The 72089-nt window shown below is 39.9% G+C and overlaps 1 protein-coding gene across 1 annotated transcript; it reads left to right on the top strand.

Annotated features, from left to right (window-relative positions):
* Positions 1-14195: 14195 nt before the first annotated feature.
* On the top strand, positions 14196-53534 carry ankrd50 (ankyrin repeat domain 50). The gene is made up of 6 exons (XM_026183518.2): positions 14196-14466; positions 15754-16039; positions 16182-16867; positions 33415-33647; positions 47966-51510; positions 51799-53534. The coding sequence occupies exons 3-5, from the start codon at positions 16362-16364 to the stop codon at positions 51505-51507; spliced, it is 4281 nt and encodes a 1426-aa protein (XP_026039303.1). The 5' UTR covers positions 14196-14466; positions 15754-16039; positions 16182-16361; the 3' UTR covers positions 51508-51510; positions 51799-53534.
* Positions 53535-72089: the final 18555 nt, after the last annotated feature.

Below are 72089 nucleotides of genomic sequence, written 5' to 3'. Positions count from 1 at the left end.
CAGGGGGCGTGGCACGACGGACGCCATCCATGCTGCCCGCCTGCTTTTGGAGAAGCACCGAGAGAAGTCCAAGACCATCCACATGGCCTTCCTCGACTTGGAAAAGGCGTTTGACCGTGTCCCACACGACCTCATCTGGCACTCCCTGTGATCACATGGAGTTCCTGAAGCCTGCGTCAACTGGACAAAGCTCCTCTACCGACAAGTCACCAGCGTGGTCAGAAGCCCAGTGGGAACATCGCCGCCCTTTAACATCAATGTGGGCGTCCACCAAGGCTCGGCACTCTCCCCGCTGCTCTTCATCCTTTGCATGGACACTGCGACGGCGGATCTCCAGTCACCCCATCCCTGGACACTTCTCTACGCCGACGATGTCTTCCTGGCCGATGAATCGCGAATAGAACTGCAATACCAAACGCAGCAGTGGGAGACTCGCCTAGCTGACTTCGGCCTGAGGCTCAACACCAACAAGACCGAATACTTAGAGGCTGGCCCCCAGACCGACGGCACGATCAGCGTCGATGGAGAAGATCTGGCGAAAGTACCTCATTTCAAATACCTCGGATCGATGATCAGCAATGACGGCGATATCCTACTAGATGTACGAGCCAGGATCAACGCAGTGTGGATGAAATGGCGCCAAGTCACCGGCGTCCTGTGTGACCGAAGAATCCCCAATCGCCTCAAGTCAAAGATCTACAAGAGTGTAGTGCGCCCCGTCGCCCTCTATGGATCCGAGTGCTGGCCAGCCACCGCAAAGCACGAACAAGCCCTTCACACGATGGAAATGCGGATGCTGCGATGGTGCCTAGGCCTGACACGATGGGACCACGTCATGAACACCGACGTTAGAAAGAGGATGGGAATCGCGCCAATCACAGATTAGATGCAAGAAGCGAGGCTGCGGTGGTACGGACATGTGGTACGGAGCGATGGGAACTCAGTAGTGAGAACAGCACTGCGGCTCAGCCCCCAAGGACGTCGACCTAGAGGCAGACCAAAGCGGAGATGGATGGACCGAATCAAGGACGACGTGAAGAAGATCGAAGCCGATCTGACCGACGCCCTTGACCGACCCAAGTGGAGACGACTTTGCAGAAAAGCGGACCCTGCAACCGAGCGGGAAAAACGCTAGGAGGAAGAAAAAGTAAACATGATGGTATTCTAACCACCACTGAAATAAATATCAAATATCAAAAGTAAGCGTTTGAAATTAACATTTTACATTTCCACCATTTTTTTTTACGCAGCCTCTTAATTTGAAGTCTTCTTTTGTGTTTCCTGGCATGACTGCAAAAAGAGGAAACAAAGAGGCATTTCATTACTCAGGGCTGCATTGGATTCAGCTACTTGTTAACATAAACACTACAGCAATGACACTTCTGAGACCACATTGCTCCGAGCTCTCCTTAAGGAATGGGTAGACACTATGGAGTTTAATTTGAATGCCTCCTGTTCCATCTGCAGGGAGAAAACTGCCATTCTAGAGGAATGCAATCTCAAGCAGCATGACTCCACTAAATATGCAGTGAAGAAACGATGGAATGACTTCAATGTCTTCAGTATATTTGAGTCATTTATTCTATTTTCTACTCATATTTTGTACATAAAAAAACATTTATTATTAAATGAATCATTTAATAACCGTCTTTAGCTCACCGAGTGCTCGGCGGTCATATTTAGAGCTAACGCCTCAGAATTCAGAACTGAGGAGGGGAAAAAAAGGATGGCTGTTGCTGTGGTGGTGGTTATGTAACAGAAGCACAACCAGATGATATTTTTAAACCCAGTCCTGTGCAGAGGTAGAGAAACAAACATCACACAGCTCACCCACCTCTATTGTCTCCTTCATCATATTTGTCATTAATGATGCACAAACTGTATGAGCTGTTTTACAGTGTTCGCAAGTCGATTTCCATGTCCCAGATTTCAGGAAATAACATGTAGGTACGTATTCCTGTTGTTTTGGAATAAATTAAGAATGAGGAGTTATGAATTTACAATGAAACGGAAACTGCAGTAATATCATCACCTCAGAGCAGCCAAGGTCCTTTTGGCAGGTTGGTGAAGACGGCGGTTAAATTAATTTATTCATTTTGATTAGCACCCTCCTTCTTTATATAATTAAATTGATTGGCTTCGTCATTTAGTTGTTTTGTTTAATTTTTTGTTAGCATCATCCCAAATAGTCACAATAAGGCATAACAAACACAACATTAGAGATGACTTTATAAGGAAGCATTGCATGGTGCTCTTAGCTGCTATTATGCTAGCATGCTAACATGCTTCCAGTGGCAATGTTAAACACCTCTAATGTTTATCATGGTAATTACTCACATTTAATGTCACCACACCATTGTTTTCCATTTAAAGCTTCAAAAGGTCATGGTTTGGAATGAAATTCCCCCTTTTGAAATGTTAAACCCAGTGTTAGAAAGCTCAATTTCTTAGCTTCCATACTAACAAATTCACCAATCCATTAAAGAAATCAGATAGTTTTCAATGAATCAAAGATTTTAGCCTGCTGGCAATTAGGGGATCAACAGAGTTATTACAGCTTGTGCATTTTCTGGAAACAATAAACATCAACAGAATAATATTTGGTGCTAATGTATATTTCCAGTCTGTGTTTACTGAATCACTCGAGCTGCTAATTATAAGCATCATTCAGACCTTACAAATTGATATCCATGTTAAGCTCTTCTGTACTAACATCACCTGTCGTGTCAGATTTCTTGTCTATTGTGGGATTTTTCAGGGCCTTTAATTCTTACAAAGTGGATCTGGTAATCAGAGCCAAACTGCTTGTGTTTCTAGGTCAACTGTGAAGCATTGTTGAAGAAGCTATGTTCAGATAGCAGCCATCATTCTGGAGAATTTGATGAAAATTATATACTAATATGGAAATATCTAAAAAAAAAAAAAAAAAAAGTAACAAAAGAAAAAACTTCCGAATGCATTTTGTTTTTCTTATTTAAAATAACCCCTAAACTACAACCACTAAAGGTTTTTTTTGAATGCCTGTGACAAAATGGTATAAGGACTGATTTATGTACCTGACAACCTTAATAACTGTGTGAATTTGAGGTAATGCTGACAGTGACAAAGAAGGAAACAGCCTGCAGGCAAAGGGAAAAAACAAGGAAAAACCTTTTCTTTTATGCAGGGTACACAGAGCTGGGAAGTTTATTGTGCCACTTCTAAACACACACACACACAGACCCACACAGACACACACACACCCTTAGATAGTCTCTGGAGACATAAATATTTCAGAGAGTTGTTGTTAGTTTCAGTCTGCTGGGCTGGACAAGCCCGTAGCAAAGGAGCATAAACCAGAGTAGATGCGCACGAGTTCATGACCCATATAGATGAAATAAAGTCAATAAAAGCAATCTGGCTTAATGGTTTTATGTTTTCTTGCATCAAAGGGAAGTCTTTTGGTGTAATGTTAAAATTTAGAAAATAAACACGAAAGCTTAATATATCAGGACAGGTTGGTTTCTTTGCGTGCCAACTTTTCCTTTTGCTATCTTCTGTGCTGAAGGTAGATTTTTCTCAGCTCTGCTTCAGTTTGACCTTTGACTCCAATTAAATCAATTAGCTTCATTAGCTTGGTGAAGATGCCAGATGTTCAGTCACAACAGCTTCAGTAATTATTCAGCTCAGTCTGTCCTTTACTTAAATACATTTTGCAGTAATTATTTTATCTTGGGGTTTTTTTCTTATAAAAGCATATCCTTCTCATTGTTGTATGGTGTGAATATAAACTGAGGTTAAAAAACTTTCCACAAAATGTCAAAAATTTAATGCGAAGAACAAGAAAGATTTTAAGATGAGCTTAATAAATGTAAGATGGATGTTTCTGCAATGCAATCTGCAAGCCCTAAAGCATTACAACTGGAAAAGATTCAAAAGATGACATTTTAATTTTGATCTCCTCTTCTTAGCAGACATACCGCAATTTCCACCTCAAAAAAATACCTAAGTATGCTACCAAGCTACTGACATATTTATCACCATATCCCTCTGATCTGAGGAACGCTGTGCTGTGAAACATAACATAATTTTCCGCTTTCAAATGTCATGCAGCTCAGTAGCCTTGAAACTGCTATGTGTGCTCTCTCGTTTTCTGAGGGGTCACTCATCTGAATCATGCAGTTTGCCTGTCAGCTGTTTGTGTATAAGCCTGAGGACAGTGAGCATGGACGACTTGTCCAATCTGACAGAGAAAAAAGAAAAACTATATTCACCCCAAAAAGCTTTGGGCTCTTCTTTTTGTAATGTACCATCTTCACCATGTTTGCAGCAACCAAAGCAAGACACAAAGAACATGTTGGATTTACTTAATTCAATAGTGGACAGTGGTGCACACAATTGTTTTGCTTTGGCAGGAAATTAATCAACTGAGTAAAATCAACACAACTTATTCATATTCAATAAACCTGTGCATTTCAATAAAACATGATTGAAACATGTTTAGATGAAGTAAGCTGAGCTCTTGGAATATTTTAGTCCTACACGAATGTGTCACTTTAGTCCAACACTATTCAATAACTTTTACCCCAAAACTACTTGGTCACTTAAATACTACATGTTGTCTACATATTACATAATGTTCAACAAGTCTAGAGTCTGGTTAACATAAAAATTGAATGGATTTACAACAACTTCCATCCTCATATTTTTATCTGGCTCGCAGGGGGGTTGGGGCAAAACCAAGAAGTGATAGGGTAAGAAGCACGGTACACCCTGGACAGCTCACCAGTCTATCACATAGAGACAAACAACCATTTACACTTATGGGTAATTTAGACTCACCAATTAACCTAACTTTAATAACTGCATGACTTTTAACTGTAGAAGGAAACCAGAGTACTCAGGGGAACCCACTGCAAACTAGCCAGATTGTGGATTTGAACCCAGGACTTTGTTGCTGTGTGTGTGTAGTTGTCTGCCTCTTATAACTCCAGTGATTTTCCTACAGTTTGAAATCTCGTCTGATCGTGGGAATTTCATGAGTCCAGGCAACTAACCACTCTTACTAGATCCTATTATGTCATCTCAACAAGAACAAATTAAGTTGTTGAATTTCATACAATGTAACAACCACCCAATTTCTTTTTTTCAGTGTGAATCCATTATTTGAAAGCAAGAACGTAGTCTGATAAAAAAAAAACACTTTTTTTGGAGGCTAAAAGCAGCAAAACTAAAAGAAAAAAGAGTTATTACATCTTATGCATTTTCTGGAAACAACAAACATCAACAGTATCAGATTTGGTGCTAATGCATAAGCATATTTTCAGTCTGTGTTTGCTATATCACTCAAGCTGCTAATTATCAACATCATTCAGACCTTACAAACGGATATCCATGTTAAGCTCTTCTGTACTAACATTACCTGTCGGTGTCAGATTTCTTGTCTATTGTGAGATTATTCAGGGCCTTTCAGGGAAACTCACCTTTTGGATTTATTTCTTGCAAAGTGGATGTAGCAGCACACCTGTGCTGGTGGTTACTATTAATGTAATAGTACTGCAGTAATGTACTGTATTAAAGTCAGTTATTTCATTACAGTCACAGTTATGCTCTTAGTTCTTACAATGGTTCTTCAGTTATCTCGACACTGTGCACATAGCTGCTTGTTTTCACTTTGTGTGCCAGGAAGAGGAAAATTGTGGCTTTGTACATCACTTCTGACGAGTGGAGATATGAACATTATTGATGGTTTTTTGTGCACAGACACACAGGAAGCCTAAATATGTTTTCCGATTCTGTTCATAATTTTTATGGATAGAATTTCTGGGCGTAGCCAAGTGACGGAGTGGAAGAGTCTAAGTATCTCTGGGTCTTGTTCATGAGTGAGGGGAGATCAACAGATGGATTGTTGCTGCTGCTGCAGTGATGCCGGACGTTGTAACAGTCCGTTGTGGTGAAGAGAGAGCTGAGCGTAAAACCACAGCTGTCGATTCACTGGTCGATCTATGTCCCTACCCTGAGCTATTGTCATGAGTTTTCGGTAGTGAACGAAAGAACGAGATCGTACAAGCAAAAGAAACGAGCTTTCTCCGAAGGGTGGTTGGCCTTTCCCTTATAGATAAGGTGAGGAGTTGTTCCATCCAGGACCAGCTCAGAGTAGAGCTGCTACTGCTCCACATTGCCAGTTGATGAGCCAGTTGAGGTTGTTTGGGCATCTCACAAGGATGCCTGCACAGTGCCTCCTAGGTAAGGTGTCCGGGAATGTCTCACTCATGGACAATCTGGAGGAGGTGGCTGGGGAGAGGGAGGTCTGGGCTTAAGCTGCTGTCTCCACGACACAGCCCTAGATAAACGGAAGGAAAGGGATGGAACAATAACAACAATAATAATAATAATAATAATAATAATAATAATAATAATAATAATAATAATAATAATAATAATAACACCTCAATTGGCCAGGTGGATGAGTTAAACAAACATCACATTCAGAGTTGTTATGAAGAGGGAAACTGTCTATAGAGAACAACCATTTTGTCACAGGGTTTATATATACTTTTTAATTACGCAGACTTGGTATTTTAACCCTTTCATGCATGAATTATGACAACCTAAATCTGGGTTTTTTCTCAAGTGTTTTTATTCATCTTTAGCATGAAAAAAAAACATTTGAACTTTTAAAACATGTACTTTTCAAAGAGTTTTTTTTACATGTCCACTTAGGTGGACAGCTGGCTGACCAGTGGGTGGCAGGGTATGGAGTGACACATCAGTGTCCAGTGTAGTGGTTTATGTGCAACACTGACACAAATACAAGAAAACAGCTTTTGAATAGTGTGTGAAAGGGTTGACAAGGAGTCTACGTGGACTGATTCACTTTTGGAGCCAACCCAAGTGTACAATAGAGGAACTGCAGGTATTTTCACATACGTGTCAGCTTCATTTTCCAGCTTTGAAGGATGTTCCTTGTCTTTGACCTGCAGAGGGAAGATGGTAACAGACTGATATCAAATGCTGTTTGCTAGATGCTGCATCAGGTAATTCAAGTGACTGAAGTAAACCTCTCAACCCAATTGTGATGTTGGTACAGCATTTGTAATAACATTATTTGACAAATAACACAGGTTACTGTGCAGTTTTTTATTCTGAAAGCTGCATTTTGAAGAGTATCATTTGGGTTTTTTTTAGCTTGGTGTAATATTTTGTATCTGTAGCATTTTGCTTGGCGCTAACTAGCAGGGACTGTCCCTGCTAGTTAGCGCTAGCGGTTTATCTGATAACTTTGGACTCCATCATCTTTTCCAAAGTTTGGTGTGTTTTGGATGAATTTTCAAGCAAATGAGTGATCTTCTCAAACTAAACAAGATATCAACAGGAATTGGCAAAACAATCCAGTGAACACATGTTGAAACAACTTTTGGATGTAACACAAACCAGATGTAACACAATGCTGGAGCTTTGTGAAAAACAGAATCCGACATGCAATAATTGCAAAATGCATTTAGAACACATTTCAGTGAATGTATGATGAATTTGTATTTCTCCTCCAAACAGCCTGCTGATCTGAGGTCAGTAAGGCAAGTCTATATTCAAAAACAATTCTAAAACCTTTTTGTACCCACAGTCTTACACTTAATAGCCCTGTTAGTGTGTATGTATCTTAACTTATTTATTTGTACAAATTAATCTTGTACTTCATATTAATTTAAGTCACATTTTTATGTTTTTATCTTTTAAGTTAAGCACATTCAGTTTACGTGAACTATAAAAATAAAATTGCCACTGAGGGCCGATATCAAAGACTGACAAAGGATTCTTTTTTTGTCAAAGTTGAGGCGAGCTGAGAATAATGCTGTTTCTTTTCTTCTTTTCACTCTTTATCGATAAGCCATTTTAGGGACTCGTATTACCAACAAAAATGGTTTAAGTTAGATTGATTTTTCCCACTGAATTTTCTTGTCTGGTGCTACACAAAGACGTATTGTATAAAAGGAAAGATGAACACTCTTTTATGAATCGAGTGTGTGCCACCACCAATCATTTAAATGAAATATTATTCTATAAATAAATGGACACACTAATTGGCTGCGAATGCTACCAAGGTACATGCCAGGTTTAATCTTTCCTCGTACAGCTTATTATCGCTCAAAGTAACAGAAATTGATCATGCATTCAAATTATTTCAGCAGTTTGTGACTCATGAGCACACACACACACAAACGCACACACCCCGAATACTCTTGGAGTACCAGCGTTGCCCCATCCTGTGATTGCAAATTAGCGCTTACAGGCCTGTAGCTTCGGGTTCCATGATTGCCAATTATGTTTTACTCAGCCTCTATTCAGAGACTGAGTGGAGTGCTGTTGCATGAGTTATCACGGTCAGCATCCTCATTGTTCATTATTGCCACATTATCATTCTGGGTGGTGAAGTATTGATTTTGCTTGTCATTGTGTAGAAATCATGGCCATAAATATTACACAGTATTTGTTCTGCAGGGACGTGTACGGGCATTTTGAGAGGTGGTGGCTGAAATTTTAAAAAGGGCCCCCTGCCCCAGTAGTAATTTCTATTGTCCTCATTGCGGTGTCAGTTATAAGTCAGCAAACAAAATACCCTGCCAGGGCACACACATTTATCTCTCATATGTATGCACACACACATTCGCATTTTTCTGCTGTAGTACTGATGTATTTAAATATTTTACACTGCAGACATTTTGTAATTGTGATGCTTACATTTTCAGGCACATCTGGTGGAGTTTTTCTCTCTGTTTAACATTGTTTAATATTTAAAGAATCATTAAATAGCCTTTAACCTGCCTGTTCCCTAGTATAGAATCCAATTGTGTGTATTCAGGGCTAGTGAGTGGTTAAACCAAAGAGAGCATTGCTATTTCCATTAGTGAGAACCCATTTGAATTGGATAATCTCCTGTTGTGTACCGCATATGAGAAAGGACAGGTTCTGACAATATCTAGGCCAGATTCTCCTGACATCCTCCCCCTGACACCATTTCGGTCAAACATGCAAAACACCACAATAACCAGAATTTATAGATAAGTTGTTTCTCCAGAGAGGAAAAGACACAAAAACAGAAAATCAACGGACCACTCCAACTCAATTTTCTAAAGCAAACCTAACGCTCTCTAGCCAAGCCCCAATCACCAAACATGCGTCATCGTGTTCTTAATAACAAGGTGGAGAATAATCGTGAGTATACACAAAAGTGGGAACAATTATGGCAGCTCAAGTTGGTCTGGCCTCCTGAGGACTATGACTTGGACTGGTTGATATTTAGTTGACAGAAAGACAAAAAATAGCCGTAATTATCTGAATTTGGCAGATTGGGGAGTGTGGATAGGAGCACAGTGTGAAAAAAAAACTGAATAAACGGCATGCAGCTTTGCAGTTTTCCTAAGGGGAGGAGTGAGCTTGTAACTTGGCTCCTGCTGATCCTGGAATGGCAGGCAGATTGGAGAGTACTAGTGTTTTGCACTCTTAGAACTACACACATTATCCTGACACTCACTGTGCATAAGAAAATATGTCTAAGCTACTTCAGGACTAAGGTTTACTTTGTAATATCTAAGGTGTGTAACAAATTCTAGTGCCAGGTGACAATATGCATTCCAAATTTTGACACAAACAAGTCTCTAGCTTTGAGGTACATCCTAAAGTTAGCATGCTAAAATATTCACAATGACAATGTCCTGTTGATATTTAGTGCATAATGTTAACCATTGTCACTATCTAACATGATGTTGTTGGCTTCATCATTCTGTCAAAGTATTAAAGGCGTAGATTGTGCACAATTGGCACCTATTGTACTTTTGTGTTTTTCTCAGGGCATCAAGTTGTTCATATACTTTATTCTTCCAAGCTGTGTTTTTTTTCTTTGTTTTTTCAGACTCGTAGAGGAGCCCCCTGTCCACTGTCACTCTCAAGCTGAGATGAATCAGATCTTTCAGTATGACATTACAGGAGTTGATGTGGAACACGTCCCAGTCAGCTTGGCTTTATTTGCAGCTTTATAATCTACAGGGTGTTTCACAATATCCAGTTCACCTGCTTTTGCTGTACAGTATTTTATACAAGAATCCATTTAATATATAAGTGACCTTATAGAATATGACAAATGTTTGGTGCTTCAGTATACATAAATATAAGATATATCTTTAACCTACTTTAGTGTGTGTAATTAAACTTTTTATAATCATGCTAAACTGCTGATTATTGTCATGCAAGAGTTTTGCATGTACATTATAATGCAACCACATGCAGAGTTATTAAAACCAAAGCAGAGATTTACTGAGTGCTGAATTTCAATTCCAATGAATTTCAGGTTGAAAAAATAATTAATTGTTTCATTTTTCTTTTGAAAAAAAGTGAAAACGGGTCTCACAGACCCGAACACCATACAAGGGTTAAATGATTTTTCCTTGGAATTAACAACTTAAAAGAAGCGGTGAACAAAAAGACTTAAAAGAAAAAGATAAATGGGCCGGAGTTCAGAAAAAATACAGCTTTTCTGTTATGCAACAACAAAAAAGGTTTTTACTATGGATTATAGCCGTTGTGCTGAACAATTCTGATGAAATATTTATTTAATTACTGTGTTTGAAGTGACTACCTTTGAATTTTGGACAGTGATGAACAATTTTTTTTTTAAAAAAGTTGTTTATAGATTAATGGAAAGCATCATTAGTTTCAGCCCTATAATCGCCCAAAGTAAGATGTAAAATGGAAAACCTGAGTCATTTATCTGCCTCCTGTCTTCTTCTTGTTTATTTGCTGAGGGGCAGCATTAGCAGACTGAGTATCATGTAAGGTAGATGAGTGTTTGTGATTACTCTGGAGGGGAGTTCAATATATGGATTTGCTTATCTCCTCTCTGCATCCAAAGGGGGCACGTCCATGTTTCCTGCTCTGGGTAGTAACACCAACAACAGGCTATCTGAAAGAACAAAAAACTGAAGCAGCTGGTAGATGTAGAGAAAGTGTTTTGTTTCTCTAAAGATGGGATATTTCCTATACTTGTTAAGTATTTTTTTCCAAAACTGCCTTTATCTGGATGGAATAATCATTTTGTGTAAGAGATAAAGCTATGACAAAGATCATTTTCCAACAATATTCCAGTGGATGCAGCTAATGTATTTGTGGAACTTTGTGCTTTGTAGTTTTAGAGAACCTTTTCAGAGTTAAGCCTATTAATGTTTTTAGTTATTCTTTAATAGTATACCTTCTAAGATGCTATCCATATGGCATCATGATCTCATCACTCTGTTTGTGTGCAATGTAGTCTGTTCAGATTAATCATTAATTCATCTGATTAATTAATTATTAGTTAATCATTCACTTTTTTGGTTTTTGTTGGGAGAAAGCAATTGTTAAGACATTAAAGCCTTGAACCTGCAAAGCCCAAGCGGTGTCACTGTGAGAATAGCACAGGTATACTCAGTGGATTCACAATGTCATGCCTCCTGCATTCACTAGTGAGTACAGTATTTCCAGTAGTGACAACAGAATTATTACCTATTTTGCGCATCATTTGAAAACTGTCAAGTGTGAACAATGTCCTGACTTGATTGCCCCAACATCGTTTGGAGTTTCCCATCATACTGAGTCTACAGTTTTGACATCATCGCACGAATCATCAGTCCTCTTCTGCTTATCTGGTTCAGGGTTGCAAGGGTGCTGGAGCCTATGTTAGCTGCCACTGGGCAGCGCATAGCTTAGACAGGTCGCCCTAATTCACTAGAAGTCAGCCAAAATGCACGTCTTTGGACTGCAGGAGGAAACCAGCATTTCCGGAGAGAAACTGCACAGGAAGAACATGCTAACTCCACACAGGCAGATGGACTTAAACCCAGGAACTTCTGGGTTACACTGGGTTACCTAGAACCAGGTAACACTGGTGACCACCAAACCACTGTGCTGCTGTGCCACCCACATCATCACACTTTGCTTAATTTAATTATATAAGGTTTGGGACAGTTTAGAGGTTACACCTTTCAAACTTTTTCTATTATTGCGTATCCTCAGACTTTTTTTTAATTTTTACTTGTTTTGTGTCTGAATCTATATCATGTCTTGTTTTGCTTTATTTTAACCACCAATCCTAGCTCCTGTCTTTTTCTTCCTGTCTGTCTTGAACCCAGCCTTGAGCCTATCCCCAAGCAATCATTTCTGTAATACCTTACCATGAAGAAAAAGGCTGTTATGCGAGTATAGAAAATTTGATCTGAAGTGGAACTTCACTTTAGCACAAGACTGAATTATCTTCATTTGAGCACAGTCAGCTTCAGCCGGCAACACACTGTCAGCTATTACAACCTACTGCAGCTACACCTCACAGTAAAAGTCCCTGAAGTTATTCTTCAGGGAGTGATAAATAAGTTGTGAGATCAGCAGCCTCCAGTTAGATGAAAAAGTATCAGCGTGAAAGCCCCGTGTGCATCCCTGCTGGAAGGAAGAAAAAAAACTTTTGGGAAACTCATTTCTGCTGCATCTTGATCGCTTACGGATTTCATTTCTAAAGTGGCTTATGTAACAAACAGAATTTCTTTGTGCAGCTTTGGTCGAAACACACACAAATCAGCTGGTGTTGCTCATCAGTGAATTTCTCATGAATTATAAAACACATGCAGCCATTTAGTTGGTTTGTTCACAAATCAAAAACAATCACTCAGAGACTAAAATGGGGAAGGTCTGCACACAGGTGAACTACAATTTAATCATCGGAGAATTCAGTCATTAAATTGTTTATTGTGTAGCCCTTTTCCATTTTGTCACATGCAGTGACTGAATATTTTGTCTTTGGTGTGAGCACACTCAGTCTTTTTTCCTGTCATTACTCTGGTGCTGCCAAATTTAGATGCCTCATCAGAGTCAAAAGGAAGACCTAATTCTAAAGCACGCACCTGCCTTCTGCTCTCTAACAATGACAGCATCTGGTGTGTCAGCCATGAAGCAGGAAGTACATCACAGTTAATAGCTTTCTAATGAAAGGAAAAACCTGAGATTGATTATATATAGACGGTATAATGTAATTATAAAGACATTCTCATATACTCCCCAGATAAAGACCTTGGAGCCATAATTCAGCCAGGTATAAGGCATCGTTGATTTACTGTGAGTTCACAGCTAATCTTCTGCTCAACATCAGTGGCTGCACTTCATTCATAAAAAGTATGCAAATGTTGCAGTGTCCTTAATTAAAAAGCCTTAGGCAGAATCAAAGCAGGGTCATTTTTCTCATGTTCAAGTAATGAAATATTTTCAGACATCATCATGTGCATGTACAACTTTGCTGCTATCGGTTGCAATGGCGATAGTGTGAGTGAAAAGCAAACTATAAATCTTAGTCAATGTTATGTCATTCATGATTGACAGTTCCTCCATCCCATGCATCTATCTATCTATCTATCTATCTATCTATCTATCTATCTATCTATCTATCTATCTATCTATCTATCTATCTATCTATCTATCTATCTATCTATCTATCTATCTATCTATCTATCTATCTATCTATCTATCTATCTATGTACAAACAAAATTCAGTTATTCATTTTTTTCAAGTAAGGTGCATATTTTATCTCTTTATAATTAAAACAACTTGGTGATCAACACAGTTAAATAAAAGTACCACAGGCACTCGGTGAGGGCCTTATACAATGTGAGAGATTTTTTTATATTTAAAACAATGATTAAAAACAAATAAAAGTAAACACTAAAGTTAGTTAAAAACAGTAAATGTAAGATTGACATTGTGTAAGAGAAGAGATAAGTGGAGATTGAATGAACAAATAAGATATAAACTATAAATCAAAGAAAAACATTGGGATCTTAACCTGACAGGTGTGCTCACCTGTCATAAAATGAAAGTGTTCATACCTGTCTAGTATAATTAGCATCTCCACAACAGGAAGTACATTATATTGAAAAACTGGATTGGATATGAGCAGAACCAGTCTTTGTAATGACATTATTGTACCGGTTTGTACCGTTCGTTTTGGCCCCCGGGCCACATGTTTGACACCCTGGCTTTAAAGCGAAATAACTGTTCCATGAGAAAATAATTCATCTGCAGTTGTTATTCCGCTTTTATATTGAACCACCTGTTTGTACACAATGAAGAGCGACCAAAGGTTGAAAACTACAAATCCCAAAAAGCTTTGCGCCACTCATTAGCGTGTGTTCTGCATGCAGTGGGGAGAAATGTAGAGTGTTAGGAGGCGGAGAGTCAGTCTGCTCACTGTGGAGCTGTGTAGGGGCAGCAGGAGGAGCCGACACCGACAGAAAGGAGCGATTCAAAGAAAGACGTGAACGTTGCTCAAATGCACAAAATTGGGCTTTGAATTACGCCGGGAGCAACGGTCGTGTGGTTTATTCGGAGCCTTTGGTTTGGACAGAAAGGGTGTAGACTACGGACACGGCAATCCCCTTTACCCCCCCTAAAACAGCGAGAGGAATCGGAAAGAGGTGAGAGGAAAACCGTTTGGGACTGTGAGACATTTAAAACTAGCGAAGACAGAGAAACGCTCCACAATTGGCTCAATTGAAGTTGAAGGAACAGTTCTGGTGGGCTGTAGGAACATGACCGTCTTCAGTTAGCCTTTATATGATTTTTTCCTTCTTAATAAATGCAGTTGTTCGCCGGTCTAGTCATTTTTTAAAAGCCCCCATAGGTGTAAATTGTATCCCATTAGAAATGGGTGAGGTTTGTCTGCTATACAAAAGACTTGCGCTTCCTTTCCAGTCAGCTGAAGTGAATTTATGTCGTTTTCTCTGATGGATGTATTTTTTTGTTTGTTTTTTTTGGTCGCCTTCCGTCTTAAGACAGCTAAGGTTTGATGTATTGAACACTTATTTGGAAGGCTTTGTGTTGACGGCGGGGAGCGCCTTAGAAAAACAGAAATGTGGAAATGCATAGCAGCCCGTGTAAACCCTTGTTATTTGGCAGTGTTACAAAGTAACCAGCAAGACTACGTGTGTGCGCGCGCACGTGTGCGTGTAAGCCTCTGGGTGTGTGTAAGCGTGTGATTTCTTGGCTGGGGAGACTGGGGAATATTTGCATTTGGTCCAGTATAGAAACAACAGCGATGATGAACAACTAAATAGGAAGATGGTTAAAGTGCAGCTGACCACCAAAGTGCCAGAATCTTCTCGGTGAGAGCTTCAATGGGCCTTTTTGCCCTCTAAAGTTTAATCATTGCTGCAAAACCTTAGAAAAAAGCGGTTATGTTACATTTACGCCCATGTTAACGACCTTTGTACGTGCAGGAAAGGGGGTCCTGTTACTTGGACTTTATTCCCCCTCACAGTTCAGGACGGATGTGGACTGTTTGGGATTTAAAGCCACATAGGAAGGAAGAGGGGATCAGTGGATAGACTAGAGAAACTGGACGAACCCCTGCCAAGAATTTAGTTGCAGGGCAGGCAGGCAGTGATGTGGGATGTGGAGGATGAAAGCACCGAAAAACCAGCTTGCCCACCTCTTGTAGCTCACTAAATAGAGTTCACTCTTCTTTGTAGGCTGGAAAATATCTGTAAAAGTACTGTGCATGATGATAAATGGTGTCAAGCTGCTTCAGCTTATATGGAGACTCTTTAGGGCAGTAGATGTGTAAATAAATTACGCACTTGTGTTTTCCACTGCCTGCTTCTAGGAGAGTAAACTATGTCTCATCAACTGCTTACTTGACTAATTAGGACATATTGATGATTTTTTTTAAATTTGTGTCTTCTCATTTTGTTTCTGTTTTCCAGGGAAGGAGGCAGGCTTAGTGTGTTATTGGAGAAAGCCATTCAGCACTGGCAGTCTATTCCATGTTAATGTAATGGAAACACCCTTTTGGTCGGTGGCATCTGAAATGCATCAGTGGAAATATATCAGTAACTTCCATGGCTAATTCTATCAAGCAGCGGTGGCTTGAGTTTGCCAGTGGATGCACTCAAGAGCCGAGTGCCCTGCCATGCCCAGCGCCATGCTAAGGCAACACATTCATAATAACAAGGAGCACTTAGTTCAACCAGTGGGGAAGCTATGGAAAAAGTTGGTGGAAAATCTATGGTTTAAACCTCAATTTTAAACTTCCTTTTTTCAGTTTGACCTACATTTTCTCTAACGCTTCATAGCTCAGTTGCTTTTCCTGCCATCCACAGCGACTCTGCTTTTTTCTCTACTTTTCATCCAGCTTGCCTTCACTCTCGCTGCTTCTTAAAACCAAGGACATCTAAAGTGCATCCTTCTTTTGCACCTGACAAAATGGATGTTTGAATTTAAAGCCAGCCTTTGTTGGAGATGAAAATGTGAAGGGGCGTAATGAAGGGAACCTGAAGAGGAGGAATAGGTGGAACAGCAGCACTAGATCAAAATGGCCCAAACCAGTTTGCTGAAAGGGAAGCGCTTTTACTGCCGGGAGTGGGTATTCCATAAGATCCAGCATTGCCTCCAGGAGAAAACCAACAACCTCAGTGGAGTAATCAGCACTCCCAGTAAACAGCCCCCGTTGGCACCTGGTGGTAGTACGTCCAACCCTGGCACCCTCACAGCAGGATCTGCAAAGTCGGGTAGCTCCTGGGGTGTGTTGCTGGTGGGAGGGCCAGGGAGTGGGAAAACTGCACTGTGTACAGAGCTGTTATGGCCCACATCAGCCCAGGGAACCCACCGCGGTCTACACCAGCAAAGCCTGGCTTTCCACTTCTGCCGGGCAGATGACTCGGACACGCTGTGCGTCGGCGGTTTCATCCGAGGTCTGGTGGCTCAGATTTGCCGCAGCGGGCTACTGCCAGGATATGAGGAAAAGGTGCGCGATCCGGCTGTGCAGAACACTTTGCAGCCTGGAGAGTGCGAGAGGAACCCCACAGAGGCTTTCAAGAGGTAAAGACACACACACTCACACAGTTAAAGTATGACTGCAAGCAGATGATTTCACAGATTAGCACCTCTTTATAGTGAGACGGATAACTAATCCATGTCGACAGGACCTCATTCTTTGCTTAATCAATTAGTCAACATTGATAATAAAAGCAAATTTTGCAGCTTGCCCAATGTGACTATTATCTGTTTTTGTCAGCTTTTATCTCATTGTTAAATACTGGATGATTAGACATGTACACCACCATCCTGTTTTTCAGTCTCTATCAGTTTTTTCCTGTTGATTCATTAAAAAAAATAAACTGATGCAGTTATATATCTTACTGAAACAGCTACCTATTGCAGCACTGCACAAAATTACCTGAATTATGATTCCTTTTTGGAAAATATAAATCTGCCTATTAAGTGTTTCTTCATATCTTCTTGCAACTTTAAGTTAAAAAAAAAAAGAAATGGTTAAAAAAACGGTGTTTCAGGTAGTAACGGAAATCTAGGAATTTGGTTTGACTAGAAATGTAAAGTGCAGTCAGCCCATCCCCCCCAAACCTACCCTCTCCACCTCCTGACCCTGATGCACCTCCCCCCGTTTATTTTTTTTTTCCCTGCACACACTCATGACATAGCTCCGCCCCAGTAGCCTCTCCAGTTATTTCTTGTCATGGTTTTGTCTGTCCCCCCCGTGCGACATGCTGGGTGGGACTGTCCCTGCTTGGCTTCGGATTCAGGAAAGGTCAGATATTTTTAAGTTGTAGCTTAGCTCACGAGGTGAGAGACTCATGAGAAAGAAGCTTTGAAGTAGCACTGACTCACTGACCTGGGTGAACTGAACTGTGATTGTTAGGTTCACCTGGGTCAGTCCAACACTGTGCAAGATGATGAAGTGCACATGTAAGGCTGAAGTACAGTAGGCTTGTGGGATTCGAGCACCCTGCCCGGACATGTAATACGATCAAGATGGACTGTTATTGCAGACGGGGGCTTTAAACGGAGCTGCGTGTGTGCGTTACTTGCACGACTTGTCTACACAGTATAGGTCAGGCCGTCTATGCAACACAGGCTGGAATGCAGCACTGTACACACACGCTCACGTTTCTCATCTGGCCATCTGGTGATGCTTATTGTACCATCTCAGCATCACACACAGGAAGAAAAGTAGGTCAAATGTTCAGTAAGGTAAATCATTTTTCAAATACTCACCAGAGTCAACCTAACCCACTTTTTTTTTTTTTTTTTTTTTTAAACCCACTCATTCCTAAGGGAATGCTTGTCTTGTCATCGTCTTGTAATCACAAGGCTTCCACCAATGATTCAGACTTCAGTTTGCCCCTCTGAGGTAAAACACAGGTTATCATAGAAACATTGAAAAATAGACTGAACCCAACAGGGACAGATTTTTCACTTCAGCTCTGCTCTGTGTCACTCTGAATGTTGAGGGCCTTTTGCGGACACTTCACTGAACCCAGCCTCGTTAAGCAAATATTCTGTAACACTCGAGACCTCAGGCTTTAAATCTGCAGACAACAAAGGCACAAGGCTTATTATCTCTGACTGTTGTGTTCGTCAGCCACATAAACAGTTGAGTAAATGCCTTATCGCCATCTCAGGTGTAAAAGCATCCCAGGCGCTGTTGTACACAAAAATCTGAACAGATCCCCTGCTGATCGAGATGCTATCTGGATTCAGGAAGTCAAGATTGCATCTGGCAGTGGCATTTAGAAAAGTACAAAACAAAGAAGGACGTGGAACAGTGTTATTCTATGAGTAGTAATTTACATCAGGACTAACGTTTACACAGGGATTCACATCTTGTTTTGATTCAACTACCTTTGGGTTCACATTTATTGCAATAAAAGTCACACAAGTTTCATTTAGTTAAGGGTCTTGTTTAACACGTTTTTTTTTTTTTTTTTTTTTTTTGAGGAGCTGTTGACCCCCTCCTCCTCCTCCCCTGCCTTCCAGCTGTGATTTTAAACATTACCTAGTGAGTGAGTGCAAGAGGCCCTGCAAAATTCTTTGGCCTAGTCAAAGACAAACAAGTCAGTTTTGGTAGTAATCACCAGCACTGTGTTAATACAATGGGTTTACATGGGTTTACGTCCACTTACTTCCACTCCGATACCACAACTAACCAAAATTTGGACATTTTAATAAATCCCTGCACATTTTTATGTTGTAATCCTTAATTTCAGTGTTTTATTGCTGACAGGTTACAAACAGATGTAGCATGAGCAGTGACTTTAATAATAAGAAGCAAATGTACTATTTAAATGAAGAATATCTTCAAAGTAGAGTTAATTTTTAAGTATCACTAGAACAATCTTGCATTTTAAGATGGGTCCTGTGGACATGATGATTAAATTAACAATAAATGGCAATCAAGTGAATAAACAGAATTAAAGCAAGTTCTTAAAATTTACCTGATTATCTACTCATTGATTCATTGATTGGATACTTATCTGTCGGTCCAGTATCTCTGTTAAAGGACAGATCAGTTCAGTTTTGATGTTAGTTCATGTTTACTAGATCAGATGTCAGCAGTGCATCCGTAAACCTGCGTGTGGAGCACGGAGAGTGCTAATGACGAAAGGTCAGGACTTTGGAGGCATTTCACGCTGGCACACAACAAGTTTTGTTCATTTCTTTGCAGTTGTTTGTAACTTTACCGATTCAACAGCAAACGGTGATTCGACGATGACGGAAAAGAGCAGTCGATGGAGGTTTTCCTTGTTTCCCCCGCTCTTAAGTCCAATTTGCTCAATCGGATGAATTTCCATCTTAACTCATTCACTGCCATTGACGTCTATAGACGTCAATTGAAAAACTTACGTTGACTGCCATTGACGTCTATAGACGTCAATTACGTTTTTCAATGGGAGGGGCTAGAATACGTATGTACATTTTATTTTTTCATATATTTGTAAATAAATTGTTTTGATAAAACATAACCTTTCTCAGTGTTATTTCTGTTTTATAGAAGTGAAAAACTATTTTATATGTTAGAGGTGTCACAAAGCAAGAAATATTAGTGTCAAAGGCACTTTTCTGCTTGAAATGTATTTTTCACAAAAAGCACGTTTTCTCCCTTTTTTTGGTCAAAACAGGCATTTTTGGTGGAACCCACCTCTCTTCTACAGCTGATTACTAAAGAATGGAAAATGGTAGAAACAAGCTTTTTTTTTGGATGCAAGAAGAGAGTCTGTTCTTCATTTTGGTAGGTTCAGCGTTTATATGATCATAACACACAGTTTTCTGTGGCTCTTCAAAAATGAGTAAAAATGCTCAAAAACCCTGGCAGTGGGGAGTTACCTGATTTGAAAATGGCTGGCAGTGAATGAGTTAACCTGTCTGTCAACTGCTCTGTAAAGTTTGCAAAGGAGCAAGTGGTGAAACAGAGAGCAGTGGAGGCAATACAGGAAAGAGGCACAGAAAAGCAATAATTCAGAAATCTACATGGGAATTTATGCTTTCAAGTTTCTCAAATCCTGTTTTTTTTATTTTTAATTTTTTGTATGTTGGATAGACAAAAACATCTGAAATGCTTTTTTGGCCTAAAATAATAGAAAGGAAATAATCCGAAGGTCAGTAAAAAAAAAGAAAAATCTGTGGCCTTAATCGTAACATTAACAAAAAAATCCTTTAATAGATTATTATCATGACTTTAGTTCTTTTAGCCAGACTTTCTATAAAGTCTTTTTTAATTCATGCCTGCATCAAAAGGCAGTTTCACCTTTTAATTTGCCCTTTGTGTGCTTCAAGTCTGCCAGTGCCAGCGTGTGTCTTGTTCAGACAATAAACTTCATAAAATAAACTTTGGTACATTCACTGCTTGCCGTCAGAGCTATCTAAAGGCTTTGACACTTGAGTTGCAGTGTATCATCAAAGATTCGACTTCCAGACAAAGCCAAAGCACATTCCTCTGTCTTTATCGCTTCTTCTGTAGTCTGTGTCTTAGCGCTATCAAAGGCCACTGCCATGTTTTGACTGGAGTCCTCCCGTTTGAATCAGTTTGTGATTTTTAAACAACCAGTCAGCCTCCTGTCATCCAACATGCGTCACTTTCTCCCTTCAGGACAAAAGAGCTGGCTTCGAATAGGTGGAATTAACTCAGTCGCGTTGGTCAAATGACAGGCAACAGTTGCTTTTTTTTTTTTTTTTTTCCCTGATGGGACAAAGCAGGCTTTTAGTGTAGGTGTGACTTATATGTGGATCTGTTATAAGGCTATTATCCAGTAAGCAGGAGTTAAGTTTGAATTGCAGCTGGATGAGTTTCTATTTTTATAGAAAGGGCACAGACTTCAGAAATGATGAATGACTGTGGCTTTAACTGGTGAAAAAGATTTGAACTTTCTTGGCAATGTTTTATTCCCTGAAGAATTGTCTGTGGAAGAAATTGATGATGCAGTTTTGAGATTTTCCTAAAAGATGGTTAGAAATGTTGATTTTCTGGCAGCTTCATCAGACGGTTCTTTGTAAAAGATTTTGCTTGTTGCTTTGTTCCAAACAACTGTTGATACTCTGGAAAAATAGTCACATCAGTCAAAGCTAAAGAAAAATTAGATCAGCTGTTCTTGCCTCCGGTGAGATCATGAATATTGTTAAACCTTTTTTTTCCCTAGTCATTTTTTTTAGACAGTATTGCAACAATGGGATTTCCTTTTTAAGCATCTTGACATGTGACCGATTATGCCAGAGAGATAAATGTAGTGACGTTTGCGAAGGCCTCTGATCTGATTGTTACCTAAACAAGAGAAAGCTTTAAATAATATAAAATTAACGTAAAACTGTGACCTCACCCATATTGGCTGCCCGAGTCTGAAGTAAAACTAACCAAGCGGGAGCTCTGCGGTGTTTTTTTCTCTTTGTGTTGACTTTTTGACTGTTACACGTTGGGCGGCCGTGCTTATTGGGGTTAAGGGACCTTAAATGAAAGCAGCTCGCTGGCTTTCATGTGGTGCACGGCCGTGGAAAACTCGCTGCAGATTAGGCCCACATTTTAGAAACCAAAAAAAGACTCCCAGTGTGACGCATCAGCTCCAGTAGAGCAGATGAGGAGAAATGGCAGCACTGGTGTGGCTGCACCGATGACTCAGCAATCTAATGCCAACGTCTGTCTCCACACCACCGGCTATGTGTGTACTTTTTGTTAGAGCTTATTTGTTTGTGGATATGTCTGCCTACATGCTGCATGTGGATATACAAAACTGATTCATGTAATTGTTACCCTCACACACTCACAGTCAGCATTGCTGCAAGTTTATACTCATTCATGAAGTGGAGCGCCTTTCTGATTGTTCATTTAGTCTACAGAATATTGGATAATTGTGGAAAATGTAAATCATGTTTGTAGAACCCAAGATTAAATCTCCATATGATCTCACAGTCTAAATAAAAGTCTCTAATTTATTAGGGCTTGGAACAGAGGAAAACAGCAAATCCTAGCTTTTTTCAAAGCTAGACTTGCTGAATGTTTGCCTGACATATTACTTAAATGGTTAAAGCCCCTGAAAACTTGATGAAAACTTGATGAGTCAGTTACAATTTGAAACTTTCAAATTAAATACAAGCAAACTTCTAAGACTTTCTAGTGTTTGAATGGTTTAAAGAAAAGGGTTAAAAACAAACTGGACAAGTCTTCTGTGGCTCATCCGGATTGTGTGGGTGTGTTTTAAACCCGTTTGATTGATAATGGTCTGGAAACCTAAGCAAACAATCCCACAACTGTCATCGCATTTTGCTGCAGAACCCTGATTGGTAGAGATGAATATGAGATCACCTTTTTCCACCAGAGTTCCACCCACTTGAATTCTAAGGAGCTTGGAAGAAAAGTGTCTGGACTTCTTTAAGTCTCCTTGAAGATGTTTCACCTCTCATCCGAGAAGCTTCTTCAGTTCTAAGAGCAGTTGGTGGAGAGTCCCAGTTTTTAAGCCCTACCACATGTGGGACCACCACATGTCCCAGTGGATACTGGACTACCTCACAGAACGTCCACAGTATGTGAGGACACAGGGCTGTGTCTCTGACATGCTGGTCTGCAGTACTGGGGCCCCACAGGGAACTGTGCTGGCACCGTTCCTCTTCACCCTCTACACTGCACACTTCTCCATCAACTCCCCACGCTCCCACCTACAGAAGTTCTGACGACTCTGCCATAGTCTGCCTCATCACAGGTGAGGACGACTCAGAGTACAGACAGTGGACTCTGGACTTTGTTGACTGGTATCAGCAGAACCACCTGCTGATCAACGCCGGGAAAACCAAGGAGTTGGTGGTGGACCTCTGGAGACGCAGACCCACCACACTGACACTGGTGAACATCCAGGGAGTGGACATTGAGATAGTGGACTCTTATAGGTACCTGGGTGTTCACCTGAATAATAAACTGGACTGGAGCCACAACACTGATGCTCTTTACAGGAAGGGTCAGAGCAGACTCCACATGCTGAGGCGGCTCAGGTCATTTGGAGTACAGGGAGCGCTTTTAAAGACCTTCTATGACTCTGTGGTGGCATCTGTCATTTTTTTTACAGTGTTGTATGTTGGAGCAGCGGTTTATCGGCAGCTGAGAGGAAGAGGTTGGATAAACTCATCAGGAAGGCCAGCTCTGTTCTGGGATGCACCCTGGACCCAGTGCAGGTGGTGGGAGACAGATGGACTCTGGCCAAAATAACATCTCTGATGGACAGAGTCTCCCACCCCATGCATGTAAATGTTGCTGAACTGCAGAGCTGCTTCAGTGACAGACTGCTGCATCCTCGATGCATGAAGGAGTGTTTCCGCAGGTCCTTCCTCCCTGCAGCTGTCAGACTGTACAATCAGAACATAGATGTTTACATCTGTGCTGAAACTGCAATAAGTTAATTAACCGATTCGGACTACAACCTGGTTTACCTCTTATCTGTAGTTATCTTTATTTAATTTAATAACTGTACAGTACTCTCTGTATATAGTAACCATTGTCCTTAATGTAAATATGTAAGAAAAATTGTGTATCTTTCTGTTCTGTGTCCTGTGTACTGTTTGTTTGTATATGTGTCTTTTTGGCTGCTGTTACAACCAAATTTCCCCTTGTGGGACAATTAAAGGATTATTCTATTCTATTGAAGTGTATTCGAGAAACTTAAAGAAGTCCAGATGCTTGTCTTTCCAAGCTCCTTAGCTTACGATGACCTTGACGGACACCCACTTTCAACCCATCGAAACAACTAAGGACCAAAAACAAAGACAAATTTTGCTCATTGGAGCACTTCTCGGGGGCTTTAATCGAATATTGAGATTATTTTTAGAAAGCAGAAAGCTTCAGCATCACTCTGCTGCCCTTTGTTACCAGAAATCTGTGAATCCAGGTAAAACCTCTGCTTGAAGGTTTACCTGTCAGTGCTGAAATCCTTCCCATTGTGTGTATTTGTGTGCTTAAGCTGCATGGACCCAGCTGTGGGTCTGTGTACATCTGTGTGTGAAGAGAGCAGGAGCACAGCAGAGTACTGGATGAGGACAAGAGGGAGGGGAGGGGGGCCCAAAAAGGATAAAATTTCAGATTCCTTTGACGGTATTGGATAGCTGGCCAGGAATGCACACCTCGTCTGGGTTGGGAAGAGCTCGGGGGGATTTGGAATAGTTATGGTATGAGGAGGTATGCATGGTGGCAATGAAAGAAGTGTGTTTACACTTTGTCAAATCATTAAAGAGCATCATTATATAGATGCATAACGTTGAATGAGGAGATCCCGTTTTATTATAATTTACCAAGAAATTGGTCCATTTTGAACAACTACAATTGGAATTACTTTGGGTAATAAGTTGACTATAATACTCTCACACAGTGAACAGTGTAGTCATTGTGTGTGATCAGTCTCGTGAGATGCTTTCAAATAAAAAAATAAAAGTCATAAGACTCACATTTTAGTTAATCTAATCTTTATCACTTTAGCAATGGTCTATTAAGAAGATTCTTTTCGGACTTGCCTTTGAAAGCTGTAGCTGTTTTTGCATGAAAGCAACTTGGATCTCTTTTCATATGCTTCTCACTTCCCCCTGACCAAGCAGTCTCCAACACACCATTTCTCGGTCAAGCAGGAGGCATTTGTCTGCTGAGGGATTCAGCGCAGAATTGATCGTGCAAATCCATTAAGAAGAGATCAGATTCTTGCATTGTCCAGCAGGTTTAAAGAACCGCTGAAGAGAACACTTTTCAAATACTTACAGGGCTTTTCTAAAATGATTTTTGTTTTGTTACTTTTGTGTTATGTCAGATAATCTGCCTTCAAGGTTTATACACCTGTTTTGATGCCACAGGCTAAAGCGTGGCCTGAAGTGGAGCATGGCTGAGATGTCGGAGCCCTTTTCCCAAATCCTCGGATACTTAAGACGTCAATATAGTAATTCATTTTTCTACCAATGGCACAAGTAGGTGCAGCTTTTCATGCTGTATGCCCACATTATAGCCTGACATAAACCCCCACCTATTGCAAATGTGGTGAACACTATACAATGTTCAAAAAATAATGCTGTCTCAAATTACTCTAAATAAAAGAAGAAATACACCAGATCAGCTACGGTCTTAGAGTTGTCATTAAGCTGTCAAAAATGATACTCACATATTTTGTCATACTTTTTCTGTTATTGTTTTATGGTTGTCCATAAACTGCCTTTAAAAAATCTTTTTTTATAGGGAATCTTTTAAAAAATATATAATTCAATTGAAAAATTAATAAATTAAGATGTAAAGGGTGGTGGTGGACACAAGTTCATCAAGAAGAGGAGTTGGGCCCTAACTAGGCTTTGTTTTGACTCTAAAGTCTGCCTCGCAAGGGCAGCTGCCGGTCGTTGGCAGTCTGCTTCCACCTGGGAATGTCTGCGGGGGCAGATGAGGCGAAGAGAGAGCCCCAGGAGGCAGTGGACTCAGATGCCTGCTTGAGACATGCTCAGCAGCCAGTGGGTGAATATTAGAGAGCTGGTGCAGACATCTGAAAGTTGGATTGGGTAAGAGACCCTGAACAGTTTGGAGACACTAAGGAACCAATAACCCACCTACAGCTTTAACTGTGAAACTTTGAGAGATTTACGTCCTGTAGATGCGTCTTGTTGACCGAAGGCTTTCCGTCATCCTGGCTGAAGCTGCTCTAAGCAGCAAGTGAGTTTAGTGTGGGTTTGAATTTCTCTGCTGTAAAGGAAAGGTGTGCGCTTGATTTGCTGCAAGTGCTTCATAGCAAAATTTAATGCAAGACAGTAATAATTTTCGCATTATTCCCACTTCCATAATCATTCAAAGCAGAACTGATACTTAAATTATTTGGTCACCCAGCCCCAGGTCTACCTGCAGTTCTGTAGTAGTCATATGTCTGTCTGGTTGTGGATGGAAATATTTGTCAGAAGTTGATCCCTTTTAGTTGTGATGGTTGGAGCCTTTGTGGATTGGGGTTTTCAGTTAAGATGCTAGTTACCCTTAGATTTAGACAAGGTCACACTTCCACAGTTAGCTCATTCCTCCACCTGACAAAAATAATGTCTCTCTTCTGAAAGGCTGTTGAACTCTCACCTTTTTCCTTCTGAAAGTAACACTGGAAATTGAATGCTCACTAAGAATTTGTTGGGATGAGTGAATTCACATGAATGCCAAGGTTTTCTAGCTGAATACTGGATTGTGAGGCGATAAGGTTGTTTGCTTTTCTTGACAGTGGTTTATTTGCTGTGGCTGATGAGTGTAAAATTTCAGTTTCTGTTATTTGATGTGGTATTTTTTTCTATTTTAGATAAATTAGTCCTGAACACATTGATATTTTGTAAGAAATCTGTTTAATATATTTACAGGATGTAAACACAATCTTAGAGGCTTTACAGTTGGGTATCTCTATTTAGATTACACGTTTACTGTTTTTTCTAAGAGACAACTCGAATGTCTTTTTGCTGATTAGGCAGCACTAAATGTACCATACTGGTGCACTTAGTGCAACATACTGGTGGCTTTGTCAGGCTAGACATGTACAGAATGGTGCGTTTTAAGCAAAATGTTTGTGTGGGTGTGCTAATGTGGTTCACGATGACATTATTTGAAAAGTCAAAGGATCACCGAAGTTAATAGCAGCCATCTTAGTTGGCTTTTTACTCCAAACGGGAAATGTCAACCTCAAAGTGGTGTTGGAATAAAAGTGAAGGGATCACCGAAGTCAACAGACTGTGTCCTTTGGGGACCTGGAATGGCAATCCATCAAGAAGTAATTTAAATACCCAAGTCAGGAGTAAAGTGGTGGGATAAATAATAAATTGTCATAATTTTTTTTTTTTTAAATCGAAATTATAAATCTATTATAATTCAGCCCTGTCCATGAAACAACATACAGTCCTGCAGAGTCTTGTGAAAACTAAATATATCCTTACTCTCTTAATTCCTATAGAATCAGTAAGTAGTAGCCATGTGCTGATAATCAAATGGACTTGATTACTTGATCATCAGCGTGTGTGATATTGTGCCATTTACAGGTCAGGAGAGTTCAGATGTGTCTTAACACAATTCCACAATCTTCCCAAGAGGGGATGTCCCCAACAGATTTATCTAAAGGTTGGACTATGCAGTCCAAACTTTAGGTAAACCCCAAAAGCATCGGGTCTCACAGACTACAGGCCTCAATTGGCATATTAAAAGTTGATCACGGCACAATTAAAAATTGAGTCAACAAGGATGGCTTGCTTGTAAAGGTTGTCAAGCGAAGGCCTCTTTTCTCAAAAAACAGCATAGCAGCACATTTTAAGGCTTGCCAACCTGGATCTGAATAAACTAATAGACCGCTGTGTCCTTTGGAGAGATGAGACCAAAGTGGAGATGTCTGAATTTAAGGCAAAGCACCACTTTGGCAAAAACCAAACGCTTACTGTCATCTCGGTTGTTGGCAACTGCAACTGACAAAGGCTACCTCATGTCATCATTATTGGCTTAAACTTCTCATACCACCTGTCAAGCAAGGTGGCCGAGGGGCAGCGAAATTGGTGATGGGCTTTTTTGCGGAGTTGATCATGAACTGTCTCGTAGCTAAAAAGAACTATGATTAAATGCCTGTGAACCTCAACGGACAGAAGTAATGTTGAAATGAAGAGAATTCATCCACCACGACATAAGAGACTGATAAGTCATTCAGAAAATGAGGAGAATAAGTTATTGATGCGAAATGAGGTTCTGCAAGCTATTGAATCATGGGCCGTACTTGCTTCTTACAAGCTCACATAGAGAACGAGAAGTGTGTGCAGAGTAGCTTTATGTCAGGGGGGATGTTAATAAAATGGTGCCGTTAATCAGAAAAATGTCATGACATGTTTTAAGCTCATATTCCACTCCAACAAAATACAGTTGTTTGAGTTTAATAGGGATTTTTTTTTTAACATCACCTAATTCTCAGTCATTTTGAACAAATGATTATCATGCCCATTTCAGTATTTTTGAAAAGCAACTAGTTTTCTGCTGCAAGGTTGACATCCTCAGAGGATTATCTGTCTAATAACTCAACTCAAATTAATGTAAATATGCCAGTCCAAAGCTTACATAAGTGCTGTTCTGCTCCTGTGTAACCACTCTGGATCAGACCACATTTTTTTGTTTTTGTTAAAGCTTAAAAGTCCAGCTTTTTTCAGTGCATAAATGTTTTCCCCAAGTCTGTAATAAACCCATAGAATTGCAATTTATGTCCAATCAGATGAAACTGGAGTTGGATGATAACAGATTGAGCAGGAAACAAGACCATATGGTCGATCCCAACATAATGGGATGAATACAGTTAAAGTGTGTGAGCCTCTTTGTTCAGAACATTTTGCCCACAGCACCAGTCACTCTTATTGTTCTTGTCAGTGTGATTACTTTCGACGGGATGATTGCAGTAATATAATTCATAATGTACGAATCGCAAAGGAAACTGTGAGCAAACGATCTGCAAGATAGTCGTCCCTTTCAGTTTGGATGAGCCGGTGTATGAGTCAGCTGATGTCATTGAGCTCTGTGGTATTAAATTGTCTTGACTTTGCAAAGATGCTAAGCAGGCTTCCTCCAAATTGACTCAATACTAAATGAAGAGAGAGAGGGGGTTTTTTTTGCTTTGTTTTTTAAAAGCAAAGGCCTCGCTTCAACTTTTGTCTTTTTAAGCCATTATGGAGGAAAGCTCCGTGTTGTGATCTGTCTGAAGCTAAGAGCTAAACTCCGCTGCTGGTTATTCTTCAATTAACAGAGCAGTGTCAAGGCCATGCATGGATCTTATTTTCTAATCATAGTTTTGGTGTGCATACAGTGTGTGGGTATGGGCTAGCTCTCTAAAATGAGCTGCGTAAATTTACAAGGCACTGGCTCGGTGCCCAGCGCTGCCTTGTCGCCCCAGACATCTTCACTGGAAGCTTCGCTTTGACCATTGTGGTGGGAGTGACGGCTGCTGCAGTCGCGAATACAACATGACAGATGGTGACTGTGTTAGGTGCATTTCACATCCCCCTCTTCTACTTTTTCTTTTCCTTTTTGCTCTAGACTTAAATGGCAATTGGCATTGGGTTGGGCATATGTTAAGGATTTGAACAAGAACTAAAAGGTTGGTAAAAAAGTCAGAGACCACCATGTGAAGCTTAAATACTTTTGGTTTTCTGGTCCAGGTATGCTGCAGGTTTGTCTGGCAAACTAAATCAGCTTTTCCTGAGCTCATTTTCTCTCCATGTCCCACATCCCGCTAAGTTTCCTTTGTCTGCAGTCCTTGTCTTTTGACTCTTTGACAGCCCGAAAGTAGCTGAATAGTGAGAGAAGAATGGCTCTTTGTTTCGACCGCTTGCTGTCGCTGTGGATTTGATTGTCTCAGTAGGCAACATGGCCTCAAACATGACTATTCACACACTGACACACACAGTCACCCCTGTGGATGGACATTCCTTTTGGCAGGGCTCCCAGATGGCACTGCAGGTTCTGTGCGGGCTGCGACCATAAGAAGGAGTGATTGACTGTGTTTCTCAAAGGCTGAGCAGCATCACACTGGAGTGTGAAGGTTATAAAACCATAACTCTGTTTTGTTTTGTTTTTTTGTTTTTTTTTTTGTCGTTTTTTTGTTTTTTTGCTGTTGAGAGTTCAGATTTCTCTGTAAAGTCTTCAACAAAAGTTGAAGATTCACAGAAACATGTATAACTATTGATTGTTGACTTTGGACGGATTTCATCTGGTACTGAAATGACCAATTAAAAGAGAACAAACTTTTAATTCCAGCTTTTTAATTATGATTGATTGCTACTTTTCCAATTATAACATCAGTAATTTGGAGGTTATGTCTGTTTAGAAAAAAGAACATATTTTGAAGAGATTGCCTTGGGCTATCGAAACAACAATAGAATAGAATAGACATTGGATTTGCTTTTAATTTCCTGAATACTAGAAGTTAGGGTGTTATACGAGTCCCATATTGTCAGATTTCTGTATAACATAAAAGTACCGTAATTGTCGGGCTATAAGCCGCTACTTTTTGCACAAGCTTTGAACCCTGCGGCTTTTAGTCAGGTGCGGCTTTTCTATGGATTTTCCATGATTTTTGTGATATCGTAACACGATTTGTTTTGTTTGTTCCGCTGTTGTACGGCACTACGTTGCCTGGCGGAAGGATCGGGGTTCAAGAGTGGTATGTTAGTCACATGTCCGTCCACCAGGCAACGTAGTGCCGTACGAAGTAGCACGAAAAACAAACTTCAAAGTAGCGCTACGCATTCAGCGGGAGGCGTGGATGACGAGCGGCGATAAACTTGCGAAAAGCAAGTTATGCCCAACTCCACCGGTGGATTCTGACAGTGTGGAAAAGTGCGAAAACATCCACGATCACCAACGGATTTTGAAGGGCTGGACTGCTGCATGATGGAGAGGAGGACACCGCCACGGCCCTTCTGAGGGTGTTCGACTCCGACACTGACAACGAGGATTTCTTTGGTTTTGAAAGTGACAACGAAGGAGAGAAGCGGAGAGTGGATGACGAAGCCATCCTGAGCCAGTTCGTTTCCGACATTGGAGAAGAGGACTTTGGTGGTTTTAGAGCGCAGGAAGAAGAGAAAGATGGTGAATGACTGACTTTTCTTCTTGTTAAAGCCGTGTCACTGCACCTGAGCCTAAAAGGTAGTCCGAATCTATTTTTCTGGTGTGCTGTAGGTTACTGTTATGTACTACATGTACAAATATGTACCCATAACTTGTTTTTCAAAATATTAATAAAAGGGGTGTGTCTCCAAACAGCCATCTCTTTCCTGACAATTCCCTTTGTGCATATTCTCTTACATATGATAAGTCAACATTGAAACACCTGCGGCTTTTAGTCAGGTGCGGCTAATGTACGTACAAAACAGGATTTTCCCCTGATTTTAGCTTGTGCGGCTAATATTCAGGTGCGCTTTGTAGTCCGGGAAATACGGTATTTATTTTATTCTATCAGAGTTTTGGGGATTTTTTTTTTTTTAGTCGAAGTTCTTTTAGTATTCAAGAAGAATTAATTGTAGAAGTGGCATCTTTTGTATTTTAGACTGAAATTGCATCCCAAATAACATGGCTTTTCCTGCACTCATGTTCATTACGGACAATAAATTGAAGTAAAATTTAGGTCTTGAATGGTAGAACCTCAAAAAGGGAATGTCTTTGCAGCCGCAGGGTTAGTAACAGGCTGTTGAACATCCAAAAAAACATCTTGTTAAAACTGCGTCTTGGTGTTTTATGACAACGCTTACAAGCAATGTCAGTTCCATTAAAGAAGAGTGGTAGTTAAAGAGACCATCCCATCATCCGGAAGGTGACTGATTTTTATCTGCGCGGCAGCTACCCTAAAAGATCCTCAAATGCCCCGCAGCCACGTCTACTCTTGAGTCAAGTTTTTATGTTGAGTAATCAATTTGTTCAACCTCCTTTAAATGTTTAATTAACCTAGACCCAGAGTAAAATGTCACTAATATGAAATCCTCAGATCCTTTATCACAGCCAGCTGAGCTGGAAGCAATTTTGTGAGTATTAGGAGATGACATTTTCCCCAGGCAGACATCTTATGGGGGATTCAAACTAGTTGCAGTCACAGTGGAACAGAAGTCCTGCGAACAAAAATTAGTTCAGTGTACATTTATGTGTGATCTGCATATTAGCCTTGAAGCAGAATCATGCCTCACTTACATTTGGACTTTCATAAACGGTTAATGTGGCATATGCTTAAAATACACATTTGCTTTCTTACTGAATGCTACAGTTTGTTTTTTTTTTTTTTTTAATGGATGTTAATGTTCAGGCATCAATTTTAATGTTATTGGGAGATCAGTTGAGATTCGACTTGAAGAAAATATCCATGTTTAGTTGTGGTTAAAGTTGCAAAACACTTTTCTCCTTCCGCATCTTTGGCATAATCTCAAAGCTGAAAATCTAGTTGTCGGGCAAAGTTTTTTCACTGGGGGGGGGGGTGGTAGGCGGACGAATTATAGTGATTGTATCATCTGTAAATCTCTCTTTGAGCGCAGATCATCGGTAGCAGGCCTGTTAATGGATCCAATTTGAGCTGGATGGAGATGTACTTAAACACCTTTGCTCTCCCTATTTAAACAGTTTAACTGAAATTGGTTGTGTTGTGACTCTTGTGTCCTTGTAAAGCCACTGTTTCACTGTATTAGACCAACTGTTTGTATTCATCTTGAAGCGAAGCACTTGCTGTGCAGAGAATGTCAATAGTATGTTTATTACTATTACTAACAGTTTTTATTTCATAAGCATGAATATCTGAGCTCATTAGAAGGGGAAATAAAAACATGCATCACTTTCTGGGTAAATAAGAGTGAATATAGAATTTAGCTAGCTAAACCAACATAAAAAAATAAAAGTGACAATGCACTGACCTATCAAGGTTTAGGTAGTTTTTTTTTTTTTGGGGGGGGTTTTTTTTTACTCTTTATGTCAAGATAGGTTGACAGATGATGTCAGGACAGAGTCTACATGGATTAGGATGTTTGTAGATGACCCTGATCTGCAGTCAGAGTAGGGAGCAGGTGGAAGATGGTCTGGAGTGTTGGAGGTATGCTCTAGTGAGAAGTGGAATGAAAGCCGGTGGAGGCAAGACAGAATATGTGTGTGTGAATGAGAGGGAGACAGTTGTAACAGGGAAGATGCAAAGAGTGGAGGTACATGACTTTAAATACATGCTACAAAAAGACAGGAGGCCGAACTGGAGGTGGCAGAACTGAAGATTTTAAGACTTTTACTGGGAGTGGCCAACAACATTACATTAGTGTACATTGGAGGGACACCACAGGTGGAGCTGGTAAAGACGCAAGCTTAACATGGTTTGGACATATGTAGAGTACCAAGGCTGTTTGATATGAAGCTGCTAGGCAGGAGAAGAAGCAGAAAATTAGAAGATTCATGGAAGTAGTGAAAGGGAACATGCAGATGAGTATGCTAGAGACCAGAATCTGCAGTGGCAACCCCTGAAAGAAGATGATTTATGTCATCAATTGAACAAAATCAAAAAGATGAAAACATTGTAACAGATTTTTTTTTTTTCTTTCTCCTTCCATGTCTCATCCTTTTTCATCAGGTGTGTACTCCTGCCTCTCTTGAGTGTGAAGCCTCCTCAGCAGGCACTCTTCCTGCTTGTGGACTCCATTGATGAAGGCAGTCAGCTGGGTGAGGGGGAACAGAGGTCCTCCCCAGGTTCTCCCAGGACCATTGCAGAGCTCCTGGCCAGTCACCATGAGTTTCTGCCTCCTTGGCTGCTGCTCATCTGCTCCGCACGACGACAGAACAAAGCCATTACCAAACTGTTCACAGGTAAATGGTTCAACTTTTCTCGTTGCTCAGTTAAGATAACTGTTCTCCAAGTGTAGAGGCAATTTTCCAAAAGCTTTAGGGTGTTACATGTAGTTTTTTAAAAGTCAATACATCATTGTCAAAATCACTATGATACCATTATTACAACTGAGCTGAGCTGCTGAAAAGAGACAGTTTGATGTATGAGAAAGTACTTGCAATTGTCAGTACTGCTGTATGCTTGTTCCGCTTGATGGCAACCATTTTTCAGATTTAATAATACACATTTTGACAAAAAAAATACAGCAGTTACAAACAAAGCCTGCAGCATCATTCTTTTTTTTTTTTTCTTTTTTTTTGTCACTGCTTCGAATGCTTTCTAACATTATGACATGCCTGAAGGGATTAGTCACCACTGCAGACTTCTGTAAGAGATGCAGCTTTTCCTTGTCTTGTGACACTGTACCATACCCACTGCTATTATCTCCTTGTCAGGCCAGCAGCCTACTCTGTGGCGATGAGCTGGCATAACATTAATCAAAAACCTAACTGTGTGGGAGGAAGTTGCCTCTGCAGACTCACATTGCTGCGTGTCCCCCGTCTACCTTTCCAAAGCCATTGAATGTGGGAGCTTCTAGTGCCCTCACTTTACCTTTTTTACTGTTACACAACATCCCAGCAGTCTGAATAGTTGTGCTGCTCCCTCCTCAGGAGGTGCTTGCGGTCAGATTTGGGGATGAACAAGCTACATGCGTTCTTCCTTTTGTTCCTGCATAAATTATGAAATGCCTATGTTTGTATGATCAAATTCTCCAAAAGCAGTTCTATTTGTAGTGCTGATATTTCTATTGATTTTATATTGGATCGGGTATGATCGCGATTAGGTCTCTGTGCATAGTATGTACAGAAATGCATGGTAACAATATAATGTGCGCCTAAAATCCTATAAAATTAATAGGACAGGTAACAAGCATCCTTCTTTAATATCTAGTCCCAGCAGCAAATTAATTTGCTTGGCAGTCTGTTCATGTTCTGGCTTGTCTTCAGTGGATTATGTTGCTTGCCTCTTATCATTTTAGATAATACAAATAGTATTCCTGTATATATTCCAAATTAAATGCAACAGTGTAATTAGAATTAAGAGGTCACGCTCAAAGTTGTTTTCAGGACTCTTAAAATATGCTTTTCATATATACAGCAGGTAAAGTAAATCATGAACGCGTCACCAGTTTTCTTAGTAACTATATTTCTAAAGGTGCTATTGACATGAAATTTTCACCAGATGTTGGTAACCCCTCAATCCAATTCACACATGCAAAGTAATCAAACTATAACTGTCCATATTTTAAGTTGTTTGCAATAATGAGACATGACACAGGGAAAAGCTGTTGAACACATGAAGAAATGGAGGTGCAAAAAGACCTAGAAAGTCATGACAGCAGCTGAAATCTATCAGTAATTGGAAAGCAATCCTGCCACTTAATGCTAATGAATAACAGCTGGTTCAGTCCCTATAAAAAGGTATCTCATTACCAAAGATATACAACCCATGATGGGTAAAACCAGTGAGCTCTTGCAAGACCTTGCAACCTTATTTTTGCAACAGACACTGATGGCATTGGTTGCAGAAGAATTTCAAAACCACTTGAAGATTCCAGTGAGCGCTGCTGGAGCCATAATCCAGGAGTGGAAAGAATATCATTTCACCATAAACTGGCCACGACCAGGTTCTCCCAGCATGATTTCAGACAGAGGAGTGAAAAGAATTATCAGATGAGCTTTCCAGGAGCCAAGGACCACTTGTGGAGAGCTACACAAAGAGTTGGAATCAGCAGGAACAATTGTTTTAAAGAAAACAATAAGAAATGCAGTCAACCACCATGGCCTGTATGCACGCTCGCTACACAAGACTGTTGCTAAAGAAAAAGCATGTTGGAGCAAGTTTAAAGTTTGCTGAGAAGCTCAAAAGGCACTGCATAACATCCCAAAAGTAAATAAGTTTGGAGGTGGGACCATCATGGTGTGGGGCTGTTTTCCAGCATACGACAATGGCACGCGTCATATAATTAAAGGAAGGATAAATAGAAAACATATACAGAGACATTCCTAATAGGAAACTGCTGTCGTCAGGAGGGTGAAGACTAAACGAGGATGGATGTTTCACCAAAACAATGATCCCAAACACAGCTGAGGAAACTGTGTTGGTTTCAGAGAAAGACAATAAAGCTGCTAGAATGGCCGAGTCAAACACCTGCTCTCAATCCAATTGAAAATCTATGGAAAGAACAAAAGTTCATAGAAGGGGTCAAGGAAACCTTCAGGTATGTGTGTAAGAATGGGCCAAAATCACCCCTGAGCAATGCATGAGAAGAATTTCTCTATACAGGAGGCATCACCAAAGGCTTCTGTACAAAGTATTAAATACATTTCAGTAAGTGTGTTCAATACTGTGTCATTTCTCATTATTACACTTAATTTTATGGACATCTATGGTTTGATTTCTTTGCTTGTGGGGCTTGGATGGGACATCTGGTGAGAATTTCATCTCAATAGCACATTTTGTATTAACTTAGAAAACTGGTAACACATTTAGTACTTATTTAACCCGCTGTAGGTCTCCTGCAAGAAAATGAATTGTCAGCTATTTTGATCATTATTTCCGTGCAAAAGTTCCAACCACTCCATGGGTCTAGTTTCTCCATTGTGAGTTTGTTTCTTAGTCATTGTTTGTATAAGAGTGGAAACAGGAATTCAGGACACTAGAGTCTCACTTTGAGTCGTTCGTGGGCATCGTGCATGTAATTCAACAAACCAAAAGTGATGCAGGCTGCCCACTTCATAATTTCAAAGACACGCCCACCCACGCTTTCCTCTAACTTAAAAGGTTCTGTGTAGGAACCCGTGTGGATTGGTATCAGTTTAGTTTAAAGCGTTTTCCAAAACTTTGTGTCCACAGACAACACAGATGGAAGAAGTTTTATATTTGATTTTCTTTCGGCAGCAGTTTGTGTCTGGCCCAAATCATTAATTTCAATAGTGAGATTTTATCTGGTGTGCACTTCATGTTCAGAGCGGACTCAGCAGGGGAACATAGTCTTAAAAAACATTTTCGTCTTTGGTATATGTTTTTTTTTTGTTTTGTTTTTGTTTTGTTTTTTACTTGTTAGTTCTATTTCTGCTTGTTGCACCTCTTTTGTTTGTACTTGTCTGTTGTTTTTGGTTTTGTTTTTTTTTTAATATATGGTTTGAGGTGAGTTTCATCGTGGAACAATCTGATAAGTGGCAGTTATCTTCTTTTTCTCCATTTTTGAAGCTCATTCTCTCTTTACTGCCTCTTTGATGATGGCCAAGCTTTTGTTGAGCTCTTACTCCAATTGCCAAGCAATTGGTTCAAAAAGATTAATCTACTTTTGAAAAGAGTGCCAACCTCACATATGAGATGTGATGTCCCTGCTTGAAGGGAGTGAAGGACATATTTGGTTTTGTTTTTCCTTTCCGTTTAGACTTGCTGATGTCTTTTTATTTCTATGAACATATTCCACAGTTAAAGAACTGAAATAAAAGGTATTATCTAGTCTATGCACTGAAATCCTCCTGCAGAACTACAGTAAGCCTTGATCTAATGCTTTTAGCAGTGTCTTTGTTTTGTCTGGATCCAGTCTTCCGCTTTTAGTCCAGTGCTGGAAATTCTTCTACAAGACTGACTTTTTCTTTTTTTCCCATCACACTTAGACGGATGTGGACTTGCACACACACACACACTCACTCACAGTGTATTCTATTGCCTTTTGTACCTTATTATTAATATGGCACTATGAATGCTCCTTATTCATGCAGCAGTGGACTGAAAATAGACCAAAGAACTTTAGAGTATCAGACTGAGGCCAAGTGTCCCCTAAAAATATCTTGCATATTGTTTACAATTTAGAGATGGCAGTGACCTGCCAAAAGCGTCCACTTTCATGCTTGCTGCAAAGCAAACTACTATTTTATATGAGCGTCCGTTTTAGTCGCAGTGGAGGTTGTCAGTTTCCCAGTATACTCTGGTTTGTGGTAATGCGAACTTTGTGGTTTTGTAAATACAGTGCTGATAAAGTTTGAGGAATGACCTTTAACCACAAGGTTTTGAAGGGAGCTCACTGGACCTGAATTTTGGTCCTGTATTTCTAAAATGACTAAAAGAATTCAGACTCCTTTTATGTGAGTAACTCAAAGCTTTCTGTTACCTTTGATTTTTGCAAAATTTGCTTCAGTCTGACTCACAGCAAGTGCATTCAGCTGGAATTTCTCATTTAATTTTTTTTAAGGAGATGACTTTATTCCCCAGGAGCAAAACTCAGAGTTCCTTGTCTCTTGCTCAACTGTTATTCCTTGTGTCTATCTCTGAGTGGAATGTGCTTTGGGAAGTTTTCAGCACCTCAGAGACCGAACAGGAAGGAGGCATACTGACTTCTGCTGCAGAATGCCTCACTCACATCCGCTTGGCTAATGCCTCACAAACAAAGAGTGGTCAGTTTGTGAGGAGTACAAGAATTTTGCACAGTATCCCTCTGGCAGACCCGTGTTATGTGATCATTCCGATTCGAATAAGCGTCGGACTTGTTACCTTTGACTTGGACTAAAATTTCACTCTTGAGATGCAAATTGTAGCGAAAAAAAATCCTGCTTTTTCTGACTTTACCTTCTCTTTGAGCTGTGCTACTGTAAGGGCATTGTAGCGGTAGTGCAGTGGAAACACTTAGGCAGCGATTTTGGTTGGGAGCCGGGTAGAATCTGTGCCAATTTATCAAGGCCATCCAGCAGAAGGTGGAGCAGGGACAGAGAAAAGAGGGCTGTATGAAGGTGCAAGGTGGGGGTTGGCTGTTTAAATACACCCCCCCCCCCCCCCCCCCCCCGTTGCGTGTGTGTGTGTGTGTATTTTTTTCAGCTCAAACCTCAATCTCTTGCCATCTTTTTTTCTTCCTACTTTGCTATTGGTCTCATCGAAATACTTACAGCCCATTTTTAAATCATAGTTCCAACATAGCATTTGAATCAGACTCATGTGATTTTTTTTTTTTTTTTTTTTTTTTTTTTTCCCGTCTGTCACATGAAAGCATCACTGGACTGTAAGGGCTCCTATCCGAACAATACTGTTTGATTCATACTTGTTAAAGTCACTGTTTCTCAACAGGCATGTATGTGTGGGGGCTCGAGAGAGTACTGCACGGACTACATGAAGGTGTCTGATCAGCTGATGAATTTTTTTTTTTTTTTTTTTTTTTTATTAGGGAATGGCTCATATTGACATTTACTTCTGGAAAAGCAAGGCTTCATTTTTCATTTCTTTAAGTAAAAATCCCTTCTTCTTCCCAGTCAGAAAGTGTGACATCCAGCCAACAAGTCATTTAAGGTCACAGTTGTAGCACGGTGACGACATTCCTGACAGTGACACAAAAATGCAGACAGGGTTGACTCATCAGATCAAAGTGTAAATCCAGTCTGGTGCTATAAATAGAAAAAATATATACAACTGGACTAAGGTAATAATCACTGCCATCTCTTACTTGTAAACGATATGGGGGGGTATTTTTAGCAGACACTTTGCCTCAGTCTGATAATCTAAAGTCTTGGTTTGTTCTCTAGGTACAAAGTGCTTAAAATTATGTTTTATAATTTATCAGAAATGAACTGCATCATTAACTTTTTGCTAATAACTTTAAAAAATTTAGATAAAACATTTTTGGTTAAGAACCAAACAAAAATTTTTAAGATTAACAGGCCACAGCGTCTCAGATACATGTGTATCTGGGTCCTGTATACTGTCACTTCAATTCACTCTGTTTACCTTTCTTTTGCCAACCTTGGCACAAACATATATGGGCAGTACTTGTGGATGGAAGTCTTGCTGTCCTGCAAGACTCCCACTGGAACAGTGAGGCAAACCTCTCCACCAATTAGCATCCAGAAAGGGCTGTGCAATGTTCGAGCTGTACGCTGAATATTTCATTTGCTGATGATTACTGCTGAAGCTTCTGCACTCAAAAATCATAACTCCTACCTAATGTCCATATTTTAGCTTATTTTTTTTATTTAATTCAAGTATTACCGGCTAACAGCCAACCTTATGGAGAGCTCAAGGCATGTGTTTTTAAGATCTGAGATAATCAGAGTGAGGAGAGAATTGCTACCGAAATCTTTTCTTCTGTCTGCAAGCATCTTCTGAATAATCCTCGAGTACAGAAGGAGGAAGGTAACTGTGATAGAGCCTGTTTTAAAGGAAACGCAAAACAAAACCTCGTGCAAGCTGTATTTAGGATTTTGAGTGAAAAGCCAACATGAGCGAGGGATGAGGAAGGATGGAGAAGGCATGGAGTGCCAGTAGTTATAATAATATAGTATCAGTGTGCTCCTGAAGCTGTGAAACATAATGACTCCCCTTAAACAAGCACATTCCTGCTCAGGAGAGTTACAGCAACTTCAATTAGATTGATTTCCACTGTAATAAAATACATAATTATTTTAACTCCTTTCCCGATTTTACTTCTTCAAGTGGGTGAAAAGGAGCAACGTTGCCAGCGTTAAGGGGGGCCTACCAGTCAAAACTTGGAAAGTAGCCACCACAAAACCTCACATAAAAGCTTGTCTTGGTTATGAATCACAGCTTTAATTAATACGGTTATACCCCAGCTTAGTCTTAGGAATGTTACAGGAGTGTGTGGCTGCTTTAAAAAGACACTCATCCTTTGAGACATTTTGATGGTGGGTTTACTCATTTCCTTCCCAACGTGACACATTTGCTCATGCTCGTGAGGATTTTTGTTTTTAAAAAAAACCAAGAGTAATTTGCAGGACTGCTTGCATATAGATAAGTCATTAGATTTCACAGCTATTGTGTAGTAAAAGCTACACTTTCAGGAAATTGTGCTACTCTGGGGTGGGACTGTGTTTCTGTTTCCTGTATTTGTGTCTTTTTCGGGTGAGGGTAGACCACCCTAGCAAGGGCTTGAACCACATCTTCCACCTTCGTTCTGTCCACCATGAATGGAGCTTTCTTAACCCAACATGCCAAGAAGCTGAACTAATTTACCACTAGTGACCACAAAAGAAAAGAGCAGCTCTGTTTTAAAGTGCATGCACTTCTTCAAGAAGCCCTTTGTCTGGAGGCCTATGGTTGAATCCCTTCACAGAAAGGTCAGCAAAACTCTTAACATCGCACTAGATGTGTTTTTTTTTGGTAAGGTTTCTTTTTGGTCAAATGTAAGACCTCTCTGGAGGGACCGCAAGATCTTACTGGCCAACTGACAAGACAAACACAGTCATAAAGCAGCGAGGACAGTTTATTTCTTTTCTGCTGTGGAATGCTCCCCGAAGAGAGGCAAAAACGGCTTTGCTTACTGACTCCACAGTAAAATGTCATTTTGTGGCACAGTTTGGACAACTGGATATATGGTTGCACAAACAACAGATGAATTTGGAGCTTAACAATGCCAAGACTTTTCAGCAGTGAAAGAAGAAGCACTTCCACAGTTAATAGTCAAAAGAATTTAATAATTGATTCCAACATATTATGGTCATGCTGCGGCCTTCACCAGAGACTAAATTGCTCAACACTAAACCAAAATCACGTTCAGCAAATGCCTCCTACTATTAAAACACAAAGTTCACTCTGTTCTCTTTTTAGTTTTCGTTATAGATTCTCTGTCACCATGGCTAACAAAAGCAAGCAAGATGCTATTAATAAGCTTACCCCTCTTTTTTTTTTTTTTTCTTCTTCTTTAGTTGGCTTACACGGACAAACTGATTTATGTCCGTATTCATGTATAAGTTGTCGTCTGTGAGGCTGCATGTTGAGCCTCACTTTGGATGAGCTGGAGACCATAATCCCTGTTGAATACTGTAATTTTACCACCATGCCGTCTGTCAGCCGGGCAAATTACAGGTCTACCATGTCTGTATCTATAACACCTTGGGTGCTGCAGTGCAGTCACATGACTGTGAGCACGGCGAACAAAACTGGCTGGCCTCTTCCTACCTGAGGTGATGCCCTTTGGTATGTGGCATGCCTCTGCCAGATTTTAATGAACCTGTGATTTTATTTCATTTTTTCACATTTCTTTTGGTGGCACAGAGCAAGACTTGTTGGTTTTTGATTTAATTGAAGGGTTTTTACATTAAGCCTTAATTAAAATACCCTTCAAGAATTCCTGGGATGGTTTTCAGTGTGTTGCTGCAACTAAAGACATATTTTATCTTTTAAATATACCACACTGTCTCTTCACTTGTGTGCCAAGAATGACTTTGCAAGTGCCTGATTCCGCAGCAAGCCGTCAAAGCTTTCCTCATGCTGAATCTGTAATCTGTACATGCGAAGTCTTCCCAAAATGCTTCCAGGCCTACCTGGCAACACTTGTTGATCTTAGATAATGGATTATTTGACTTGATTGCTGTCAAGCTAGTCTGAGCAGTTTTTATGCAGGTGAATGGAAACATGTGGCGGTAGAGCCAAATGAGGTTACTCATAGGTCAACCCGTGTAATGATGAACAAAAACATGGTCAGAAGGTCAGTTGCAGAAGCTTACCATTATTGCAAAGCTACAACGTTGCATCTTCAGAAAGAATCAGTTCTATTTGATGATTCAGTGACAGTTAGTCTGGAACAGATTCCATATCCACTTCCAAACAGCCCTTATTTAGGTTGGGGGCCAAGGTATATTCATAACCGCCAATGTATACTTGGCAACTTATTTTAAAATTTTTAAATATTTGAGAGAATTGTATGACATCCAAAACTAGTAAAGAATTCCCACAGTTAGTTTACACCTCGCTCATATTGTCTGATGTGCTCCGATCATCACCCTATTCCCTAAAACTCGAAAACACTAGCATTTGACTCACAGTGGACACTGTGACAGTCTGAACGTTTAATGGATAAATGTGCACTTGGAACAAATGTCATGCTACTTTTTATGATTTATGTCTGTTGTTTGGGGTTTCTGTTAGAATCTTTGGCATGAATGAAATTTGCAGCCATCTGTGCAGCTGCAAGAAGCTAGCTGTAATAGCAGTGACAAGTCTCTTAGAGTAGATATCTCATATGGGGTAGACAGGTGCTCTGCTTTGAGTCAGCCTCTTGTCACCATCTTAATGAGCTTCTGCCATTCAAAATAATAACTAAGCTCTTTGTGGGTTAGTGGAAAAAAACCTAGTATTTCTACTGTGTTTTGCATAGATTTTTATATGATTGATGTAGTATTCTTTGCACAGGTGGCCTTGTTGTGAATATGTTCCTGTTAACCCAACCCCCAACACATCAGCCCTCTTCAGCTGCCCTACAACAGGTTTGACTGGAACTCTTTCACATCCCGTTTGAAAGTCAGCAGAGGCATGTTCGGGCGGGAGTGTTTTCATGTGCCTCGCCTCAAGCAAACCTAAATTAATTGTTAAGTGTAATCATTTCTGCGTCTCGCCTGGTGGTCGCGTAGCATGGCAACTGTTTGCATCTTTGCGCTGTTAAATCAGCTCCAGATTTGAGCCGAAACCTCTCAGATCTCAGCTCCTCAGTCTGTTCTCACTTGTGAATAAGCCACATTTATCCAAAATAAAACAGAAAGAGTTGTTGCCTTTTGACTGTTAAACTCCAAATTGGAGTCTGTAAACAATCAAACAAAGAATTCAGCAGTATTTTTCAAAGATTGAAGAGTAGCACACTTGCATAGGACTCGAGTTTGCAGACCATTGGAGCTCACTCTCTTCCACATACTTGTGTTTAGGAGGTTGGCTCTCTCGTGTTTTTTGGAGCTGGGAACGCTGCAGCTGTTGAACAGACGTTTGGTTGAGCGCGGGTTTACTGGAGAGCCTGAGGAGAGGGCAGTGAGGCTTGGATTTCTGTTTTCTTTATGGATCCAGTGACTTAAGATGGGGTCTCGCGAAAGATTGTGCTGAATCTGAGAAGCTGCCGTTCCACAGTCCCAGTTGATGAGCTTAGACCTCAAGTTTTTTTGACAGACATGCGCGCACACACGCTGGCTCAATCGTCATTTGAAAAATTAATCTAGAAAGCAAACAGTTACTCTTTTGTACGCGAGACCCTGTCTCTTGTGGCTGGTATCCAGCTCTGTAACGAGCAGCAGCTGGCTCAGAGGCCTGCACTCAGGAGCTGCATCCCTCACCCTGATGAATGTGTCATTTGTTGCTTGTTTAGCAGTCGCTTTTGTTCTGGGTCTGAACCATCCACAGACAGACACACACACACACACACACACACACACACACACACACACACACACACACACACACACAATGCTCAGCTACAGTTTGTGTAACCTACTTAAAATGGTGCAAAATCTAGGCCTTCATGACTGCTGGGTTTTGGAAAGAAAGAAATAGTTCTTGGAAGGCGTCTGGGTATTTGTAGCCAATGAGAGTTCATGCATTCTTGTGTAGTACTTAATAGTAGTTCCTGTTACACCGCAGTCATCAAATGCAGGTTGGATGACATTCCCCCTGCGGTTGTTTTATTGCTTTATCGGCAGGAGTAGGGCAATAATATTGCCATGACTTCACAGTTGAAGTGATGTCTGCTGATGACTTAAGTAGAAGCTGTAGGCTATCTTTCAGTATGTGACTGAAGGGAGATGTAATTTTGGTGAGCAAAGGCACTTAAGTAGGTCTATTGTTTTATTTCTTGTTGTAGGTTTTTTTTGTCTTATCTGAGCAAGTGCTTTATTTCATGGTGGCTGCAGTCAAATTTCGATCTCTTCCCTCCTCCAGCTTTCCTATTCACTGTATCTTCATAATTGGTGTGTCAGCGACCGTGGAATGTAGAAGAAACAGTTTATCATAAACTACGGCACAGAAGCATTTTTCTTCTGTTCCCCAGAGAAAATATTCATGATAGAGCAGCATCTCCAGAATTGGGCTGTAATGCATACTGAATGTTTTTCTTAGTCCCACTGTGAATAGAAGAAATCATCACGGGGAGGAGAGAGAGAGATAGATAGATAGATAGATAGATAGATAGATAGATAGATATAGAGATATATCGATGGATATAAAAAAACAAAAAAAACAAATGCATTTTGAGGTCTCTTAAAGCATGAAGCATTTTTTGTCTTATTTTTCCCTTTCATGGCCTCTTTCCCCCTTCCAAGCTAGTGGGTTTCCTGTTCCAGCTGGAGCAAACCCAGAATGCCCAAAGAAGGATTTGGTCCAGAAGAAGTAGGAGGACCCATCACTGACATCCGAGCATCAGAAAGTCCACAAGACATAAGCTCTCTGTCGTTAGCGAGAGAGACTGTAAATGTAAATTTGAAACTGTGTGCTTGTGTCAAGTGGAGCACTTGTGATTGTGCACTGGCCTGCAAAGCAGAACAGTAGAAGAGAAAGGAAGCATGTACACCAGTTAGATTAGCTTTCAAGCTGAGGGAAAAAGAAAACAAACCCCCCACACACTGGACACCTGACATGAAACAAGAGGCTAGACAAAATGAGATATAAGGATGAGTGAGAGATCCTCTGATGATAACATGATGGGCTGAAATTTGATCTTTACTGCTTGAAGTTTCAGCCAGGGGAGTTGTGAGCACACAGAGAGACCAGGAATGCGAATTAGGATCGTGTGGTGCCTTCAGTCAAGTCTGTATCTTTTTGATATAAACCCTGAAGTAACCCCAGAGTCATGATAACAAAGGCCTTTTTAAATGAGTACTTAGCCAAGGTTTGTAAACAAAGAATGAAATAAAGACATCACAACTGCTCTAAGTACTCAGAAACAGAAGTGATTTTTACATGGCTACATCACATGCTTGCCATGAATTTGGCTCTTGTAATGTCAGTGACTCCTCCAGGACTGAAGTAGTGGGAGTTGATACGGGAGGTCATGGAGCTGGAGAGAAGAGGCTGAAGGGAGTGTGGAAAATGTGCACAGTTACTGAAAACAGTGGCATACTAGAAGTGGGTTAGGGCCTTTCAGTGGCTGTAATGATGGGGAATATTACTTTAAAGCTTGTTAAAGTGTAAAGAATTCCCATAACCGCCCCATACATAAACCTGTGTTTACATGTTCATATTTAATATTTTCATAATATTTATTATTTTTTTATATGGGAGTTTGGTTTTTTCCTTACTCAGGTTTTCATTCTGTCCCAGATTGTAGACTTAATACTACATAATGCTGTATGCAGACAGATGTGGGGAGTGTGTGATTGGCTGTTGAGTCTCTTAGATGTATATATTTTTTTTGTTGTTGTAGTTAAGAAGCATTCTTAGTCTCCTCTTTTTCATTTAGATCTACCACAGGCCACCACATCACTAAAGAAATAAAACGATACAGACAAATGTAAAGAACAATGGAACGTGATTTTTTTGTATAATAGATCTCTGGGTGAAATCTTACATGAATCCTATTTCATCCTGTCCTGTCTTAATCCCAGTAACTGTTCACTCCTTAGCATCTCAGTCATAAGATGTTTCATGACACTTAAGTAGTGCCTTTTAAAAAGTAAATACAAAGTAAATATTTGTCTTGTATCACAGATTAAATTCTTTCATTCAGTTTTATTTATACAGTACTGATTAAAACACTCTTCTCAGTGGGCTTTAGGTTGTACAGTAAAGACCTTACAATAAAGTGTAACCATTATCCGAAGTGTGAGTGTTTTAATTTCACCAAGTAACCAGTTTTGCACAGGCTGAAATGTGACGAAGGGCCTCAAGGACAGAGTAAAAGGGAATTATTGTGAGATACTGTTTGAAGGAACCTGCTTATCTTAAACCAACACAGAAGCCAGCGATAAAGGGAACCTGTTGCTCCTTCTGTTTACCAGGATCTGTTCAAACTATCAGTGCCTGCTTGGGAATTCTTGTTAAAGTCATTAGGTTTGCTATTTGGCCTGGAAGTGTGTGGTTACCGTTGGGCCTATGTGGAATAAGATTTCACTGTCTTTTCTACCCACACAATAGCAGTCGGATGAAGAGAGGACTGCTCCAGGCCTGGTGACAGAATCTGATTCATACTGAGGAGAGATGTTATATAACCAAAGCAATCACATTTCACTATGGAGAATAAAAGTTTTGAACTTGTTAGTAAACCTTTCTAAATGCTCTCTTCTTTTAAGCTGTTTTATCTGAAGATAAAATATCTTTATTTTAATGAATTGATGCTCAGGCTGGCAAAGAAGCACATCAGTTTAGGGAGCGAAAGTGCCAGATAGTTGTTCCCATAGTAGGAGGCTTGTTAGATGTTGGGGGAAAAAACAGTATGTCAACAACACTGAGACAGACCCTGGTGACTTTCTTTCCTGTCCTAGTAACCCTGAGAAGCATGGGAACTGTAAATAAAAGTATGCAAAAATGCTCCTACTGCCCTCAAGGCTGCAGACTACACAGACCATGAACAGATTGTTTAAGCATGAAGGAAAGTTCACTTTATGCCCATTAGCAGAGGCCATTATGGAGCCATTTTTCCACATCTCAGAGAGGATTTCCCATTAAAGATCATTCATTAAGTGATTGTGATTATTTTTCCCCCCAGTAGGATTTCTAAAGGTCAATGTGGGAGCATGTTGCATGATAAGTAAGGCATTGGAGAAATGTTTTACAGACCATTGATGTGTTACAGTCATGCAAATAACGTGTCCCTTGCTCTCTTCCATTTTACAGCAGATATGCTTTAGCTGATTAGTCTCTGCAATTAATGAATGGGCTGAATCACCAATGTAGTGGATTCCAGTGTTGAAATAAATTATGTTTTCTCTCAGGATGTGAGATTTGTTTCTTAAATGGTTATCTGCATTGTTACTTCAAGGCTTTCTAGCTTGTTTTTTTTATTATTATTATTATTACGCTGTATTCATTGTTTCAGCCATGTTTATACTTAAATTATTATACATTTTTCCCTAATGCTGGCACTCTCTATCTAAGCTGAAATAGCTGTTTTAGCCAATACACTAAAGCCACTAATTGACATGATTTTGTTTTTGTTGGTATTTCATGGGCTAAGCTGAGAGTGGACACTCACTGATTGTCTCCGTTTCCAGCAGTTAGAGGGGTTATGCTCTCAATTCCTCTGAAAGGATTTTCTTTAACAACCTGGCTTTACTATTAATTATCTTAAGAACCTTGGGAAATAAGATTGACTTAACCTAATTATCCAAAGGTACATGATCAGTGACTAAGTACAGGGCAGGATCTCAAGGTCAGACATGACCAGTGTGGGGAGAATAACTCTACTCATCATTAGCAAATAATGCAGCAAAGGTCATTCTTGAATTAATCTTTTGGATCTTTTAATATACTGAGTAAGTTATTAGCTCAATTTGCCATCAGTCTCATCTTATGTCCTTCCCTTCTGTTTCAGGATTCCGCAAAATCAGCCTTGATGATCTGCGTAAGGCCTACATCGTCAAGGACGTGCAACAGTACATCCTTCACAGGCTGGATCAGGAGGAGGCCCTGAGGCAGCATCTAACCAAGGAGACAGCTGAGATGCTTAACCAACTTCACATCAAGAGCAGTGGTTGTTTCCTTTACCTGGAACGTGTCCTGGATGGTGTGGTGGAAAACTTTATCATGCTTCGTGAGATCCGCGACATCCCGGGCACTCTTAATGGCCTCTACCTGTGGCTCTGCCAGAGACTGTTTGTCAGAAAACAGTTTGCCAAAGTACAACCAATTCTTAATGTAATCCTTGCAACTTGTAGGCCACTCACAGTCAAAGAACTGTACCATGCAGTCTGGACCAAAAACATGACACTGACCATGGAAGAGTTTCAGAAAAAGATGGACATTCTCTCCAAATTATTGGTCGATGGCCTTGGGAGCACTAAAATCCTCTTTCACTACAGTTTTGCAGAGTGGCTACTAGATGTTAAGCACTGCACCCAAAAGTACTTGTGCAATGCAGCAGAGGGACATAGGATGTTGGCAATGAGTTATACTTGCCGGGCAAAGCAGCTCAAGCCGCTTGAGGTGCAGGAATTTGCATTGCATCTTGTGAACTCCAATCTACAGATTGAAGCATTTAATCTGGCTCTTTGGATGGTTTGGAATGGAACTCCTGCTAAAGACTCTTTGAGCACCTCCATACCAAAGGAACAGGAGGTTCTGCAGCTACTGGTCAAAGCTGGTGCACACGTAAACAATGAGGATGATCATGCTTCATGTATTGTACAACAGGCCCTAGAAAGAGAGGATTCGATAAGGACACTACTTGACAATGGGGCATCTGTAAACCAGTGTGACTCCGGTGGAAAAACTCTGCTGAGTAATGCTGCATACAGCGGAAACCTTGATGTTGTCAACTTGCTTATATCTAGAGGGGCAAACATGGAGCTAGAAGATAACAATGGACAGACGGCACTTACCCTTGCTGCAAGGCAGGGCCATACTAAAGTGGTCAACTGCCTTATTGGCTGTGAGGCCAACATAAACCATACAGATCACGATGGGTGGACTGCTCTCCGTTCAGCAGCATGGGGTGGACATTCAGAAGTTGTGTCTGCTCTGCTTTATGCTGGTGCCAAAGTGGACTGTGCTGATGCCGATGGCAGAACTGCTTTAAGAGCTGCTGCTTGGGGAGGTCATGAAGACATTGTGTTGAACCTTCTTCAACATGGCGCTGAGGTCAACAAAGCAGACAATGAAGGAAGAACAGCTCTTATTGCTGCAGCCTATATGGGACACAGAGAAATTGTTGAGCACCTGTTGGACCATGGAGCCGAAGTTAATCATGAAGACGTTGATGGAAGGACTGCCCTTTCAGTCGCTGCTCTCTGTGTTCCTGCAAGTAAAGGCCATGCATCTGTTGTGAGCCTTTTGATCGACAGGGGTGCAGAGGTCGACCACTGTGACAAAGACTGCATGACTCCTCTCCTCGTGGCTGGCTATGAAGGACATGTAGATGTAGTTGACTTGCTTTTAGAAGGCGGGGCTGATGTGGATCATACAGACAACAATGGCCGCACCCCTCTTCTGGCTGCTGCATCAATGGGCCATGCATCTGTAGTCAACACACTACTTTTTTGGGGGGCTGCTGTTGATAGTATTGACAGTGAGGGAAGGACTGTGCTGAGCATTGCATCTGCTCAGGGTAATGTGGAGGTGGTCAGAACTCTGCTGGACAGAGGTCTTGATGAGAATCACAGGGATGATGCAGGCTGGACCCCGCTTCACATGGCTTCATTTGAGGGCCACCGGCAAGTTTGCGATGCCCTTATTGAACAAGGTGCTCGTTGCACAGAGGTAGATAATGATGGTCGAATACCGCTGATATTAGCTGCACAAGAGGGACATTATGACTGTGTGCAAATTCTTCTGGAACACAAGTCATGCAGTGACCAGAGGGGATATGATGGGAGGAATGCTCTCAGGGTAGCTGCATTAGAAGGTCACAGGGAGATTGTTGAACTGCTGCTGAGCCACGGTGCTGATATAGATTGCAAAGATGCAGACGGACGCCCGACGCTTTACATACTAGCACTTGAAAATCAGCTGGCCATGACAGAATATTTCCTTGAAAATGGCGCAAATGTGGAAGCTTGTGACACTGAGGGCAGAACGGCCCTGCATGTATCCTGCTGGCAAGGGCATATTGAAATGGTGAGGCTGCTGATTAACTACCATGCTGATGTGAATGCCTGTGACAATGAAAAAAGATCTGCCCTCCAGTCTGCTGCATGGCAAGGCCATACAAAAGTCGTGCAGTTTTTGATAGAGAATGGCACACATGTAGATCACACATGCAATCAGGGAGCAACGGCACTAGGCATAGCTGCCCAGGAGGGTCACATCGATGTTGTACAAATACTTCTTGAAAACGGTGCTGACCCCAACCACGCTGATCAGTTTGGAAGAACGGCAATGAGAGTAGCAGCAAAAGGTGGCCATTCAATGATTATAAAACTTCTAGAAAAATATGGAGCTACAACTCTAAATGGCTGCAACCCCTCCCCAGTGCATACCATGGAAGAAAAAACACCATTGGCAGTGACTGGTAAAATGCAGTCCCTCACCATCAAATCAAGTAGTTCTGGCAGCACTGGGGCAGGAGATGTGCAGTCATCTGGACGAGGTCTACAGAACGGGCCTGTTCATGCCTTCAGTTCACCGTCAGAGTCTCCTGATTCCACTGTAGATAGACAGAAATCCTCCCTGTCAAATAATTCTCTCAAGAGTTCAAAAAACTCCTCTTTGAGAACCACATCATCTACAGCCACAGCACAGACAGTGCCCATTGACAGTTTTCACGGACTGACATTTACAGAACAGATTCAGCAGCACTCACTGCCCCGCAGCCGGAGCAGACAGTCTATTGTATCTCCGTCCTCTACGACAAAGTCCATTAGTCAGCAGCCATCATCCCCATCCAGTGACTTTGACTGGTCTCAGCTGAAATCCGGTCTTAAATCAACAAAGGGAACTAAAACTGGAAATAGCACAGCAAACAGCAAAACAACACTGGGAGACAAGAAGAAAATCAAGAACAGTGGCTCAACCCAAGGTCAGGTTCTGGAGTATGAGATGACCCAGTTTGACAAGAGAATTGCCATTAATAAATCGGTAGCTAACATCGCAGTGAAAGATCCTCATTGTAAGATCATGATTGGTGGTTCAGTTCAGCAGGAAAGGGGACAGTGCCAGGATCAGTTTTTCATACAGCAGCAAAGCTGTTCTGAGAAGAAGAGGAATGGGATAATGACAAACCCCAACTATCATCTACAGGGTAATCAGGTTTTCTTGGGTAGGGTATCAGTTCCACGGACTGTTCAAAACAGGGGCCACCAGGATGTTCTAGAGAACTATCCCATAGGGGAAACGGAGCTAAGCCTTAAACAAGCCCTGAAACTGCAGATTGAAGGATCAGACCATGGGTTTAACTACAAAAAGGAGACTCCATTATAGCTGGTAAGAGAGAGTTTGTTTTTGTTTTGTTTTTTTAATATTCCAGCATGTGATTTTAATGTAATACAGCAACCATGTGTTTATATGTTGAAATCAAGAAAAGGTGAGGGCACATAGCAAACAACACATGCTTTTGGCTTGTCTAAGGACTAATAAAGGAGCAAAAAATGGGCACATAGATGATACCGGAATGCACTGAATAGAACCACCATTAGTTTTATTTAATCAGACTTGCGTGAAGAAAGCCTCCCAAGCAAAACATTAACCCAAATCATTCCTGTGCCATTTCAGATGTCTTGAATGCCATTCGTCATGCAGACGGCGGAGGGAATGTGCCAAAGCAACTGTTTTCATCTGCATTTAAAAAAAAAAAAAAACACTTTTTTTTTTAAACTTTTCATCAGTGGGAGACCTCAAAATGTTACCTAGGGAAGATTGTTTTCTGCCTAAGGCTTATGTGAACTGATACTTCAATGTGCCTACATCTGTTACAGCCTTCTCCATGTATCCATGCAAACTATCATCTTAATTTAATGTAATGCTATTTAATAAACAGTGTATGCACTTTTAAGAGTAAAATGACAGACATGCATTTGTTCTAGTCACTCGTATCCCATCCATGTTTTATCTAAGTAACTGTTTGAGAAAACGTACCAATGCTTTTTCCTGTTATTTTATATTAATGTTTGTTCTACTTTTTAAACACTGACAACAATGTACTGCGAGTACAATGTAACAAACCAGAGGACATAACAGTAACTGATGCCATGGTATGAAGTAAGCGCATTGATAGTCTGCCTTTCTAGAGACCCCAAATAATCTGTGTTAACTTTGAGCAGCGTGTTAAACTTACTTTGTGTGTGATGTGTCAATAGCTATTTTCATCACAAGTATATAAAAGTGTATTTATTTTTGGGGGAAAAAAAGCCACTTTTTGGTTTTGCATTACATTCTATCATGGTGCTGTGTTTTCAGACGTTGCCTGCAGTCATTTTGAACTCCCAATTTGTTGGCTATGTAAGTTTGTGCATTATTAAAATATCTAAGAAAGAGGGAGGTTCATCGAAAATGTAAACAAAAATAATAATAATTTTGTCCCTATGGGATTTTTTTTTTTTTTTTTTTGGTTGTTGTTGTTGTGAGTCCTGTTTTGTGTGCATTAAAAAAAATATTTAAATAATCCATTTTGGTGCTAAAAGCAGCAATGTCAAGTGATTAAAAATACATTTGTCAGCACAGTTACATGTATAACCTACTGCATCGCAAGAAACAAAATCCAAGCTTTGTTTCCGTATCGTCATGTGGTTCATTTTCAGTTAATTCCTGGCTGGATTTTTCAGGGGCATGACACAGACTCAGAAAGGCTTCAGCCATTAAGACAACTACTAGCTGTTAGTGACATTGTCTGTAATGCAAAGTTGTAAAGCCAAAGTTGAATGGGTATATTCTAACCCGCCTCCTCCCTGTGAGACACTGAGGATCAGTTGGACACGACTTACCCCTGTGGGAGACTGAGGGGAGGAGGTGCTCAGCTGTGACACTGAGGGAACTGAAACATCTGTTTCTTATGAATTCTATAGAGCTGCGTTAGTGTTTACAGGCTGTGTCATATTTTTTTGCAGGCTTTTCATAATGTTAACGGTGAGATATATTGCCAAGAACTGGGATCGAGGAGTAGAAGCCTATCGCATGCACGAACACTTATAAGCCCTAGTGAAAGCTCTCAGCTCTTCAGTACTACAGTAGCTCAAATGTATGCCATGAAGGGACGGTAGAAGGATTCTAAGCAGGACCGGGTTTAGAAACAGTGTTGGAAAAACATACTGTATAGTCTTATTAAGCAGTTATCTTGTTTGTCTTGACTGTGTTTTGTCTGCCATCTTTGATTTGACTGTCAGTGATTGGATTGTAAATAGCTTCCAATGTACATTCAACTTTCATTTAAAAAGAATTCCTGTATTCTATGAAGTGGAATTTTCTGATGTATATTAAAGTGCTTAATAAACATATTTGCTTTACTGCTGAAACAGACATTTTTGCTTATTTCATTTCGCATCCTTTTATAGTAACAGTGCCAGATAGTTGAGGCCAGTATGCTGACAGAAATGATTGTGTTGGCCGTTAATGGTCCAAAACAAGATGGATAATAAAAAAGCCACCAAAGGAAAGAGATTTGATTTATGGGGATGTACCAAAACCTGAAAAATCTGCACCATGCGTATATTTTTGTACTTGTATTCTTTTGACAGCTTTTTCCTCTCTCCCTTTCTCTCTCTCTCTTGTATTGGAGCTGTGAAACTACAGCATGTGCTGTTAATATCTACTTCACTGTTGGTCATTTGATATAGAGGGCCAAACCAGGACACTGCAGGCATCGCAACACATGGATCACGCTGAAGTGGAGCAGACAAGTGTGCCAAGTGCTATCGCGGCCTCCCCCTCTCCTGCATTTCACTCTGTTCATTTGAGTTAAAAGCAAACTGAAAGAGAGCTCTAACAGAAGTAGCTGAAAGATTTGATTTAATAGCATTTTTATTTAATCTTACGCAGTTTCACAATAAAGAAACTGGGTGCTTTTACTGGATTTTGGCTGTGATTGTGAATTATCTCCTATTCAAATTCCAAATCGATGCAAAGTATACAGTGAAAACATTCAGCTGTGTTTCAAAAAGACTTAACTTTGAACCAAAGAGTTAAATCTGAACAAAGTGGTTCTATTGAATAATTAGGTTTAACTGCCACCACCCAAAATGTCATGAAAAAATGCACCAAATAGCCGTTCAAGTGCCATTTAGACTTTTGGACCTTCAGCACAGGCTTCTCTGTATGTTTTGAGAGGGTGGGTGTTAATGAATGAACCATCTGGTACTGATGTCATGCAGTGTGCACTGTCCAAGCTTGGAGGATCTCCTCATGAACCGTCTGCCAGTGGCCACATCTGGTTGCTCTCCACCCATGCCCTTGTTTTGGATACAGCGCTAACAAGTTCCCTCACAATATACACAACATGGAGACAGTTGTGGCTGGCTTGTTCCAGAGGTATTTTAAACCCAATGGCCTTCAACTAGTGCATGCCTTTGAGAGCCACGTGTGTGCTGAATTCACATTTAAGTAAATGTGATCTCTGTTTAGCACTTTAGCTACAAGCTTTCTTGTTTGGCTTCACAGAAACCTGCGTGTACTTCGATCTAAGCTGGCTCAAGGTGACTGTCGAATCACAAAATGCTGTTAATTCTCGTGTCCTTGTGGGGAACATATTTCCCAGCTTGTCTTGAGATCAGCAATCCTCACAAGAATGCAAACACTGAAAAGATTTCTTTTTGGCAGGTGTGTGTGTGTGTGTGTGTGTGTGTGTGCGGCTGGTGTCTTACTTCCAAGTTTCTTTGTGATCACATATGTTGAGCTTTAATCTGTGTATTTTCCAACTTCTGCATACAATTTTCAAAAATATACACTTTGAAGAGGGTTTTCAAGATAAAGCCTTTTCAGTTGATCGAAGCTTAGTGAGACAAAACAAATAAAGGCTGCATTTTCAGATGTATTCTCGATTATGAGACTTTAGCCAGAGCAAAGCTTTGTTGGAAAAGAAAATACTGTATGCATTCAACAAATCCTCTTTTTGTGCAGAGATGAATGAGTATGTGCCAGATTTTGCTTTGTGGATTACATTACTAATTACATGCTAAATTACAATTTGTAAACATCACCAAACAGTCATTCTTACTAATCAATTAACTTGAGTAAACACATCGAAGAATTTGCGTTGACTCTTGGACAGAATGTGTAAGTTCAAATCTATAGCTGAACAATTTAAATCAGACTTCAAGCACGACTCTACATCATGTCAGACCAGTTTTATTCTCCAAATGTTAACTGTTGTTCTGGGAAACTGGCATCTGTACAAGTATAAATAGTCAGCATCTTGGGATGAGTGCCAGAAATGATTTGGTGAAGAAGCAGCCAAGTGGCAGACTTGTGGAGAAATTTTACAATGGGGTATTTAAATATGTCCCTCCAGTTTTATAATGACACGAGTGCAGCCATGCAGAGCCATTCATCTCAGTGGCGTTCAAATTAGATTGACTGGAACTACTAGCCTGCGAGCTTTGTTAAAACTGTGACCTGAAATAAAGGTGAATTTCTCCAAACTCACAGCGAAGAGGAAATGGCTGCAATTTGGTTGGAGAGAGAGACTTTAAATCCATTAACTGCTACATTTATGTGTTATGTTGTTCTGAAGAAGTTTGTGTAGATCTTGTTTTTTACATATAGTATGTTTAATTTTTAGATTATCTGGGAAATATTTTTATTAATTATTAATTAATAATTAACTGATTAATAATAATAATAATTATTATTATTTATTTTTACAAAATCCTGCTTTAAAGCGATTTTTTGTTTGTTTGTTTAAAAAACAATTTGCCCTGAAAGTGACACTATACAAAGAAAAAATGTGTTATAATTGACTCATCAATAAAATCTTACACTCAGTGTTCTATTGTAAACAAATTTTTTTTTTAAGCTGCATACACACAGGAAGTAATTTGCTCTATGAATTGCTTTGAAGTTGACCTCTGATCGCTAGTCTAGATAACCCCTAATAGATTAACTTTCCTGTCATATGTTAGTCACCGGTATCACTCGTTATCCTGCGCTCTCATTGGTTATCGCTTGCCTCAAAAGTGAGTTCATCTCAGGACCTGCCCACTTCCTGTCACCAACTATTTTATTGCAGGTTTTGTGCCAAAAAGTGATTGCAGATGTTTCTATGTGAATTTTGTTTTAATACTATGTGTAATATTCTTACTTATATTGGCAAACAGGCTGCAATCAACAGGATTTGCTAATAAAATAAACAAATGACCAATTTTGCAAGAAACGTCATGACTGCATTATTGTACCTACATTATAATCATGTGACATAGCAACAGTGCATGAAATTTAATTTACAAAAAAAAGTTTCCTTTCAGTCAGTTGCAGACCAAAGAATAGCAACACACAGATGGGCAGTAGATAATGAAACCCTTGTGCAAACATGAGCGTTAGTTTATATGTGTCATTTCAGTCACAAAGGAAGCTGAGTTAGATCAAATGGGTATCTTTTTTTTTTTTTGGGAAGGGAAACATTAGCTCTAATCCCACAATTTATCACATGAACAAACCTACATGTTATTGCCACCAGTGGCTATGGAAACAAATATAGAGAATGATAAATAGACCATAACTTTGGAAAGCAGATTCTTCTTGATTTAATATTTGAACTCAAACAAGCTTAATACTTCTTTGTGGGTCAGAGCCAGTCTGCAGAGGTGAAATTATCCCAATTCTCAACTTGTATACATTGCATATTATAAAAATGCCATATTACTACTGTGCTACAAACACCTAAAACACATCCGAACCCATCCTTTAATGTCTAGTTGCTGGCAGCCATGTATGCAATGGAAACTCAACAACAGGCTGTGTAAGCCCATTTCACACTCCTCTTTCCTACAAACATCACGTGATCAGCCATAATTCATAGAAGCACACTTAAATTTGCAAGATTTTTAGCTCCAACAACCCCACAAGTGGGTTTGAAAGACAGACATCTCTAAACCCCGGAAAGTAGTATTTGAGCCAGAGATATGGATCTAAAATCCCATCATCCTCCTGCACGTACATTATGATCATACTGTGCACTACTATGTTAGTATAATATCTCACTCATACTCCCACAAAGCTAACAAACAGTAATCGCAAAGCCGGTTTCGGACGCTGTTGTGACAAGGAAGCCTGCTGAATTTCATACTGTTTACTGGCAACAGTTCATTCATGAAGAGTTTCAGTTAAAAAAAGACCATTCCAGTTTGGATTTGTGTCAGCACAGTCCAGCAGCAGGTGGGCAACGAATACATTCATCAAGCTTTCACAACTGAGGCATTTAAAACATGCATACAGTATACTGCTCTCAGATCCAGCAAAGCACTAAATGCATTTTTTATGAATGCACGTCTTATACAAGGTACAATTTCAAAATGGGTTTATTTGAAAAAAATAAGTGTGCTCCTTTATGTGTCACAGCGCAGTATCAACCGAAAAGTCGAATTCATATTTTAGATAAAAGCCTGTGCTTAAAAACAGGCAGCTTTCAAAGCAGCCTCCGCTCAACAACAATGCACCAACTCATGGCCAACAAAGCTGCAGAATGAGAGATTACTGACATACTGTATTCCTCTTTGTTGCCTGTTTACATAATCCCCACAGTCTCTCATCAAGGATCGTGGATGAAAAGCTTTCATCAACTCTCGCCGGAAAACCTGTTTTCTTCTTTGAAACTCAACCCACTGGTCCAGCGTGAACACAGGTGTTCCACTTTCACTAAACTCTGAACAGGATAAGTAACACACCTGGTGGTACAATCTAAAGTTGAAATGTCTGGCTGTGAGGACAAAAAAACCCTAAAGAACCTGTCTTTTGAGCTTGGGTGAGTTTACAATAGTGCACCACCATACTAAGCATCATTAATCATTATGGTTGAAGCCAAGGACAATAAATGGACCCAAGCTCTACATAATAAAAAGACTATAGCTTCACAGACTGAGATACTCAGGTATGAGACAAAAGCAGCTGTCTGTTAAGCAGAGAACTCAGGATTTCACAGCTCTGTGGTCTCTTTCCATCATAGTCACTTTCAGATGCAAACCGTGTATCTCCAAAATGTCAGCTTTTGAGGAAGTAGGAAAAATGACATTGTTTACATCATGAAGACGAGACATTTTTGAGAACAGTTGGTGCTTTTGTGAGGGTTTCATAAACCCAGGAGGTCGGTGAACTTTCCCAGGCCACGCAGGGCATGTAGTGTTACAATTCATCCCTATTGGAGTTAAGAGGTTTGCATCAGGCAGTGGTGATATGTGGGAACGTGGAATCTGTAAGAAACAGCTGGGAATTGTAAGACCAAAATATCTACCCTGTGACACAGTGAAACAATATATGAAACAATATTTAGTAAAACAAGGCGTCGTTATGAGAGCTACAAAAAAATTTACAAAGTAAATAGTGAATACAGTATAAATGTTAAACAATCAAAAGGAAAAGTTGAAACTAAAGTAGGGATTTAAACATGTATTCAGCCACATTTAGCTTGTGGCTGTGTTTCATTAGTCAAAGACAAACTGTGAGAAACCAAGTTTGCCAAGTTCAACAGGTTGCAGATTGTTATTTCATTTCTAAGAGACAAAGTAACTAAAGGCTTATTTTCTGAGTGCAGAGTGTGCAGTGCTAAGCAGAATCACATTTGATTTTTAGAACAAAGTACAGTAAATAGGTTTTTCTTAGGAATATTTATAAAGATTGCAGCAAGAAATATGATTTTTTTTTTTTACATATGTTAACAGCAAGATTTTCTATAAAAGGCAGTGCCAATGAGCTGATGCATCTTCGTTGTCTACAATTGTTTCAAATTTTCCACAGTTTATAGTAGGCTACCCATTTGATGAACCCTAACAACTCTGGTGATCCTCTTACTTTTTTTCCCTATTTCTTTAGGAAATGAACATTTCTGCCGTTACGTTAGTTACACTAGAGAAAACAGGGTTTGGAGGCTGCAGCATGAACAAAACTTTTTGCAACCCTCTTCTTGTTGTGTCTGTCAGTTGCTGTCTTCAATGCAACTTTGGTATTTCAAGATGCAATAAAATGGGATTCAGTCTGCTACCAGTTTGCATTTGAATGGGGTCAAGTTGATATTTACATGCAATCTGATTATAATGTGATGATGGTAATCAGGGCTGGACTATTAATCTGGCATACTGGGCATTTCCCAGGTGGGCTGACACACTTTTGGGCTGATGGGTCAATAGAAGGGCCGCTGTGCACGGCCCATTTTCATTACATCTACTATTGCCCAATCAAATCTCTTTAACACAACAGGTCTTCCCCTATGTTTGCTGTGCACTCATGCACCTCGTAGAACAGAGTTTAGTGTGGAAGAAGTGGTGAAAAGGTGAAGCTGCAAAGCTGAGACAGAAAAAGAAATAAATGCAGCAGATGTGTCAAATTAACTGACATGTTAGCTGTTGGGACTGCTGCTGCACCGTCACCTGCAGTATCAGCAACAACTAGTAACAAGCCCTCTGAGTCACAGGAGGCTACTGGTAGCGCCAGCCGTGGAGAAGCGCAGGAGGAAGGACCGCAGTCCCAACAAGAGAGCGAGGAAGAGACACCGGAAGGTGAAATTACCATGGTAAGAAAAAACAGGGACAAAATTAGGAAGCGAGAGAGTCAATGATTAAAGTAAAATAAATGACTGCTTTGATCACGGGTCACTCCTAACAGCTAAAGTGTAATTTGTTACACGCTGTAGTGCAGTGCAACTAAGAACTAACCTTACAACAACTGTACCAACCTGATTAAAAAGAAAAACTGTTTCAATATCAATAATCAAACAAAATGAAACATATACATAATGCATGTATGCATGATATTGGCCAGGGTTGTTTTGTTGTCCCAGTCCAGTCCTGATGGTGATGACTACTTGCATTCACTCCAGAACCTCATACATTAGAAAATAAATTCTCTCCAAATAATGAGGTAGATGCTACAGGATAGAAATGTATCTGTAAAAATGTAACCAGAGTACAAGCCTTTGGCGACTAATTGACTTGAGTCCGCAATTGCAAAGAGAAGAACAGAGCTCATCAGCGCAGACTGACTCGGATCGAATGTGTCAACAATCTGTCTGCTTATAAATTTATATAAAGTTTATAAATTAGATGAGAATTCTTTGTAGACCTTTTACGATATATCTGAAAGTATTTGCAGTCATTCCCAGTCAGACTGTGATTGTTTGGAGATATGATGCCTCCCACCAGAAGTTGAGAGCATTGCGCACTGAACCTCTGTGCAACCACGTAGTCTCTACAACCACTGACTCCAAATAAATTCAGCGCAGTCACCAAGCAAACTCGGATTTTTCCCAGTTACAAGCAGGATCCGGTTCTACTTTTACTCTAAGCCTCTACTGAGCCTGCAGCTGTTGGACGAATTGTTCAGAAAAAACTTGATGTCTTGATAACTTTTTATCTCCTGCCACCAGTAAGTCAAAATTTCTATTTCCATTAAGCATGAACTAGATGCAGTGTCACAATACTGTGCACATACATCAGTGCTTTCCAATCAGTTCACTGCTGTCTTAATGTTACTGGTGATTGTCTGCCTCATTTAGGCTAACCACAAAGTAAAACTATTTATAGATTTAATGTCTCAACAATTATGGGAAAACACTGAAAATTAGTACACGTTCATGCTGATCTCAAAAATGATTACTATCATTTCATCGGACTCCATCATTAGCTAATAGCTATGGTTTGTTTCCCAATTATGTTAGCTTGCTAGCATGCTAAACTAACATGGAAAACTATTATACTTGCCAAACATTAGCATGTCACTGTATGCATGTCTAGCTGTCCCCTCCCCTTACAACAGAAGTGAAATCTTTAAGAATCTCAAAAAGGTGTTTTATCCAGTTCATATACAGAAAGATTACCATACATGAAAAAACAAAAATGAGCATCCATAAATGATAATGCTAATGGAATAAAAGTAGGAGATTTAGAGTTGCTGACATTAAAAAGTACCACATAAATTTATGTTAAAAGTCCATTCTAACCAGCAGCGTCCTACCTATTTCAAGCACGCAGGCCAATAAACGCAGCACGACAATGTAATCTTTATCTACTCTACAAAAATCACTGACACCATGTGACCCTAAACTAAAGCGCCTTTTTCTTCAGTTTTACAGCAGCTGAACATTACGAGCATAGCACGAATAGAACAATGAGAAGCAGATTTGCTTGAAACACAGCATTTGTCCGTCAAGCTGAGAAAAGTGAGCACCACCTGGGTGTTTTATTGGTACTGAGCTGCTAAATCAGCTTATTATGCAGAGCTATTATCGCCAGGAGTTGAGGAAATTTCACAGTTGGCAAGGGTTCTCTCTTTCTCTCCCTCTGGGTACCTGGCTCTCTCTCTCTTCTTTGGCTCTGTTTCCTTCATTTTATTAAATTTTTTATATTTATTTTGTAGCTGTTTTTGATGCCTTGCTCACTTGCTTTCGGTTTGAATTTTCTTCTGCCATTCTCTCCCAGACCATTGTATTTCCCCTACCCCCATCCTTTTGTTTAGCTTTATCTTTCTTAGTCTTGGCCATTCTCCTTTGAGATTTTTCATGTCTTTGCTTGCAACATCCCCTTTCTCTTGCCTGTCCCTATCTGTATTTTCTTCTTCCTCCTGTCTTTGCCCCATTGCTTTTTCTCATTTTCCTGTCTTGTTTTTGTGCCTACATACAATTTTTCCATTGTTCTTCTTTTTCGTGGCTCATTCTCTCCCCTCGTGTCACTCACTCACGTGCTGTTTATTCTGTTTTTGGTTTTTCTGTCTTTGGCTCTCGTAGACTTTTCTTCTCTCTCTTATTTGTCATGTCCGCCTTCTGTGTCACTCTTCTTTTCTTTCAGGCAGATTTTTACCCTCCCCTGTCTTTTGCTCTCCCTCCCTCTGTCTCTTCCCTCCGTCCCTCCCTCTCTCTGTTTCTTCCCTCCGTCAGCAGCAGCAGCCCTCACCACGGCTGCTGCAGAGTTCAACTCAGGACAAAAACCCTGCTCTGCTGCTGCTGCTGCACATACACACCGTTTGTCGACTGAATCAAAGTCTTGGGTGTAACGGGGCCCGGGGACAGATGGAGAACGGTGACGGTAAAACAAAGACATTCTCTGGCTTTCACTAGCGTATAGGAGAGAAATATTGAAATGACAACATGGGCTAAGACTCTAATGGCACATGATTTCAAAAATGGTTCCTGCTCAACAATGTTTTGCACATGAACACATGAAAAAAAACTGGCACAGCCGTGGACTCATGGCTTCAATTTTACGATCAGTTTGCTCCCTCTCGCTTTTGCCAGGATTCACATTTGTTTTGTGAAGAGTGCTAGGGAGATTTGACCTGATTTGACTTTTGCTGCAGATGTTAATCAGCTGTCTCAAGACTTTGATGGATAGTGTTTTTTGCGGTGTACACAGCAAAACAAAGATGAAAAATTAGGAAAGTGATTTTCTTGTTGGCATCTTTGGGACAAACACGTCAATGGTGTATTTCTGTCATGGCAATAATGCAATAAAATGAATAGAAGTCACTCCGTAGTGGGGATATCTGTTTCTAGAATGGCTATTGTTCTTTGGTTCCAAATGGTAACACCAGTGATTAGCTATACCAGATCTGTTTCTCTTGGGACAGTAATGGGAGCCAATTTATCGTTTTCCCCAAATTATGATGGGAGTACCTCAATGTCTAGGGATGCATTTAGATGAAATATACTGGAGTAAAGTAGTGAACAATGAATGTCAAGGATTTTGTTACTAATGATCCACCTATGCAATCTCCCCTCAGACTTGATAGGGGTCAAAATAGAGGTAAGAAGAAGAAGAAGGTTCATTAGACTTAATGGACCCAGTGTTCATATGAGAAGTGTTGGTTTCCAATGCATTTTAAACATCATTTTTGTTTACACTCCAAACACATTGTTTATGTATGTGTCTAAAGGCTTATTAGTCGATAGCACTGCGACTTTGAATAGATTCAAAATGGAAACCAGAAAGCTTTGGGTACCAAAGCTGTTGTCCACTGCCTAAACATTCGTCACAAAAATCTCCATAGATTAAAAAAAAAAAGTACAAAAAGAAAGATTATTGCAAGTCTCCTTTAATGCAATATTTAAACTGGCTATCTTAGCACTGACACTACTGTCTAAACTTGCCTAATGTTTTGTGGCTAGCTCAAGTTACCAGCTGTTTACTGTGACAGTGAGATTAAAAACGTCATCCAACAGTTACAGTATTACAGGAAAGTACGTCTTGCATCAATAAGCAGTATCAGTACTGACACAATACACATCCCTGGTGAAAAGGATCCAGTAATAGCAACATGTTGTCAAGATGCACACACAAACTCTTTTTTGTTGCAGAAGCGCATCTGTAACCGGAAGGTCGCCGGTTCGATCCCCGGCCGATGGCGTGATATGGCAGCCTCGCTTATGTCAGTCTCCCCCAGGGCAGCTGTGGCAACCGTAGCTTGCCTCCACCAGTGTGTGAATGCGAGAGTGAATGAATAGTGGCATTGTAAAGCACTTTGGGTGCCTTGAAAAGCGCTATATAAATCCAATCCATTATTATTATTATTACTGTAATACCTGCACTACAAGAGCACCAGCTGTTTCCTCCAATCAGACTTGAACATAATATAATAAAAACTACTTCTTCTTGGTGTTCACAGCAGCCTGTGTGTGCATTACAGTCCAAGCTTTAGTTGTGGTAGCTGCTAGGGTTCTTCCCCTTAGACATTCACTTACCGCCTTCAAATCACTGGCCAAGCTTTTGTGTGTGACACCAGACCTTGAAAGCAACTTCTATTCAGCACAACCAGTGCATGACATTTCAAATCAGGACTGACCTGGCAACCCTGAACTTCTCTGCCGCTCTCTCCCTCTCCTCATTAGCACGAACCCTATTCAAGGTCATTACCTATGGCACAGAAAGCACACCGTGTCAGATATACATAGTTACATAAATTCTTTATCCCAGGGTTTCTCTGCCACAAAACAAAAACACACACAAAAGGCTTTCTACTTGCTTTCTCTCCCACACACCCTCACATAATGGCACACATATTGCAGATCAGGGCAGATGAGCAGGCAGGAGTCTGACCTCATTAGGAACCATGGCGGTTCGCCAAGAGAGAGTCTGTCGATGAATGACCAAGAAGAACTGGTGCGAGTGCAGGATGGACTCATTTATAGAGCAACAGGAAGAGATCTAAGAGTTTCTCCAGTAAAGCTAATGATAATCCCATATTTCTAAGAATTCTTTCCATTCCCTTTTTCATTTGTACTGCACATGTGCCATTTATGTATTCCTTAAAACATATGCAATTTACCAAAAGCTGATGATGTGATGCATGTTAAAGTGATGAAATGCATGATCCAGTAAAACATCTCAGCTAAAGGATCAGTTTAGTGCAAATGTTCCTAGAAGAGTTTTTAAAAAGGCATTCAAGAGTCACTGACTTTTTATCAAGTATGTCAAAATTTCTGTTTGTCTTGTGAAATTTCATCATCTACTATAGATGATTAAATTTAAGTCAGCCAGTGACTTCCATCAGATGGTAAGATAATTATACTAAAAAAGCTTAATTTTTATAGGCTCAGGTATAACTGGAAAAACTACCATAATTTTAAACACCTGAATAAAAATCCTTTGCAGTCATTGACTGCCCGAAGTCTAAAACCCATGGACATCATGATATACTATGTTTTCTCCCTCAACATGCTCTGCTAGGGCTTTACTGCAGTCACCTTCACTTGCTTCTTGGTTGTGGGTCTCAACATTCAGATTTATATTTAATAACTTAAAAGCCTTCTGTTGGATTGAGATCATATGACTGCCATCGCCATTGAAGAATATCCCATTTCTCTGACATGGGAAGCTCTTGGGTTGCTTTTGCAGTATATTTTGGATCATTTGCACTGTGATGTGCAGTCCAGTAAGTTTTGCAGCATTTGGTTGAATCTAAGTAGAGTACAGCACTGTACATTTTGTCCTGCTACTTCTAGCAGCAGTCACAAAATCACAAAACATCAGTGATTTGGTACTATTGCCTGCACCACAACACTGTCTCCAGATGACAGATGTGTCATGTGTAAATGTGTACTTTTCTCTTCTGATCATTTTAGTACATGTTCACCTTTCACTTGAGTGTAGCCAATGGTTTGCACTTTGTTGGAAATCTTCTCTATTTCCTTTAAAAATGTGTCTCTAGGCTTTTGACAATAATACATCTCCCAAAAAGTGATACTGACTTTGTTAGAAGTTGTGAAGTTGTTTTTCTTAACCATGAAAATAATTCTGCGATCATGCACGTTAGGACTTTGGTGTTGCTGAATTAGCCATTCAATTTATTCTTATCAGACTGTTTATTTGGCCACCCCTAAAGTTTGTTTTTTTAGCCAAAAAAATGGTCTTCTTTAATTGCATAAACCCTTCTGTGTGTCTCATATTTAAAATTACAGTGAAAAACTACAAAATACAAATTTAAAACTTTAAAATTACTTTAGACTTTAGGTTTGCCTCTTTTGTCAAGAAATCACAAGGGAACAGGCCTCACCTGGCCTAACTGCTAATGTGTCGATTTTCTTTTTTGTTAATTCATTGTTAATTTTGAGCTTCGATTTATAAAAATGGCTAATGGCTTAAAGATAAAAGTCTGAACTTACTCAAAGTTATGGATCTAACTGTATGTATCAATGCAATGCATCAAAGAGTTCAGCGACTAAAAAGTAAAACCATATTTCAATTAATTTAGCCATTCAAAGTATTCATATTTATAACAATAAATATACTTCTCCCAGCACTAATCAACTGGATTGTTACCTAGAAGGACTGTTATGTAGGTTTATCAAGCATTACCTTTGATGTACAGCAATACTGCAAAATCCTAACACGTTAAAATCATAATGCTACAGTGTCCACCATAAATTATGTCACACGTCAGACAGATTCTACCTTGTGTTCCAGATGAGACTTTCTTTTTTATTTATTTTTTAATATGCAACCTTTTCAAAGAGTGACCAGCTCAATCCAAAGCCTTTATTTTTCCCATCAGACAATAGCGTCCATCCATCATATGACTACTTCCATGACTTTCAACAGGCATGTGTTTGCATTAGTGGCTATGAAAAATTGTTCCTCCGTTCCTGCCTACAGTTGGCACTTATGGTTTTCAATGGGAATGAATGGAAAGAAAGTGTTGTGAATTAAACATAGTCAAACTCTTACTTTTTCTTTTGGATTTATGACACAAGGTAACCTCAGCTTCCCTTACTATTCAATATTCAACTAACAATTTATTGCTAGTGGAACAGTTATGGAGAGTGGAAGGCGGACATGCAGCCAAACCTCACAAATGATAGATTGCTTCTGCACTACAAGGATGTATAGGCTTTCCACTGCTGTCAGAATATGTCCAGCTGAATACATTACCAAACGTTATGCTGGAATCACTCAAATCCCAACCAAGGTCCACAGATAGATTAACATATAAATGAAACTACAGGCAAGATCCTGCCCTTCATTTTCTATCTGTTTATGGGAATGATGTGCAGCAAAAGAGTCTTGGAGCAGGCAAGTCAGGTGGATGTCAAACCTCTGTATCATTAATAGTAGAAAACATTGCCCTAAAACCAGGGAATCCGATAAATAGATGCCCTGAAATGTTTCCACTTGTAAACTCATGATAGTTCAAATTGCAAAGCACATCAGTAACACAAATAATTCTGTTCCTCACTCATTACTTCTTGTTTTTTCTCTAAGTCCAGAAGAAGAAGAGGAACAATCTCTTCCGCTGCTTTTGACAAATTATTAAACAGTACCTCTGAGCTTTTCTTGAGAGAGAAAAAATACCTAGGATTAATACTGTGCATGGCTTCCCCAAATAGCTTGAGGAATAATTTCTCAATATACTCTACAAGCTGACACTGTTGGCGGTATTTACTTTATTAAATTCAGTTTTGGCATTCGAGATATTACGCAAGACAAGGAGATAAATTTGCACTGTCTCAAAAAAGTGTCCCATCCACAAAGTTATTTAATAAGTTATTAAATATTAAAATCTATATCTCCTCTTTATGGAAAAAATGTCTTCTTTCCAAATTGATTTTCTCAGGGCCCAGAAATAGACAGAAAAAAAAGAGAAAAAAAAATGGATGATTGGTATATTGCTCATTTTAAAAAACATTTTCAACAACGTTTAGATTAAATAAGGGACTGACACTTAAAAATGCAAATCAACCCTGATGTGTTTTCCTAGCAGCTTTCAGACTAATAAACCTTTATTCTTCTACAAAAAGCGAATCTTTAACTGGTTTGCTGCAAAGCCTTGCCAAGCCCTCCGTTTGTTGTAGCCTTCAAACATGCAGTGCAGTAAACAACCAGCATATCCAACAAAATCTCTGTATAATTGCATGTTACACTAAAAGAGCTGTTGCTATTTTCATCAGTATACTTGTGTAAGTAAACAGTGTTTAGCAGATCTGCACAGCGCAACAGTGTTGTGTTATGTGTTAAGTAAAATACGGGGTATTCAGCTGATTCTATTCTAATCCACAATCAGGATCACATTATTTACAAAATGTAATAAATGCACACTTGTCGGTCTTGTTTGCCTTGCTGCAGACACTGATCAGCATAAGTGATGGTGACAGAAAAAGCACTCAACTGAGTTGAAGGACAGTGTGACCTCACATAAAGGCAGGACAATGAAACACACAAGACAGACAATGTAATATAAAATGTGCATTCTAGCAAGTATGCACAAAGTTGCAAGTGCAGACAGCTTAAGCTACTTAAAATGTCTTAAAACGTCAAATTTGTGCACATAAGAGAGTTTCTATTGGGCTGCAAATTAAGTACTTAAAGCAGCTTGAATATGACTTCACAACGAGGTGTGTGTCTGTTATTCCGTTACAACTTAAATCACAGGAATGTGCCTTTTAAGGCAGTTACACCATCAGTTAAACTGAGCAGCCAGGAAAGGTCAAAGCAGTGACGTATAATCACTGAAAACAACTGTGATGTTTTGTTAAAACCTTGTTGACTGTTGAAATGTCAGTTTACACAAGTGCTGAAACAAGACGAAAAGTCAGTTGATAAGTAAGCGCCGAAGCAGCTGTTTGGAGCGGTGGTATGGGCTGTGTTTATGCCTCCTGACAAGAAACCTCTTGTGGCCATGTGAATAATGACAGCACTCTGGATTTGGAAACAGCACGAGGATTGTCACATAGTTTGAGTTTGAGAGGAGGTTGAGGTGACTGGATAAATGTGTCATTTTTGATACTGACGACCACATTTTGTGTCCTGTCTTCTATCAACAGTCAGCGTGGATTTTTTTTTTCTAACCACGGAGGTTTCTTGATTCTACCCATGACTATTGCACTTCACTAACCATATTCATGTAACTCACTAGGTGCTTCACTAAGTGCCATGCTTTTTTTTAAAACCAAAAGTGTTGGCTTAGGTTTGTCTTACCTCCCACAAACACAAATGTGGAAATACCAAACGGTCATGTGACTTGAACCATGTAAGCATTTCAAATTTGCCTGCGGCACAAAGACACCTGCCTTTGGACAAAGAGTCTTGTCTGGAAGTATTTTTACATTTTTACTAGATTTTTCTTCTTCCCTTTTCACTCAGTGGTTGGTTAGGTTTAGGCGCCAAAACCACTTGATTACCGTTAAAATGGACCCTTTTACAAAGTTAACCATAGGTTATAAAGCTTAATTTTCTTGGTTCCCAGCATGCCAAGTTCACCCCAGTCTGAAGGTGACAACACCAGCAAACATTTTATGTGCATTTATTTGTATTGTTTTGTGGTCAAGGACAGCCTCAGGAATACTAACACAATTTACTTCACCTTCCGCAAATCCATGATTTGGTCCTGTTATAGCCTCAAGTTTAGTATGATGGCCATCGTAATCTTAACTTTTGTAGCCCAGAAGTCACAATATTTGGATTGAAGGAGTGAGTACCAACTTAACTTACAAGTTGCATTGATACGGAGCTGTGAAAAAAGTCTTTTTTACTGATTTGCATATTTCAGATAATCAATCAAAGTTTAATACTAGACAGGTAACCTGAGTAAATACAAAATGCAGTTTGTTAATTAATGGTAGCCCTCCCACACACACACACACACACACACACACACACAACACAAGTACAGCTGACAGATAATACTTTTATTTTTACAGTTGTAGTTATAGACACACTGGCTACAACAGACGGTGAGTAAATAAAACACCTTCACCCTCCCGGGCTTCTAAGAAAACCACGTCTTACAGATTTAAAAATCAGGTATAATGCTTCTCCAAACAGTACAAGACCATTTATGGATAAAAGCAATCCTGGCTGGTTAATGAGGACTTTTCAGGTCATGATAATCGGCAGAGGTGTGGACTCGAGTCACATGACTTGGACTCGAGTCAGACTCGAGTCATTAATTTTATGACTTTAGACTTGACTTGAAAAAATGTTCTAAGACTTGTGACTTGACTTGGACTTTTACACCAATGACTTGGGACTTGAATTGGACTTGAACCGGTTTACTTGAAAAGACTTGATATTTTACCCCAAATATAAAATTTAACATGCATATTATATAGAGATTGAAAATGTGACGTGATTCACGGGGAGAACCGCAAAGGATTCTGGGAACTCGTGGCAAGCGGTACTAGGCTTTCAATTAAAATCAGTCACACAGCGATAAAAAGAAACACAAAAATGTCAAGAAGCTGTTGTATTATTAACTGCAATAGCCGGTCGCATGACAGCCACGGGAAGCCGACGGGTAAAGAGATCGGTTGTTATCGGATTACGTCGTTGAAGAGAAATTGTTCGAGCCATGTTTCCGAAGTAACAAAGACGCGACGGATGGCCTGGATTGCAGCCATTCAAAGATCAAATATAACGTCCCAGAACACTCCAGCTCACAGGTTAGTCTGCTCCAAGCATTTACACAAAGGTCAGTCTGCTGTTGTAGTTAATGCGTCATTTTTCTTAACATAATTGGTGATATAGGTTACAAGCAAGTCTGGCGCTGAACAGAAATTGTCGCGCTATGCTCCTTTATTTATTGTGCATAAATAGTGAATTGTCCTGACACAATATTGCGTTTCGCTTCTGTTATTATGGTACACTGACAAAAACACATACTTTTATTCACAGGATAAAACAGGTTTTTTGTATCACTAATTGCCCAGTACGATTACAGCATACAATATTATTGTCACTGCTACATTTCTGTGATGCTACCAGAAATTATTTCCACTACTAATTAATTACCGTTGAGCTCAAAGGTCCTATTAATAAACGGTTAAGGAATGTGTATTTATGACGACAATTTGTGAGACTGGTAAACTTATGATATGTACGATGGTCTTTCGTTCTACACGGTGCATTTCAAGGTCCTGCACCCATCCGGCGGTAAACTGTACCTGGGCTTGTTACAGTGACCTGAAGTTACTAAACTTCATGAGTGTATGCACTCACTCCAAGAACCGTATGATTATAAATATGCATATAAATATGCTACGATGAGATAGCTGACTTCATCTAACTAGCAAATGTTGTCCAGGCTACGTTGGTGATGCAGTTTTTTTTAATATGTATGATATTTTTGTCATGCGATTTTAAAGCCGGTCCTACAACCGCATCCAAGAATAACATGCAGCTTATCTCAGAACCGTCGGTGAAAATTATTCTTGGAGCTAGGTTTAATTGAGCTGCATTTTAAAGAGGCAAGGCAAGGCAAGTTTATTTGTATAGCACAATTCAACAACAAGGTGATTCAAAGTGCTTTACAGAGACATTAGAAACAAGAACAAATAAAAAGCATGATTTAAAATTGATTAAAACAAGCAAATTAACTAACTAATTAACAAACAAACAAACAAACAAAACAGTATATAAAATCAAAACAGATAAAATCAGAACAGTAGATAAAATCAGTAGTTAAATGTAAGTTTTGAAATTTAAGCTTAAAGTGTGGATTTGGTGCTTTATTCAAATGCAGCTGAGAACAGGTGAGTCTTCAACCTGGATTTAAATAAACTGAGTGTTTCAGCTGATCTGAGGCTTTCTGGGAGTTTGTTCCAGATATAAGGAGCATAAAAGCTGAATGCAGCTTCTCCGTGTCTGGTTCTGACTCTGGGAACTGATAAAAGACCGGATCCAGATGACCTGAGGGATCTGGATGGTTCATACTGGGTCAGGAGGTCATTGATGTATTTTGGTCCTAAACCATTCAGAGCTTTATAGACCAGCATCAGAACTTTAAAGTCTATCCTCTGACGGACAGGCAGCCAGTGTAAGGACCTCAGAGCTGGACTGATGTGGTCCACTTTTTTGGTCTTAGTGAGGACTCGAGCAGCAGAGCTCTGAATGAGCTGTAGTTGTCTGACTGATTTTTTAGGTAGACCTGTAAAGATGCTGTTACAGTAATCAAGCCTACTAAAGATGAATGCATGGACTAGTTTTTCCAGGTCCTGTTGAGACATCAGATCTTTTATCCTTGATATATTCTTGAGGTGATAGTAAGCTGACTTTGTTATTGTCTTAATGTGTTTTTCTAAGTTTAGGTCTGCATCCATCACTACACCCAAATTTCTCGCCTGGTTTGTGGTTTTTAGATGTATAGATTGAAGTTCTCTGGTGACCTGTAATCGTTTTTCTTTGGCGCCAAAGACTATTACCTCAGTTTTGTTTTTGTTTAGCTGGAGAAAATTGTGGCACAACCAGTCATTGATTTCCTCAATGCATTTACCAAGAGGTGCAATTTTACACCTCTTGGTGTAAAATTGCACAATTTATACACAATATACACAATTTTACAATTTGTGTATATTTTCTAAGTTCACTATTTTGTCATGTGTTGAGAAAAACACAGATTTTAAAATTACATGGTCTAATATTTACATTTAGCATAACTGCAACATGCTT

The sequence above is a fragment of the Astatotilapia calliptera genome, chromosome 2, assembly GCF_964374335.1.
Source record: "Astatotilapia calliptera chromosome 2, fAstCal68.1, whole genome shotgun sequence".
NCBI lineage: Eukaryota > Metazoa > Chordata > Actinopteri > Cichliformes > Cichlidae > Astatotilapia > Astatotilapia calliptera.
The sequence above is the reverse complement of the archived record's forward strand: the minus strand, read 5'-3'. Positions and strand labels throughout refer to the sequence as shown.

Coding starts and splice junctions, on each gene's coding strand:
- ankrd50 (XM_026183518.2), top strand. CDS start 16,362: ATGGCCCAAACCAGTTTGCTGAAAGGGAAGCGCTTTTACTGCCGGGAG. Junction 16,868..33,414: donor CCCACAGAGGCTTTCAAGAG/GTAAAGACACAC, acceptor CTTTTTCATCAG/GTGTGTACTCCTGCCTCTCT. Junction 33,648..47,965: donor CATTACCAAACTGTTCACAG/GTAAATGGTTCA, acceptor CTTCTGTTTCAG/GATTCCGCAAAATCAGCCTT.